The sequence below is a fragment of the Gavia stellata genome, chromosome 5 (assembly GCF_030936135.1).
Source record: "Gavia stellata isolate bGavSte3 chromosome 5, bGavSte3.hap2, whole genome shotgun sequence".
Lineage (NCBI taxonomy): Eukaryota > Metazoa > Chordata > Aves > Gaviiformes > Gaviidae > Gavia > Gavia stellata.
In genome coordinates, this window is record NC_082598.1 from 12,234,643 (window position 1) to 12,285,538 (window position 50,896).

Sequence of the window (50,896 nt, forward strand, 5' to 3'; positions counted from 1 at the left end):
TTTTGTAGTATGTATAACCTGGAGTTAATTAGGTGTGTGCGCTATGTGTTCGTCACTGGTAAGATCAGGGCTACTATGGACTTGCTACCAATGGCAGATGAAATACGTGTTGGGCTGGCAAATTGTGGTCACTCACTTGCAGAGATTTGGAGGGATGTTTTAATATTCTTATCAATCATAAGAATTCCAGCACGGACCAGATTTCAATGTTCACCAATGTATTAATCATGTGCTTAACTTCAAGCATATGTTTTCCTTTGCAGATTTTAGGATCAGGCCTTATGTTCCTATGGTGTACTTGTGCTGGACCCATGGACAGTTTATTTGTTAAGCAGATCTAGCTCTGGTGACTGGAACTCTGAGGAGTAGATGAGTATTAATTTAATGGATAACTAATCTACCTGTTTTCGCTTTTCAGGTTTTTGGTTGCATTACATTGTCAATCATTCTCCTGTTTCGAATGAGCTAACGTGGTGTTTACCAAGACTCATGAGACATAACATGGAAAATGAGCAGAGTTATTTTGATTCATTGTTGTAACAGATTGTAAACCTCTCCTCTGTTTTTGGAAACGTTTACCATAGCAGCTGAAAAATGATTTTTCAAAATACTATTGCTACAACCATGGGATTAGATCTTGGGTTTAACCCAAAACACCCTCTATGCCACTAAGACCCCCTTTTGTAACCCTCCTAATCTCTGCGCACACACACAAAAAGAAAGTTAAAAAGCACACTTTCTTTTCTGCTTTTAGGGGAGAATTTCAGTCTAAACCAAACCTATCCTCTGTAGTACATTACAATCAATATGACTTTCCATTTTTCAAATAGAGGTGGGGAATTATCAGTGAGAATGAGCTGAATTATTTTTGGTACTAACAGCAGAAAAGACTTCTGCTACACATCATTGAACAGTAAGCTTTAATTTCATGCAGCTCTTTCCTATTTTGTATAAATTTAAAAACTGGACATGAAGCAGACTCTCAAAGTGCTGCCATTTTAGCTTAAGATTCTTACTACAGAATGAAACAACATTTTTTTCTCCTTGTTATTAATATATAGCTGCCATTAAAAATCTGACAAATTGTGTAAAATGTCAAAAGATGCTTGTGATGGTTGGCTTTTACTTGCCAGGTATCGGTAAGATTTCTTTACCTACTACTCATATAGAGTGTGGGATTTGGATATATCGTCTACTTAATAACAAATTTCTGTGCTTTATACTATGTGAAATAAAAATGTCACCTCTTGGCCTACCTTCAATCCAGGTTCTCTGTGATGTAAATTCTTTTCTTTCTGCTGCTGTGTTTTGAGGGAGATAAATGAATATCAAAATGTGTCACGGTGATTGGAAGCATCAAGATGAACTTGCAGGAAATCTTTGCTCCAAGAAAGATGTTTACATTCTGACTTTTTTCTCCCTAAATCAGGACACAAACCAGTGCTGTTGTGTCCGATATTGCCACACACATATAAATTTTGTCTTACGGTCAGTCTCTAGGAAATGTAGTACCCATGAGCCACACACAGTGAATCATGTAATCTGTAAGGTATTCGTGGCGTACCACCTACATCTTCTGGAGAATCGGGACCTCAAATGCCATGGGAATGGGACTGTATAAAGACACAGACAGTTAAATAAACCTCTGCATCATCCAACGACTCCTAACCCCAGGAAGAGCTAGCTGATGCTTCAGGCCACGATTGCCTTTCCCTTCTTCTTCTTCCTCCATGCTAACAGAGAAAGCGGGATGGTGCGTAGCTCATTTTTAACTCTTTGACTTCTTCCTTTGGTTTTTTTTTCTGTAAAAAAAAAGGACCACAGAGAGTTGATTTCACATTTTCACATCTGTGACTATAAACCCAAGCTGCACATATACAAAATGAAAAGGTGTCAACAGTTCCTTTTGCTCAAAATCTAAGATTTTTTGACTGAACAACTCCTTGCTACCTCACTGACCTTCTGAAGCTTAAGCATCTCTTTGCATTTACCCCCCAGATGTCACTGACCAAACAAGTTGATAACTGTAGCAAATTTTGACATGTTAGAAGAGGAATGTAGGTGCCATTAAACAGAAATCAGAGTTTTCTGGATGAAAGGAAACTGTATTTTACGCTGATTTATCATCTGCAGAAGCACGTTCTCAAACCTGTTCAGATGGAGATGGGTAAGGAAGGTCTTTGCTATCAGCAAGCTGGGGGAGATAACTTCTCCCCAGCTGTTGTAATTAATAGCAATGGCTGCAAACTCTCGCAACCTTTACAGTTACATATAGAGGCAAATGTATGCCTGACCTGCAGCAGCCAGCAGAATTACAGAGGTCTACCCAAAGTCCATGGAAGGGCTTTGCTAGCTGACAAGCTAAATTTCAGGTCTCTTTTATAAAACCTCTATGCCTTAGTCTTTGATTTCAGAACCTGACTCCATGCCAGCAGGGTTAACAGCATTAGCAATTGACTCTGTTGGGTCAAATTTCCTCTGTACTATGCAAAATAAATGTTGTGTTACAAAAATACTGCCCATTTAAAAATAATCTTAGACAAGGTTCACATTTCTCTTAAGAAAATACTGATTTTATTTAATTACCTACCATGTTTGGGGGTAAAACAGTTCAAAAAGTAAGTTTTGCAAATATTGTTCCAACTTAAGGCAAATCTGTAATGCCTAGCAGTGCAAAATATGTAAAGATGACAATTTTTCTTTTCAACACAAATATTAAATTGCTTCAGTCATATAACTAAGCTGTAGAAAAGCTTGCTTTATTTTAAAGGGGTGGTGGTGATTTACAGAATTTAGCCAGGCTGCTTTCAGAGACTGCTCTTTTTCAATTTGCCAGGATTTACTCATGTGTCTTTGTTTTTCTGCAGCTGCCGGTACAGATGTGAAGCAAAAAAAAAAAAAATATAGCAGCTCTCTCTACTTTCATACCATGTTCAATTTCTGTTCGTGGTTGTTTAGCCTCATACCAATAACACTAATGATACCGATTAACAAGGAATCAGAGAACTCTTCCTTAAAAAATCTCAGAAGCACTCAGAAAATTTACTGCAACAAAACCAGCAAAAACATAGACCATATGTACAGACCTTTTGGGGGGAAAAATGTGAAACAATGGTGTATTTTTATCACTGCACCTCTCACCACTTCCTCAAACTCTGCCCACTGATTTCTCCTCTTCATATAACATTTGACATCCCAAACCACTGAGAAGCTGTAAAGGGCTTTTCAAAACATCACAACTCCCTTAATCTGCCACAAAATTTTCTCTGCTTTTCCCTAAATGGGGGATTTCATTGTAAGATTTATGGGCCAGAATGGCAATATTTTAGTGCACCAGAATGGCAATATTTAATCCCAGAGGAGTAACATATTTCAGATGTTGAAGTCTTTCTGCAGAGGCGCAACTGGCAACTTTACGTCCCTAATGTAAGCAATAGCTAGTTTTCCAGTGGGATATAGAGCTTGCAGGAGGTGACCTGCATAATTTGCAGTGGGAAACAGAGCACTGGTGTCTAACCACAAAGACTACTGGCATGATGGACTCTCAAGCTCAGACATTTTTATGTACATAAAAAAGGTATTTGGGAGCATTTTTGGTGGTTTAGGTGTATTTTCCTATTGTTCCTTGCATCTGGATTTATAGATGGGAAAGAAACAGCTGTAGAGGTAAAACGGCTAGAAAGGCAAGGGTAATTAATGAATTTTAAACTCTGATCAGATAACTTTTGGTAGGTGGCTCTGGTAGACGCATCATGGTGTAGTGAGATTGACACCTGAGTGAGGTAGGATCCATCATTTCTTTTCCTTCGACTGAAAAACCTTGCCCATGCTCTTGTAGATAAACCTAGACAATACCATGAAATATCATGTATTACTACACTCAGAAAGAGTTCACTTCTCCCATTGCCCCACAGCTTTATGGATTACTTCTGCTGGACGCAAGACAAAGTTGAGATTTTTTTCACTCATTCAAAATTAGGATTGAAATTTAGCTAGTAACCAAAGGCAAAACCTTCATTATTCTGAAACCGGCTTAAGATGATAGGGTTGAAAGTCATCTCACCTAACTTGGGATCTGTACAGTACAGACATGTACATCAATTCTGGTCACCCAAGTCCTCCTTTACAGGAAGGAGGCTTTATACTAAATATTTTTAGGATACAACTTTTTGGATCTGTTTTGAACCGCTACTTTGTGAGAAGAGGAATGCTACTCTTTCTTTCCCTTGATGGGAAAGAAAGATGTCCCTTAAGGGACATCTAGACAAGTAGCGGAAATGAAACGACCGGCAGCCTATGCGACATCACCCCTGAGGTGTACTTCTTCTCACAGAAGGACAGAGCAGTTGGCACTACTGCTATTGCACTGCATATCTTCTTGACCAACCGAGATGTTAGAAAGTCATCTTCAAAAGCATTAGCACTGTAATTTTCAGCTTCACTGTCTCTCTTTGACACTTAGGATCTTACTGAGAAGATAGTTGAAGGCTTCTTGTTTTCTTGTTGTGAGTTGGGTTATTTGTTAGGGTTTGGTTTTGGTTTTTTTCCCAAGCTGCTTCTGGGATTTCAAGCAGCAAATCATTGTGCCCGGCTATTTATAGTTACGGAGGTAGAAGATCATTTTATAGTGGAACACAACTTCAGATGGAGGCAATTGAGAAGTCATTGAACTTAGCAGCTGTGCAGCTGCGTCACCAAACCTCTCGTGCTGCCCAATTATTTTCCTTGGCGACTGCTTCCTCTAAGAACTTGTTTTTTCCTGACTATGCCTCAGTTGGCTGTTTGTGAGGGCCTGGCCAGTGTTTGTTGAAGAAAGAAAGAGTGAGCAGTTGCTTCTGTTATTCTCCAGAGATCTTTGTAGGGAAAATGCTGTTTAATATTGACATATTCTCACAGTCTCCAGAGGAGCCTTTTGACAGAAAGGGAGGAGAAGAGGAAGGGAGGGTGGAGGGAGACCTGCTCTGTCTGACCTTTCTCCCCAGAGGATAAAAATCAAAAGAGAAAAAATAAATATCTTTTTCCTCTTTTTTGTTTTTTGCTGTTGCAGCTTGAAGCTCCACTCCTGTATCCATACTCCATGCTCCCCAAGCATTAGTTCACTGCTAGCGAATATACAGTTGAGCATTTTTGGTAGAAAAATACAATATAACGTTGCCTCGTGTATTTGCCAGAAGATAAAGAATTGGACCAGCCAGCAAGATCTTCTAAGCAACTCTGCCTTAACTGCTGGTGGTTCTTCTTTCTGCTGAGATTTACATCCCATGGCATGGCCTGGAAAGTTCTTCTACAGCAAAACCCCACCAAGCTGTGTCTGTTGACACAAGCACTCGGAAGATCTGGATAAAACACCAAATCTACTATTTGCAGAACACCGAAGTTGCAAAAATAATCTCCTGCTGTGGGAAGAGGGATGGGAACAAACACAGACCTGGATGTTTTCCCCAGGCATGTCCAGTTAAATGAAGATTACAGAAACCCAAGTAAATAAGGGGAATAAAATAAAATAAACATGCTACACCCCTTTTCCCTTTCCTTTTTAAGTCTTCTTCCTACTTCAAAGCAATCCTCAGACTTTAGTCCTATATGTGGGTACAGAAAGCATACCCATACTACCCATACACACCCTCTCTGGGATAAGCTCTCAAGCTTGCATGCCTTTGAACACCAGTTCCTGGCTGGTGGTGCCTAAACAGAGGCAGCATCACCTTCTATATCCTGCAGTGTCTTGCGGTTAAATAAACTTTTCATCAACCCACTGCCCTAGTATTATGCTATGGACTTGAAATGCTAAGCATAGCACACCAGACTTCAGAGCTTGGGAAGAAAATAAAATTTCTCTTTCTTCCGGATTTCAGCTAAACCAACAAAGCCTCAACCGAGAAAGCAGCAGTCAAAACAAAATTAAAAGAGTGTGAGACTGCTGTCTGGGATATATGGTGGTACAGAATAGCTGCTGCAAAACCAGTGGAGAAGAGCAAACAGAGCTGCCTCTGCGGAGAGCAGAATGCAGAAGTGCGAAACGGCCACAGTGGACGAAGCCGTGCGGAAGAGCTTTGCTGGTGCATAGGCAGTCACAAGAGATGTATAGAAAGGAGGGACTGCTGGTTGGTATGTGGTCGTGCAGAGTAGCTCATGCAGAACAGCTCATGCAGAACATGCAGAACAGCAAGCAGAGAACAGGTTATGCGGAAGAGCTGCTGTGCACTGATTTTATGCATGAGGTTTCCGCAGCCTTTTCAAGCTTTTTCAGATCCCCACAGGCCAAAATTCCTGGAGCTGCAGCAGGTACAACTGCTGGACCATGAGTGCGCTCTGTGCAGCATAGCAGCCACAGCCTGCAAAATCACCAACTTGCTTTGCCGGCCTTTCACGTGTTGGCAAGCCCCAAGACTCACGCACCTCTCGTGTCATGTCCAATTCCCTGACAGAGCTACAAGATCCCCTGTAAGGGAAGGAATACCCTTGGTTTTCCTTGCTTGCAAATAGAAAGGGCCTCTCTTTCCAGTGACGTACTCTTTTTTAACTGGTATCTGAGGTACAAGTGCGATGGAGCACTTGTGTAGTGGGGGAGAAGATAGAGAGCCACAAATAATCAGCCATAGGAGCTGCTATGTGGCGCTCAGGGAAGGTGACAAGGTGTGTGCCACACTGACTGCAGTCTAAAGGCTCTCTCTCCATTATTGGTTCCTCTTGGGGAGAGTCACTGGTGTTTTGGGATGTTATGCTTCCCTTCCCTCCCAAACTGCTCTGAGGCTACAGAGATAAATATGTCGTCCCTGCAGAAAGGGGTCTTCAAGTACCTGGCAGCTGTACAGCAGTCTGGCCCAGTATCATGGACTTTTAATTATATAAAAGAAACTAACAGACATATCTTCTTTTCTTTAAAATTTATCTCCTAAGAATAGAAATTTTTTCCTGTTATTCTGTGCTGTTCCCCTTTCTTGTTTTCTGCTTCACCCATACCTTATCTTCCTAACAGCCCCCATCTCTGTTCACAAATGGTATTATATTATGCATGGTGTTACCTCATTCCTGTCTTCTACAGTACTTTGAGCCTGAAAAGTTGTCTTTAACTTTCTCAGCCCCACAGCAGGCACAGGCGGGCAGGACAGGCAAGGGGGAGCTCCCCTGCAGGGTTTAGCTTGCTGGCAGTGCTGCTCAGCTCTCGCTGCAGGCCCTGCCGGGCTGCAGCGTATAAACACCCTGAAATACTCATCTCTCTCGTACTGTCATTGCTGAGCTCTCTCTTTCCTTATTTTGCTGATTAGGCCTTGCAGAAATAATGAGGAGGCTTTAGAAATCTTCGTGGTAATAGAAGAGTGATCAGATTAATGAATATCAAAAACATTCATCTTGTTGACCCAACCTTGACTTAGAAAAGCTGCAGCTGCCAGTTTCTTTGAGAGATCAAGATCACACTTTCGTTACTTTTCTTTTGCCTGAGAGACACAGCCAATAACTTCTTGTAACAGAAAAATTGCCTGAACATTTTGTTTTAGACCCGACTGCCATTTTATTTTATCTTAGCCAAGAAACAAAGATAGCAAGATTGTGTTATAGACTTAACGTTAACTGCTGGCATCAGTAGATGCTGACTCTGTCTTAAGACCGTGCAATTAACCTTTGCAGCTCTGGCCGATGTCAGGGGGACAAGTAGCAATTAATAAAGTCTACTCCTGTATCTCAGCAGTTAAGGGTCACACCACAGCTGAAATGACACAGATATTCCTGCGGCCAAAGAAATTACAATGCTTTCTTTCTAAAAGAACCTCATCTGACCTTTATTCCCTCAGAGTGAAATCTACTACAATGCAACGGTACTTGCAGACTTCAAGATGTACAAGCTCCACAAGATTTTCAGAGAAAGCTTAGAAAAAAGGAACTATTAGTAGAACACAACAGTTTTTGAGGAGTAAGGAAACAGCCTTTCTCCCCTCCATAGAGTGCCTGGGTTTATTACATAAAGTCTCACACGCTCTAGCTGTAGAACATGATTAATAGTGCTTCCTTTCTGCTTCTTGTCACGTACAGGCAGAACTGAGGACAACAGAAGCCCAACTAGATACTCTCCAAATTACATCAAAGCACAATTCATAAATATGAAAAAAGTGTAAATAAATTACTTGTGTGCAAAGCATTTCTAAACATAGTCTAAATAAGGGCAGAATAATCATACCATAGGGCTGCAAAGGGTTTTTATAACATCAGGACCCAATTTTCTGTAAGAAAGTTTTCTCTTGGGAGAATCTATTCCAGTCTGACAGAAGAGGGAGGGAAGACATACTTGTTTAAAAACAGGTTTACACCAACGCATTATTTGTGTAAACTTTAATCTCCTTACAGTAGAAACATACACAGTACAAGCCAAAAGTAGTGTAACAATTTTACAGCAAAGCTTACCAGTAAAATGCAAAACTAATTTGTATCAAATTCTTAAAAAACTGTGCATTTTCTCAAACTTAACTTTGTTCAGCACATCGTTTTGATTTATATATAATAAGGCATTAATTCTATAAGAATCATTTACTATATTCCAAAATCGCATGACCTAGGTGTAACACTCTATAGCCTGATACCATTTTTGTTCCTTTCGATATTTACAGATTTAATCTACCTGCATTGACATGTAGCATACAAGCACTAAGAAAAATACAAGCTTTGCCAATACTAGTTTCACATTGAAAAAGTTACATAAAGAACAGCTCAACTGTGCATTGCAATAGCTTGGTTCTGCTGCAGCCATGACTGTAGTTTAAGAATAATTTCCCCTTTCAGCATGCTTCCTCACTTCCAGTACTATCTTGATCTTTCAAAACGCAGAACTGAATCTGCTCTGAACCTGCAGGAACCGGAAGTGGACCCTATTTCTACCAGCTACCCAAAATTTGTTTTCCTCTTCCTCCCCCCCAGAACACAGTTCTTAAATTTCTTTGAAAGTTAAATCTTCTATAAATGGCATAATTGAATTCATTCTAGCTACTATGTACAGAAATGGCTCAGGCAATTAAGTTAGTCCACCTTGTCATTAGTCAACAGGAAGTATAATCACTTTAGCTGTAAAGGAGGTATCTAGTGTTCCAGAATAAGTGAGTTTAATTATGGTGAGAGCTTCCTCAATTCTATTTACATGACAACTTCAGGCTCAATGTTAAATAGCAAGTCATCATTGCCTCTTCGAACTTCAAGTAGTAGAGGTGATTCATTCATCACAGCCTCTTGCAGGTCACTGGAAGTCATCAAAGGACGCCCATTGACTTTAACGATAATATCTCCATCTTGGATCCCTCCTCTGCAGAGACAAGAAGAAAAAGGTAGGAAGTATGCATTCTATGCAGAGAAAAAGTACAAAGACTATTCACCACCTCTTTGGCCGATGTGATAAATTTTTACTTGTTTTAGCTTCCATTGAAGGGAAATTCCACCCTACTGACTGCGAAAGAATAATCAGTAGTACTCGCTACATGCAAAATCAGGCTCACGTTATTTCATTGAGAATTTTCTTCTAAGATAACAAAAACCCACTGACAGTAAAAGTAGTCCAACTTTCTCTTTGTCTTCCACAAAACTACAGCAAACGAGAAATAGAAAAGACTTCTAGCCATGACTGACTCGCTCCACTCCATCCATTTGCAAGAACATGCTTTTATCGCTCTGGTATGTATTTCAAGCATTAGAAATTAAACCACTCTCAAAATTTCAAGATAAGCAAAGTGTACTAACTGAGCTACAAGTAAATTATTTCTCTCTTGCTGTTCAAACATAATGCAGAATAGCTGCTTTTATTGCCTTTGCATCTTCTTCATAATTCCTAAAATATTTTTAGAAGTGTCTTATTTATTTTCCAACTGTTCTGTAGAATAGTCTCTTCCTCTAAGATAAAGCATTGTCTCAAATAATAGCTCTGACAATGTCTGATGTGAATGCTATCCTGTTTAAACTTAATCCAAGTTTCTATACATTAATATTCAACATACTTTTCAAAACCAAAATTTGGTTCATTGTATTTGGGGTGTTCTTTATATTTGCACACTGTTAGTATTGAAATATTTCACTTTTGTAGATGTGAGTAGAATCTTAGCACAAATATTTTAACTTTTTTTTTTTTCTAACCTAAAGGCACAATTTTTAATTGTTTAAATACAAATCAAGACTTGTATGAGAAAGTACTTGAATATAAGTAGAAATATTACCTACTAGTATCTATTTGCAGAGTTATTTATGGTGAAGAAAATGTGCTGTACATACCTATGAGAAGGTGAGTTTGGAACAACTTCATGTACATAAATTCCACTTCTGACATCAGGAAAATCAGCATTATTGTGTTTCAGTTCTTCCACCAAACTAAAAAGAAGAACAAAGTTATATAGCATTTGATTCCACTACAAAAGCAGTAGCATTCAAAAATTCTTATTTATTTATTCTCAAATTTTTTGTGACCAAAAATGAATAACTTAACAGTTAATTGTTTGCCCCTTGTTCCTGTGATGAGAATATAGCGGATTTGAATTTGGATTAAAACAAATAACATAGATTTTATGAGTCAAAACTACTTAGCTGTGCAAAGCATGATGTATTTAATGGTCTTGTTCATCTCCTGCAAGAACCTGACTGTTGCTATTTGTAGCAGTAGCACAGGGGGCGCTGTAGAAGAGCACAGGGACAATAGCACTCTGTCCTCGCTGCTGTACAGGGACAAACGACATTCCTGCCCCAAAGAATTAATGCTGGTGATGGGGCAGAAATTTGCTAACGATTTTGCTTCTTTCATTTTGCAAGTCATTCTTAATTTGCCTTTATCTAGAACAATATAGCTTTTGATAACTTCATTCATCAGATAGATCAGAACTGTGAGAGTTTTCCAAGGAAACTTCAGCTTCTTCAAGTTTTCTTGAGGAATTGTTTTGTACATCCCTTTCTAAAGAAAGACGACAGGAACCAGCTGCAAAATAGAGACTTTAAAAACATCCTCTCGTTTCTGAGGAGATGACATCATTTCAGGTCTGTGTACAGTGTTGGTTAAAACCCATTTCTAGAAAGAGAGAGTTTTAAACTAATGATGGATTACTCTGCTGTCCGCCATGAAAACCTTCAGATGGAAAGCAAGCCAAAATGGCTGTACACAGCTTCACTTCATTTGATTTTGTACTGAGGAAGCTAACAATTAAATGACTAAAGCAAACACACCACGGGAAAGTAGTCTTTTCCTGAAAACAGGCCTGGAGACATCTTACGCCAATTCATTAGACACCACAAAAGCAGTAATATCTCACATCGTATTCACTTCACAGTTACGCAGAGAAACATTCTGAGTTTCTCTCCATCAGCGGTGGCCCAGTGATGTTAATTGCATTACACTGATTCGCTCCAGCTGAACATCTGACTCTTTGGGGAGGATTGCAAGAGTGTAACTCAATAAACAAAGATGGCTTTACTACAACCCCAGCTGGAAATTGTCTTATTTAATTTTGTAGTCTACTGCCACACTGGAAATATGCCTACTGCTGGGAAAGAACACAAGCGTAAGAGCCCTCATTTGTTATCCCAGAATATATCCGGGTAACAGCAAGACACAAAGCAATGTGAGAGAGAAAAGACAGTGAAGAACTGGAGGAGGGTGTCCATATCCTGGCTTTGTTAACATGGAGGCATGAAGCTTTAGTTCTGCACTTTAGCAACTACTTTCCTTCCAGTTACCACTGGCACCACATCTCACATCACATGGCCTCCGCTGGTGCTGACAAAACTACCACCAAACCCTCAGGCAGCTAATCTATCACTGGCACTCACCTGAAAGTAGCAGCTTGTTTAAATGTCACCTAAAACCTAGCATAACTCCGGACATCCTTGTCAAGAACCAAAACCAGTGTTCAGGCTCTTCCTAATTTCCCTCAGCTATCAACAGGGCATCCACCATTATCAGTATTTAGAGAATGACTGACAGTGATTTTCCAGGTCTCATATTTCACCTATATCATTAAAATGTTTGCAGACTTCATAGAAGCTAATGCACACTTCCGGATTCTCTGGAGATTTGTAATGAAAGCTGAATGATGAAGTTCTGAACCACTATTGACCACATCTTGTATGCATGATCATACAGATTACCTTTCTAAGATACTTACGCGGGTGTTATTGTCAGCATTCTGATGCCAATGAAACGTTTCTTCCCATCTGAAAATAACACAGAAGATATTTTAAGAAATTTAGGCAAACACTGACAAAAATAACTACTTTGATGATTCAAAATACCTGTCAATCAAAACAGGACATATCAGCTTTCAACAAAACTAAATAGACATCTACACTGAGGTAATTTTTTATTTTGGTTAGCTTTGGTATACAGAATGACAATCCCTCTCCCTGCAAGTGAGGGTAAGAGAGAAGCTCATTTACACTGCATAGAGTTTTCCTTCAGGAATTTCAGGAAAATTTCTGTGATTTAGTATCACATGACTTCAGTAAACAGAAAATTTCATAACCAACTACCATTTCATCTGAAACTGGCCAAGGCAATTTAATCATATGGTGTTCTCATTAAAAGGTAGAAATGGGATTGAAAGAAATGAGAATTTCCACCTTTCAGAGAAAGGACAACTGAAAAAACTCACACCGATTCTAATGCAAACAGCTTGTTATTTCTACCCCAAAGAATAAAAAGCAAGTTAAAAAAAAAAAAAAGCACATAGAATTTATCCAGGACTCTACAGAATTTTAAATGTTGAAAATTCACTCCTTCAGGAAGAGCACCACATTTCTGTAGTTGGCTTTTAGTAGTCATGATATTGTACAGCTGTCTTACGAAAAAAAAAATGCAGTCTGATGACTTCCTGAAGTGAGTGCTTCAGTAGTTAGTTATATCCGGCATGAAACAGTATTTCCCCTCACTTGTTCCAGCGTAACTACTTCACAATTTCTTTGAGCTTCTCCATGTTCTCATGTGAGGAAAAAGCTTGAAAAGGAGACGTACAGTGCCTCCTCTAACTCTTATTCTTTCCAAGAAAAATAGTCCCCCAAGTAAAGGAATTAGTCCTGAATCTTACGCATGTCCAATATTCCCATTAGTGTCAGTGAAAATGTTTAGCAGTAAACACTGGATTTACTACACTCCGAACAATCTCACATCTATAACTGTCATCCCTGATTTTCCCTGAAATGTTCTGTCTCTCCTCTATTTTAAAGTGAAACTAATGAGATAAATATCAGCTATAGCAGGAGTGTCATGAAGAAGTCCAATTACTCAAAACTGAAGTCTCAAAAGCTTTGGGCACGGCCATGAATTAGTGCACTCATAGTGCTTCTCCAGTCTACATGGCAAATGCAAATCCTTACATTTAAGTTTTCACTTTTAAAAAAACAGCCAAACATGACATCTCTCCCACCTGAAAATAACCCCTCACCCCTACAACGTGGACAGTTAAATGAAGAAGTTATCTTCATGAGTCTGCAGTCAAACTGAAGAGACATATAGATGACAGACTCTCTGGTGACAGTTTACTGTCTGCATTAAACAGATTGCTGCTGGTCATCACCCGTGTGATGCAGAAATATGCAGAAGCACAAAGCATACTCTGAGGGCAAGTTAGGAATGTTTACATGAAAGAAAATGAAAAAAGGGACAAGAAAAACTGATCTCAAAAAACAAAACAGCAAGGAGATTGGGCAAGAATGAAAAAACACAGCAGAAATGCCACTGATCTAAAAGGGAATTATTTCCCTAGTGGCTAATGATACATGTAAAAATAAGAGTTTGGGGGAAAAAAAAAAATCTGATATCTACAGACTTATTCAAAACTAAAAGTCTCATTCCACCTTCATCTTTGGGCAGGTTGGGCATTATTTCACCCCTGTTCATGTATTAAAATTCAAAATGGCCTTCAGCCCTCTCTCCACGATAAGTCTGCCACACTGCAACTATAACAGTAGCAGGCTATTGTCTAAAGTAAAACTAATAGCTATGAGCTATGGATAGCAGCAGAGTCTAGATTCCTCCCCTTCCCGCCCCCCCAGCCATTTCGTATGTCAGAATACAGGCAAAAAGACTTCAGGCCTTTTGTTTTGGAAAAATCCATTCCATTCAATTTAACCCAAGTCAAACATCTTGCACAAAACCCAAAAGTTTTTGTCAAGAGTGATTTGAGGGAATGTAATTTTCCAGTTTATTAGAAGTATCAGCAGAAACTGAACAGGCACAGACAACCACTTGTAGTGTTTTAAGATCACAAAGGATAGGCATTTTGACGTCAGGGTTAAGTCACATTGGCAAAACAGTATGTGGCACCTGGAACTACCACTGTCATATTACATCTGCTCTGTGAATAAAAAGTCTCAAAACCTGCCATTCTGGCAATTTGTGCAATCATGAGGCAAAAGAAAAAATAATTAGGAGAACTGGAATAAAGTGAGGTCGTAAATCTAAGAAGCACGTCACCAAGGTGAAGTCCCAGCAGTAGTTAAAAGAAGGTTAATATCTTGGAACAATCAGGTTGAACAAATGTGAAACCATTGCGGCTTAAAGCTGGAGCAGAGCACAGCAGAGAGAGATATTCAAGTAGCATTTCATTTTTGAAAACACCAGGCCAGATTAAACACTGATTCCAGTGGTACAGAGTCAAGCAAACCAGCCTCAAACACTATTTGAAACTTGAACTTGTTTTGTGTTAATAGAAAGTCACAAGCAGCTGATGAAGTATCTAGAAGCAGTTCACTATTTACAGAGATTTCTGTTCCACAGTAAGGAAAGCATTTGCTTCACTGTTAAACTTCTTTTATTGATGCTTGTAACAATAGAGATACAAACCGGACAGATAAACACAGGCTGAAGGCAGAAGTGTTTATGACTTATAAACTATGGCAAAAAGAACTGATAAATCCAAATTAAGGGGTCAGGTACTCAAAAGCTTATTTGCATGAGTAACTCTGGCACATGAGTAGCCCCACTGCAGTTGATTTCAATGGGGCCAGCGTCTCACCAAGATCTCTGAGTGAAGAAACGAACCCTGCGCTTTTTATTCAAGCGGCAGGCAAAACTCCCACTTCTCTGCTCACTCCTTTTACACTTAGATTGCCTTGCAGATTGCATGAGCAGTCCTGAAAGCATTTAAGAAAGATATTCCACTGCCAGACAGAAACCATGAAAACAGATCAAGTCTATAATGCTGAATTATGTGCCGTATACCTTCCATATAAATTGCATAGCTGAATTTAATCAGTAGTCTGAATGTATACTCAGAAAGCCTCCTAAGCAGCCCTCATGACTATTGGTAATAATTATCAGTAATAATCATACAAATACATGGTAAGCATATTGTTTCAACACAACTAATAAAGCGTTCTGGGGATGTAAATAAGGATACATATAAATGACTTCTTGGGTGTGGCAAGTGCAGAACTCCCCCCATCTCTCCTTGCTCATTTGAAACAAGGTTTATTCACTTTTCTGCTAACGTTATATAAGAGGTCAGGCTGACCTCTTAGGCTGGATTTTCTCTCTAGTATTTTGTCAAATTGCTAACTTATTGTCTTCCATCCTAGAGGATCCATGTTTGAACACTCTCTAGTTTTACTGTTCTGCTCAAGTCTAAGCTAGGAATAGATGTCAGAGCCAAGCCTGAAACTGAGAAATTCCTATGGGATACTAACAAAAGACACTGAAGTAAAAAAAAAAAAATAAAAAAAAAAAATCAGTCAATGCTTAAGTATATAGATGACTTCCAGAGGTAAAGACAGAACACACAGATGGTTAAAACTGAGATATAGATTTCATGCACCAGTTGACGAATTCCTAACTATAAAAGGAAGTTAACATTATTACTGATAAATCCAAAATTAGCAAAGGCTTTCAGACCATTCAACAGATAAACGTCTTTATGCAGAGTGTGGTAAATCTTTGGTCAAAAATGTATTAGGTATTATTATGTATTACCCATGCATTAGGTAATATAGAATGTTCAGATAATAATAATCAGTGCAAATAATTCATTCAAATGCCATCCTCTCCTTTTTCCCCCTCTCCACTCCTGCACTTCAGTAGGTCATGTATTTGCAGTTATATACAATGGATGTGACTTCAAAAATATATGCCTTCTGTATAAAATTGTTAGTTATCTGATAAACTGAGATTTAAAAGACTAAGGTCAAGCTTATTAAACAATATTCTGAGTATCCCATTGCCAGAGTAAATCTGGAAAGAGCGGTTTCCTAAGGGAATTTTATCATCTTCAGGCAATATGATATTTAGAGCAAAGCGGTAATACCCTTAAACTTATTTCTATGACCTAATTGTACCATAAGGGCGGATCCCACTGAAAACTACTGAAACGTAATTGGAGCAAAAGAAAACATGATATAAACATCCCAAAAATTCTGCTTACATAAATTCCTTATGTCAAGAAATAACGCCTCTACAACAAACCTGAAAACTATTACTGAAGGCCTAAAAAATGCAAACTAAATCTCAAATATGGTGAAAATATCTCCTAGAAATTCTCTTTCTCTATGTATCAAGGGCTTTAAATGACGGTTCATCTGCCTGCAGCAAAAGTACAAGAGGTACTTCAGACAAGCAAAAGCAAAAAAAAAAAAATTCTAAAATTGCCTCTGCCCACAGTATACCAAGCAGTGACGATCACACTGATACTAAGAGTGTGTGTGAATCCTTTTCCTTTGATTAGGGGATAATGCAAATGATGAAAAAAGCAAACAACATGTTACAATCACAAGATAAACTTGAATCTTTCATTATGTTTTTTCTTAGGGTTCCACAGGCAAAGTTATGTCTAGGCCCTCTAGCTGGGCTCAGTGGGTTCATCATTCTCTGGAGGCAAAGGTGCCTGAAGGAGCAAGGTGGCTGATTTCAGCGGTGGCATCTCTAGCCTTCACGGACTTTCCAGCCCCAGTTACCAGGAACCCCTGGCAGATGGTGCGCTTTCAGCACAAGGCTTGTGGTCATGCTTCTAGAGCCATGCCTGCAGGGTGAGCCATTGTTCCTCCCTGTTTTGAGACAAGCAGTTTGGTTCTGAAGAGTAACATCACCCATTATACAGACCTGCTTCTCTCAGAAGCCAAAAAACAGTTAGCAACCTGGGTGAATAAATAGTTTTTTTGACTTGTTGGCTGAAACAAAATTATGTCAGGTACTTTGAAATTTATTTTTCATAAACTTCCCCCCCCCCAAATCAACAAGTGAAAGCAATCTAATTTGGGGAACTCAGCAAAACACCAATTAGGGTATCCATCAGAATTGCAATGGTCTCAAATATATGAGCAGATGCATAGCTTTGAAACCTCTGACTAAGGGAAGTTTCTGAAATAACAGTATCTGAGAGAACACTGAAAGGACAATGGTGTAGGGAAACAACCCTGGCATCAGCAACTGGATGAACTCAGGAGAAGACAAGATTAATATCAAAAAGATTTAAGAGAAGCTGCAGCCAACAGTCATGATACAAGATTAGTAGGGTGTGGACAGATAAACTGGCAAGCAAAAGAGAAAGCAAAGTTTGGCCTTGATGAAGCATTACTAGATCAGCTTTGGCTGTGCATCATGCAGTGTGACACCTACTACAGTGTGACAGACACGAGGCAGGCACATTAAAAAAAGTCCAGAGTACTGCAGTTGTCAGTTGCTGGTATATTTAGATTTACATGCTCTTTGGTGCAGAGGCGTTTCTTTTTTTCTGCCTCTCCCCCCCTTCCCCATATATTTCTTCAGGAATTCGCACACAGCTCACTCTTCTTCCACTGGGGTCTGAGAGTCTATCACAATATCCAATTATATAGCACTGACACAGATGACCATGGCAAAATAAAATCATCCACTGATAGTGCACACACTACACTCCATCTGTGGACAAGTGTTTCAAAAAGTTTTTACCTTATTCTCCCCAGTACACCTTAATCTCCTTTTTGCTTGGACAATATGTGAAAGAGGAAGATAAGACTCCTTGAACAAGTCACCATCTTTTCTCAAGATCATTTGAAACTGTAATGACTCATCTGTGTCCTCACTAGCCTCAGAGGCCCTTTTTCCCAGGTTTATACAGATACTGTCTACTCTTTGGGGGTTTGAGTAAAAAAAGGTCTCTCCCACTTCTGTGAAATTGTTTTCTATTTCTAAGTCCATGGTGTTCCATACTGTAAAATAATGCTGCTCCTTTCAGTAACAGGATCCCAGACCCATGTCTTTTGGCACTTCACCAACAGATCAGGATAATTATTGGAAGATGTCACTGTTTGTTGCAGACTTTACCTTTACTTTGTTTGTCATGTGACTCTGTGAGAAACTGAGTGATGCGGTCTGAAGGAATAGCAAAAGAAATTCCAGCTGTGACCTTCAAGGTGTTAATCCCAATCACTTCACCATCCTGTTGAGAGACAGCACCCAATTAATTTGCTCCTAAGTGTCAGGGTCCAGCTCACTGCCTAGCATTTCATGTTAAAAGCTGGTATAAGACATTTTAGAGTGTTGTAGTCATTCAAGAAATAAACACTACTTCGAAGGGAGGATCTGGGCTCTGATTCACAATCCCTGTCACATTCAGCTGTGATGGCTGGAGAGATTACAGTACAGTTTGTTCATCCAAGGTCCATCCCACCACTCAGCAAGAGATTACCCCTGCTGAGCAAGCAGTGGAGTCACTACTACCACTATAGCCACAATTCACTGACCTGCAAAATCAGTGCTAGTTTAGAGCAATCTATTTTAAAATCAGCTGTGCGGATTAACCAGGTCCTATCTTTGCCCTGCATCCCAGGTTTTATAGTGTGAACAAGCATAACTGCTCCTACCAAATCCTATTTTCCTCACTGTTGTATAAGATTTCCTCTGCTCTATGGGGAAATGTTTTTCAATGGTGTATGAACCGAGACCTAATTTGCATAGTTTGTATTAGCTTCAGGGTATCTGCCTACCATTAGCTTGAATGACTGGAAGCTAGTATGACCTATGAATATTTTCAAAAACATATTCTCCCACTTACTTCAACATAGCTCTTAAAACAAAGCAAAACAATATGAAAACCAAGTTACCTGGACTTACCAGATTAACTAGAGGTCCTCCAGAGTTGCCGTACTGTAAAAATAACGTAAGGGAACAATAAATTGGTGCTTCACTGTTGGAAATGCAATTTTCATTTCAAAGAGTATTTTGTTTGTAAGTAAATGAAAGAGAGCAGGTCATTTCTTAGGCAGCACTTAAGGACACAATATTGATCACAGAAGATTACATGTAGGTCTTATCCTACCCATTCACATCTCTTATGATTAGATTTTTTTTCCTTTCAGAAATGAGCCTTAAGTTAGGAGCAGGAACTTACCACTGTAAATAATTAGACCCTAAGTTTAAGAAAAATCATTAAATAGTTAAAACAAGTGTTTTGATTCTTCTAAAGACTGTCAGACCAAGGTTTTGAAATAATTAATTCCTATTTAAAGTTATATTTCAGTGAGGTGCACACACAGTTCTTAAGTAGTTTTATTCACCACTTTGGTTTGTAACACTGTGTGTTACAGTCTCTCTTGTTCTCCACTGGAGAAGAACACAGTGCTTTACATGTTTAATCACAGTGTATTGCTATGAGGTAGGTACTACGTAAGGATTGATTTAGTAACCACAGACATGCAACCCTCTCTAGGGAGAGTAGCTCAGAGCAGTATGAAATTGCCTAATACCTAATGGCCTTCAAAGGGAACATCCAACAGGCCTACAGGAAATGGGAGTTGGAGAAGTTCCTTGTCCATCTTCATATTGGCTCAACAAGTTTGTTTTTGAGTGAGGCCAGAGTTTTCAAGTAGGTCTACTGAATAGCCAAGAGCAGCAACTTACCACTCAAAATAAACAAAAGCTAAGTAAGTGATGCATGACAGCAACATGAGCCATGTAAACTGTTTAGACTTAGATAGCACTGGGCAAACCTTACAGATTCTCAGAAGAATAAAACAGACATTAAAGTTTTTAAAACAGCTTCGAAGTTTAAACTTAAAGAGATCTGTTTCTTATGTTCTATCTTTGCAGTGATCAGAGGCTACACACTTGATTTTTATGACTGACTGACACAAAGGAACCAAGATAATGATTATTGAGCCTTCCTCAGCATATCATCTTCCATTCACTTGTCCTCTACTCGAAGGATGTGATAATGAGAGAACTTCAGCACATGCAGTATAGCTCCTGTATGGCCCTGTTTTCTCCTGCCCTATGTTCCTGCTGTTCTAGCATTTCTCAGAAGGCAGCTGCATGCGCATTCCTGCAGAAAAGTCTTGGCTGAGCCACAGGAATGCTCTGAATAGACCAGCTCTCAAACTCCTCCCATTCTCAGGAGAAAACTAAGGCATTAGCTAAGCACAAAGCATCCCTATGCCAGGGACTATCTTCATATTTTGTGGTCTCAAATGGCAAAGCAATTCAAATATATTGTCATTTTCCTTACCTCCTCTGCTATCACTATTCCATTTGGTCTAGCATTATCTGACATGCTCTACTATCCTTGTCTAAACTTGCTTATTAGCTTTTGAGGGCAGTGAATGCCTAACTATATACAAGGAAGCAGTGTGATCTTGAGGAATGTGTATAGGCATGAAGTCAAGAATCCCATGTCCTAATTCTGTCTCTGCCACCGATTCAGTGTGTGCTCTCAAGTAACCCATTTTGCATAAGTTTTCCTATTCTACTTTTACAACTGAAGAAAGTAATTCCAATAAAATGTCTTAAGAGGTTCAGCTCCTGGATCACACAGAAGCTTTTGAAAAAGCTCACTTTTACGTCATATCTTAGCACAAAAAGTAATTACTCTTTTTTTTTTCCATACAATTTCTCTCAACAAGTCTGTGACAATAAACATTTGTGAAGCGCTTTGCGTGTGTAAAACACTAAGCATTATGACTGGTTATGTCAAATTTGATATTGAGGTCCAGCAAATAAATGCTGAAAATATTTTCATTTCAATGTATAACATATTTAAGTCATAAAATTTCAGGCCATTTTCTACCTCAGATATGCGTGCAATGCTCTTTTTAGAGCACAAGTTACATACACACCCAAGGACTTTACTTAAGCTCTTTGGATCCCTCCAAGCTGCTCTGAAGGGATATTATTTTCATGTATTTGTATACAACATGCAGTGCTAGGACCCTTAACTCCAAACTGTACCTCAAACTTTATGTTATTTTACATCTAGATTCTTACTTGGAATATGTGATGTGCAAAGGGAAAATAAAAACAATAACAAAAAACCAACCTTCTCCTTAAGTTTTCACCTGGGTGTCCTGTCATTAAATTCAAGCAGATACGATCAACTTGACTACTCCATCTGGTTCTAATGCATGAAGATGAAAGAAACTTTGGCTCTATTCTACAGCTTGCTTGGCCAGATCAGCTGAACAAGCAGAGAGAGAAATGTATTGATTTACTGCTGGTCTATACAACCATGTGTTACTGCACGAGATCTACAGAATGAGAAGGGTCTGTCACATGTAACATCTTCATAGACAACCTCAAAGAGGGTAGTTTCATTTAACATACCTTTCACAACATTAATGCCTGAATGCAACTTACAGACACTGCGTAGTCTTTTATAAAAAAGAAGAACCTATCACTGATTTTAAACAAAGCTGCTTTTATTTAGTGAATTCATCTTTCAGAGCACACACTTTCCTGCTGAAAAGGTGGGGTTTTTAAGATCCCAGGACTGTGAAGCTCAGCTCCTCACAGACCTAGTACTTACATTGATAATAGCATCTGTCTGAATGTAATCCATATCTGAATCCCGCAGGCCAAGTTCTTTGCCATCTCGCTGAGCAGTGCTGACAATACCTGTTGTCACTGTATTCTGTAAGGCAAATGGACTTCCAATCGCCACCACAAATTCTCCTGGCCTCAGATCAGCAGAGTGTCCCAGTAACAATACTGGTAGTTTTTTCTTAAGTAAACACAGAAAGAAAGAAATAAGCATTAGTTGATACCTGAAAATAACCTGATTGGAAAGATCAGAACATAGCAAGAATTTAGGAACGTACACTTTCCATTACATTAATGAAAGAGCCACTCACTATCATATAGCCACAACTTACGCCAGATAAAATTAGTATACTGCAGGGTGTTACTGCTTTAAACTGTCTTCAGAAACAAACCACTAGCAGCAGTACCTTTCAATTTCATCCAGAAAAAAAAAGCCAGCAAGATTCTGAAACAGACTTCCTCATTTTCCAGCAGATTGTTCCCTCCTTCTCAAAATAGTGTACAAACCAGCTACTGACCAGCCTGCCCCTCTTCCTACACCATGTACCTCCTTGCAGTCCATGTACTGGCACAGAGCTAGAAGGATTACCCAAAATAGCCTGGGTCTTCAGGTAAAGATAGCAGGATCTGGCAACATATTAACTGAGCTGCATCTTTTTTTTCTTCTTTTTTAGCAGTTTCTAGCACAGAAGACAAAGTAATTTAATTCTAAGTTATGAAAAAATTTCCAGTCCTTCAGAAACAGTTTGTTCAGTACATTGTTTTCCCCAGATATATCTCCAAGGAATCCCTAAACATATATTCCAGCTAATCACTCTATGCTAAATGAAACTGAAAGAGGGTTCCCAAATTCATTCAGTCATCTGTTTATGCCACTAACCTTAGGGTGAATCTTTATTGTTGCAATGTCAGATTTCTTGTCAATGTCTTTGATGGTTGCTTCATAGGTATCTCCATTCTGTAGCTGCACTTTCAACTGTTGTCTCCCTGATATAGCATTGGTGCTTGACACCACGTGGGCATTGGTCACAATTAAACCAGAATCAGACATAATAAACCCAGATCCACTGGAAAGTGGGACATTTCGACCAAAGAGAGGGTGCCTGTACAAAAAGCAAGTAATTATAACTCATAAGGGAAGCGTAACTTAGAGAAGATTACATTAGAAATCATTTACCACCTTTCACCCTGAGAAATAAGAAAGCATTTGATGACCAATGTTACAACCCTTACAAAAATTACATTAAATTAAAAATAATTGACAAAGAAAGGATCCTTTTCTGAAAATTGTGACTAATTTTAGTCATTCAGGGAGATAGGAACGAGGTTTTCGGACAACCCACAGGGTCACACAGAATCACAGAATGATAGGGGTTGGAAGGGATCTCTGGAGATCATCTAGTCCAACCCCCCCGCCAGAGCAGGTTCACCTAGAGCAGGGTGCACAGGAATGCGTCCAGGGGAGTTTTGAATATCTCCAGAGAAGGAGACTCCACAACCTCTCTGGGCAGCCTGTTCCAGTGCTCTGCCACCCTCAAAGTAAAGAAGTTCCTCCTCATGTTTATATGGAACTTCCTATGACCAAGTTTGTGCCCTTTACCTCTTGTCCTGTCACTGGGCACCACTGAACAAAGACTGGCCCCATCCTCCTGGCACCCACCCCTTAAGTATTTATAAGCCTCTTCCTTTGGTTTCCAGTTCTATCTTTATAGGCTTCCTTGCAAAGAGGCTAGGTGACAAAAAGGGAAGGAGGATGAGCCCATCTGATCCCACTGGTTGCTGCTTCTATATGGGAAGAAAATGATGATAGGAAATAGTAGGGCTGACAAATGGACTGATCCTCTAATGGGAAAAAGGGAAGAAGAACGAACCTTGCAGCTGGACAGAGGAGTAAAGGAAAAGGTGACGTCTCAGGGAATCATGAAATCCAGTGCAGACTGGCAGGAAAAAGCATGTCGGGAAACTGAAAGGACTGGGAATGTGAAAGAAAAGAAATGAAAAGTCCTAACAATGGGCAAAACTTGGTGGGAAGCAACGTTTGTTGCAATATAGACAGTCAAAAGACTTTATAAACCGTTTAAAATATTATGACTTTTCTGTGAACAATTGCTGCAATGACCTTAGATTTATTAGGGGAACAGAAAGTGCCTTGGCAGTAGAAGATGAGAAAAGGTCCACAAATTCTTCTTTCTTCCGAGATGTGGTCCTTATTAGGAAATTGTTTGAAAGTTCTGGGCTATTCAGCAGTAAAGAATTGGAGCCAATCGCAGGCAGAAGGTAGTATCACAATTAGCGCCCAGCAGGCTGCTGGACAAACATTTACATATAGGGAAAGAACAAACAATCTTAACTACATATGCAAAGATCTTAAACATCTTCAACTGTAACATTCTCTCAAAAGACCAATCACCATGTGCATAAAGCTATGTCTCAGAAAACCTCATTATCTTGATTTTGCACATTAAGAAAGCCTACAAAAATCCGCCAAGAAATTCTTAAGCCTATGCAAAATTAAAGTACCCCAAGCAGAAAGGTATTCAGGTAATGGAGTACATATATTTGCAGTAATTTGTTCTGACAGCAGGCTGGTTTGAGCACTGAATGTTAAACCTGCCTCCCAGGTTGTTTTGAGCACTCGATGTCAAACTTGCCTCCTCAGCTTCAGCTTCAGTAGACTGAATATTGGTATGTTTTGGTCAGCAAATTTAGTACATTTTTTCCTATCAGAAATCATTTCTCTGTTTAGAAAGGTTACACCTGGTCAACAGGCTACCTCTTAATTTCTTCCTGCCAAAAGAAAATAAACTTCCATTGAAAGTGGAATAAGCAACAAGGAGCTATGTTTTTCCAGCTTACCTTCTGGATTTGTTTTTTTAAACTGAGACAATAAACATAATCCAACAAGCAATACCTGAAGGCTGAAGAGACCTCCAAAGATGAGATAGACATTTTATGGCAGACAACAGGTATTGTAAAGTACTGTAAAGACTCCTATGCCCAATAAAATAGATCTACTAAACAGGAACAAAATACACAAATGGGTGGTTCTCTGGACAAATGAGTCTGCTGTAATGTTTCAGAGTATGTTGTGAACTTCAAGAATTGAAAAACACAGAATCACAGAATGATAAGGGTTGGAAGGGACCTCTGGAGATGATCTAGTCCACCCCTCCACCAGAGCAGGTTCACCCGGAGCAGGGTGCACACGAATGTGTCCAGGCGAGTTTTGAATACCTCCAGAGAAGGAGACTCCACAACCTCTCTGGGCAGCCTGTTCCAGTGCTCTGCCACCCTCAAAGTAAAGAAGTTCCTCCTCATGTTTAGATGGAACTTCCTATGACCAAGTTTGTGCCCATTACCTCTTGTCCTGTCACTGGGCACCACTGAAAAGACTGGCCCCATCCTCCTGGCACCCACCCCTTAAGCATTTATAAGCATTAATAAGACTCCCCCCTCAGTCTTCTCTTCTCCAGACTAAAAAGACCCAAGTCCCTCACCCTTTCCTCATAAGAGAGTTGTTCAAGTCCCCTAATCAAAATGAAATTTAGTACACTGGAAAATCTTTGTAGACCTTTGTTAAACAATGCAATTACAACACAAAGAATTAAAAGTGTTACCTGAGGAAAAGTTCAATGTGCACAACTGCAGGTGCAATCTTTTCCACCACATCTGCTATGAAGTTGAATTTGTATCTTGGGCTGCTGGACTGTAGGTGACCTATACTAGCAGAAAGAATTGTATATGTTAATAAGACAATACCCCTGTTTACCAAGTAGGTGAGATAAATATGCTTTCAATTGGTCTGTTTCTCCTAGTGGGATAGTTTCCAAACAGGTATTGGAAAAGGAATCAAAGTCATTAAGATATATTCAAAACTTATCCAGCATTTTGCAGGATCCTGAGAAAATAAAACATCCACATCACTTAGCTGTAAATTATTTGACTTTCTTAGAAGCCTACAAGCCTCATCTGGACTATTTTTCTCAGGACAACTACTAATTGTTATCAGAAGTGCATAGGGTCATAGGATAAGTCAGGTTAGATGGGATCTCTGGAGGTCTTTAGTTCAACCTCCTGCTCAAAGCTGGGTCAGCTACAAAGGCAGACCAACTTGCTCAAAGGCTCTGTCCAGTTGGGGCTTGCAAATCTCCAAGGATGGAGACTCCAGAACCTCTCCAGGCAACTTGTCCCACTGCTTCACTGTCCTCTATAAGGTAAATTTTTTCCTTTTATCTAGTTTGAACCTCTCCTGTTGAGACTCATGTTTCAACTCACACCCATTGTCTCTCATCCTCCCACTATGCACCACTGTACAGAGCCTGGCTCCATCTTCCTGACAACCTCCTCATGAGTACAGGAAGGCTGCTGTTAGGTCCTCCTGAAGCTCTCTTCTCCAGGCTGAAAAAGCCGAATTCCCTCAGCTTCTTCTCACAGGAGATATGTCCAGCCCCCCCAGTCATCCTTGTGATCCTCTCCTGAACTCAATATGGTTTGTCAATGCCTTTCTTGTATTGAGGGATCCAAAACTGGATGCAGTATTCTAGATGTGATCTAACAAGGGCTGAGTAATATAGCTGCAGCATTTGGGAACTGCATTTAGAACACAAATTGGGATTTTCTGAAGTAGACATATTAGAAACCTGCTGTAAATTATAACCTTTGCACCTAAAAAGTTTTGCAAATTCACAATTAAGCTGTCACAAGCAGCTGGACATAGCAATAGATTATTAAATACTAAACGTTCTGATAAAAGCCAGCGTGGTACTACGTTAAACTGCACTATATACTGAATATAATTCTGTGGAACGAAGATCCTAGAGGGGGGGAAAAAAGCCCAAAGCATCCTGGCTTCTAATGTCACAACATCCTGGATTCTAATGTCACAACATCACAAAGTAGTAAGACTGCCTGTGCTAGAATGCCATGCTTATTTGCAATCCCTAATACGTGGGGACATACCACCACATGTGTTAAACATATGCTAGGGGACATATAACCACCTCAAATAGCAATCTTTCATTTTCACAGCCTGATGCTTTAAAATTAACTATGGGATCTAGGGGAGGAGGTAAACAAGTTGTAATCAGATACAGCAATAACATTTTTGGCTTTTTTCAAATGCAGTACAACAGCACACTATCCCAGGAGATATAGTTCTTTTACTGCCATTTAGTCAGGAGGGAGAGGCTTTAAATTCTAACTTTTAAACAATATTAACTCTTCAGAAGTGATGCTTTGTGCCATCATGATTTGCTCTAAGTTCAACTCATGCTGAAGGATGAGCTTATTCCACAATAGCTCTCGCATACTAAGTCAACACCTGATCTTAAGGGTCTTAGATTTGCCTATTGCTAGATGACATAACATAGTAATGAATCCAGATACAGATTCTGTATAAAAGTATATACTTTTCTTTCATCAGCTGCCCTTTATCCAAGTCTTTAAAAGGAAGGTAGGTAGGGAACATCACACAAAAAGGAAAGATACACATAAAAGACAGAACAGAGAAGTTTAAGAGAGAAGAGTTCTCATATGTTTTGGTATTTTGTGTAGTTCTTAATTCAGAGATAATTTTCACCATTCCATATTTACTGACCATTAAACCTTGTAACTAATAAATTAGTTGGAATGAATATAAAGACTACACAATGGAGTCTAACCTATTTACTTAAAAGATGTCTCATTGATCTGTTCTTTGAATGAATTCATAAGATAGTGGGTGATAGAGAACTAGTTGTTATAGTTCCTATAGTGTCTCAGAAGGCTTTCATAATAAAGCGTTAAAGGACCCACAAACCCAGAAAGTGAAAGGCTTTACATTACCACAGTATCCAAAAAACATGAAGCAAAGACAGGAACTTAGGGAATGGACACAACACTGGTACCAAGGAAGAAAGTATTGAAGAAACCAGATCAAGACAATTAGGCATTTCTCCATAGAAGTTTGTGAGTTCTTTTTCCTGTCACTGGACATGGGATTTACTTCTGAGGGGAAAGAAACCATGCTTACATTTAGAAAGTTAAATTTATATGACAGGGTATAAACAGAAGGAACAACTTGGAAGGACTAGATTCAGTCTATTATTTTTATGTACATTCTCATGCACTCTGAAAAATCCCTCTAACCAATTGAACATGCTTGTTTCAGTACTTAGTTTAAGAGACACTACAAACAGGAATCACGGAGGACAGTCAAATGTAAGCACAATATACTGTTATTTATTTTGCGTCCTGGACCTCTGAAGATTTATCTTACCTTCAGTTCACAAACAGCTTGCCTGATTATGCAGTATATTCTTTGAAGTCTACTAACAAGACTTTAAACACTTGCATACACAGCAGTGTTAGCTGACAGGATATAACATTATCATTACATTTATCTTCATATAAATGACTATGCATCTATGAAAAACAGTTGGCTAGACCCTCAGCTGATGAACTAGCAAAGGAGTAGCGGGGGGAAAGCATGGTGAATACAGGCTTTCAGTTGGTGTAAATCAGCATAGCTCTATGTGAGTCAAGGCAACTAAATCCCTTTGAATATGCTGACTGCTAAACTGCTCTGCCCATGCCAAACTGTCACAGCACTGCACACGGCCAAAAGCAGAGGAGGATGCCTGCCAAAGAACTCAGTTTTGCACCACTCCTGACTAGTCACCAGGAAAACATTATGGGTGGCAGTGGCCTTCCAGGTAAGATTTGGGGTAGGCGGAGGGAAAAAGTCTGAAAGAGGTAATGGATGAATGTAAACATGGAAAGAGTGGAAGAAAATAAAATGCAGCAATACAGAGAGGAGACTGTAAAACTGAAGCAAAGTTTGTCTTCTTTCCATACTACAGTGAAAGCATTTCTCAGTCTGAGCAGAAGTCCAGAACCTCTCTGTTGGAGTCTGAAGACAAGAATACTCAAACCTGAAGGTGAATCCAGAACTGCACTATATATTAAGAGGAAATTTGAAACAAAGGAAGCTCAAGAATAACAGTCATGCAAACTTTGTAAGAAAGGTGTAGCTGAAGATCTACTGGCCTGATTAGTGTTGAGCTGTTCTTACTATTGCCTGGTGGGGACTAAATACTGGTGAAAACTGACTTACAAAGTTGAGATGCCTTCATAGAAACTGAGCGCTCTTAAATCATTTTCTGCAAGCTGGGAGTGATAAAAACCTTTCAACACATTGTACGACATCCCAGGAACTCAAACCACGGACTAGGAAGATGCAACTGCAACCTAACATTCACTCTCACACATACAGCCCTATTTAAGGGAACTGAAATGTTAGTTATTATAATACCATTTTAGTGCACAATTATTAAACTGTTGGTTTTCATCAGAAGTTCTCAATACACTTTAAAAGAGAGGAATTGCAGCCTGAGAAACTGAAGAAGGAAGCAACAGCCAACATTGTGTAAGTTGTATAAGGTCATCCTGAAAACAAATGCTATAACTGCAGTAGCAGAATCGGGGCTTTATGTCAGACCTTCAATCTATCCTTTAGTTTGCATTAGTTGGTAGACGCTAGTTCCTGCTACTGTTCCTACTAAAACATAAAATTAAATATGTGTCTTTTTTTTTCCTGTTCCCCCCTCCGCCCCCAGATACTCTTGCTGTCTTGCAGAGTTTCATGCAGCTCTCAGACCTCTGCTGGGCTGTGAATGTAAAAGCTCTGAGTTTACAGCAGCTTTGTGTATTTTGACCTATTGACCTGCTGAGATTTGCCACATATTTTTTCAAAGGTCTCTCAATAACATCCATTATTCTCCATGTTATTACTGCATGTTCAAAATCATGTCACACTAACCGAAGCTAATTTACCTTGGCAAAAAGCCGTAATTTAATCCAATTAACTATCTGTTGTATAACCAAGATACCAAAGGTGCTGCAATCAGGTTGTACTTGAAGCAAAACCAAATTTATACTGTATGAGTCTTTAGCTGTCTACACATTTCTTAATCAAAAGAACTAGATTTTCCCAATCTGCTCCATAGCCACAAATCAACCAGATTTTCAGCAGATCTGAACCCCCATCCTATCATTTCAATTAAGTGATTAGATCTTCAGAAGCATTCCAGCTCCTCTCACAGAACACTCAAAATCCAGATTTGGATGTAAGCGCATAAACTGGAGTTAAAGATGTTCAGCCTGTTTTGTAAAATTTGATCTTACATTTCTGGTTCTATGGGCTCCAACTACACTGGATTTACACGGCTAAAGCTAAGTGCCTGTCAGGTAGGAGTATCCTTATTATCAGCTTAAGCCTTTTCCTGGATAGCAGTGTTATCTACAAACTATACATTCATTTAATATTGTTTTATTTACTTTCTTGCAGAGACAATAGACACACTCCAATGTCATTAACACTGCTGTAAAACAGGAACAACTCCAACAAATTTGTAGTTAACCTAGTATGAAGAAAACTAAAAAAAAATTTCAGCAGAAATAAATCATCAGAATCCCACTGAAGACAATAAAACTAGACCTATTTACATTTGAAAGTTTCTGAGTATCTGCCAACTTGCTCCCTCTAGAATTAAATCAAGTCACGGTCAATGCTTTCTTAAAGACAATACATTGTATTAAAATCCATCCTTTTATATTCATTAAGAATTTGTGAGCCTGGGAAACTCATTCTTTTAAGGCTGTTCCCCCGTCCCCCTTTTAAAACCAGCTTCAGAGAAGATCTGTGTGTTCAGCAAAATTATTATGTCTAAGGGAGGGCTGCAACCTGGCAGATCTGATCACCAGGGATAAACACTGTCCCTACTGTGCTTTCATGGAAAGAAATGAAAGACAAATAAAAGATTATAATGTCTCTGCTTAAAAAACAGAAACATCTGCTGGAAACATAGGTTCACGGGCACTTTTTCTGATGAATTCAGCATTAAGATCAAGTTGCATAGCTGTGCACTGACCATAAAGCCTTGGTGAGTTTAATGCCACATTATGGTTCAGGCAACTTGTTTATACAATGTACGTCTACCGTGCACAGATGAAAACAATTTGGTGAACCAACACCAAAGTGGCTTTCTTGTGCAGTGCTGCAATCACAACAGCCAGACTGAGACAGACTGGCACAAGCCTTCCAGCACATACACCTCACTGCCTCGCTGACTTCAGATGCTTGTTATTGCTCCTTCTCAAGAGACTCTCATAAGGAAAGGCAGTAAGAACATCTCTTTCCTGTTAGCTGTCCTATACAAAGCAGTGAAGTACTACACTCTGAATATTTACCAAACACTCTACAATATTCATCCTCACCTGCAGGAACTCAAAACAAACTCAGACATAAGGAAAACAATCAGTAAAGGAATGTGACTAGAGTTTGCATTTCCAGCCAATACCTTGCAGTGCATTTCCCTAAATACAGCTGGAGGCAGCTGTAAGGCTTTGATGACAATAACACCAGTAGGAGACTTCAGTATCTCTTACTAGGCCTATCTCTTACTAGGCCAATTTCTCAGAAATGCAAGTAATGATATGCTCAGTTGTTCCTCTGTATCTTCAAAGTTATGTACAGGCACACTCCAAACACCCCACGTAGAACTGCGTGCAACAACTCTGCTCAGGCATTAACCGTATTTCAAACATTTATTTTAGGGAACTGAACTTTTAGGCTTATATCTTGCAAAGATTTGACTGACATGGGTGCAGCTTTACATCATGACCACTTTCTGAGGGTGACTTCAGTTAAACAATGCAGAGGACAGACATTCTCAGGCAGAACCCCGCAAAGGATCAGTGTCAAAGCCAATGTACTTGTTTTCTGAAACTTCTTTCCTCAGAGGTTTTCTAAACAATCTTTTAGTTTTCCTTGTTGCACTGACAAAATAGCACCCTTATTTTTCAAAAAAATAATTTTTTGCTTCCACGCCCTAAGTGAGAAAATACAAATCTTACGACATCTGAACTGTCTTCACAGAAGCCATTAGCAAAATAACATTGCACAGAATTATTAACTGTACTAAGAAAGTTGTACTGAGAGATCATAAACAGCCCTTTGTGCAAGAAAGAGTCTGACATAAATTGGCCATAGATTGCAGGTGACCTTGTGAATCCTTTGAGTGAGGAGTTTGACACTTTAATAGATCGATATGTGGCATTGTTGAAACTTAAATGTGCTGCAGTGAGAAACAGAGCTCTGTAAGAACAGGTCTTTGTCTACAGAGGTTGTCTTCCATAAATGTCTATGCCGTTACTTACACACTAGCCTGTAATAGCTTGTCTTTCTCACAGTAGGTGACAGAAGGCAGGAAAAGCTAGCTGCTTCAGAAAATTCCCTTATATTAAGGTATCTAGTGTTGAAGAGGAAAAAAAAAATTGTAGCATACAGTTTAAGTTTGCCTAGGAGTTCTGCAGACTGTTCCTATTAGTAACTGTATGAGTAATAGTTTTCAGGGCATAGACATACTGAAGAACATCAATGACAGAGTTCCTGTATCTCCATGCAGTACACACCCCATTTAGTACACTGTAACTAAAACTTGAAATTTGGCATGGCGTTCTTCAAGCTAATCCAGGCCTTCAACAAGGAAAAAAATATTTTAAATTCTGGCAAATTTGGAATCATCACTCAGTCATCCTGGGCATGTCTTTCCTCCCTTGCTTTCTGCATCCTTTACTACTCCTTTTTCATGCATCCTTATTCACCAGACTTCTGTCACTAGGAAACCACAGCTAAGTTTTCTCAGCCTATCTTGGTTTATCACAGCCAGAATCTAACTTACCATCAACATAAGCAACTGGAAACGAACAGGAGTAGACATTTCAAAAGCTGCTCCTCAGGGTCATTGCATGTTCTGAAAATGGCCTGAGTCGTGCTATATAAGGCTACCGTTATCTGAGATTGTTTTAATATATGTATGGTTAAGTAAAACTGGATTTACTTCATAACTAGCTTAGCCCTTCAAACTCTGAGTCATCTGAGGCCAGATCTCTTTCAAGAACAGGGAAAAGAGAGAAACTTGACAGTAATTTTAAACTGTCAACTTCTAAACCTCTCATTACAGCCATTGAATGTTATTGTTTAAAAAAAAATTTAAAAATACCATAATTGAGTTCTATTCCTGGCTCAACCACCAACTCAGTCTGACCTTGGGCAAGACACTTGGTTTCTCTGAGCTTCAGTTTGTGCAGCTGTAGAATTGAATAAAAAAAATTAAGACTTAACAGAGAACCAGATGCTTCATCTAAGCTGAGGTTTTCTGGGACAAAAAAGTAAAGCCAAAATAAAGTGAGCACTAAAATTGTTGCTTGAAAAAAAAAATGTTACCTCTACCACATGGCTCCAAATTCCTAAGCCTATTAACAGGAGATTCAGGAGGATTCCTTAAAGAAAATGTCATATATACCAAACCCCAAGCACTCAGTAAGCCCTTAGATGCAGGCTAGCTCACTCATTTTGGTTAAACATTCTGATTATTTCACATAGATCAGTTCCAACCAAGTATTAGGAGTACTAAAGCTAATGGATGCTGATGTGAAAAGGAACAGACAAACAACAATTTATAACTAGAAAATACTGGAGAGACTAATCATTGCAGCTCCAGGCTGGCATCTGGAGCAATTCTTGGCTCTGACAAGATACTCCTAAAGGAACTCCAGGAACATCATTTGGCCTCCTCCCTCTCTGCACCACAGTTTACCTTCTCTCAAGAGTGGGATAGATGAAAGGTCCCCTATTCACAGAAAGGCTGCAACAGTAGCCCTTTTCCCTCTGACCCCTCCCAATAATTTTGGCAAGTTTGCTATCTAAGAATAAACAGGATGGTTAGTGGTTCACCTGACATAATGGAAACACCAATGCATGATTTAAAACTCCATTATGCATAAGACTTTTCTTTCCAGGAACACTATGAGAAAGGTAGCAGAAGGAAATTCTTAAAATAACATATTGGTAAGTATGTGAAAGGATATTAGCAGCATTAACACTTCTATAAAGTGACCTATTTTAATACTGAGAGAAAAAATACCAGCTTAAGTGACTACCAAACTTTCTCTGAAGTTAAACCATCAAGCCTGAAATTGCCACAGCATATCACAACATCTGCGCAAAGGCCTTAGTACTTTACTGTAGACAGAAGACGATTTGATACCCTGAGTGTCAATATTTTAAAATGTAAAGGAGGTTCACAGGCATTTTTTACCACTTTAGACTCTACAAGACTACAAACCTCCTTGCGAAAAGAGCAGAAAACAGGTAAAAGAATATGTTTTACGTGATTTATATACTACTTAGCACTTTTTCTGCCCTGTTTGAGGTACATGGCTTTAAGAGGCATTTTCTGCCTAGAGATGCTTGTCAGGTGAATCCAATTAACCTCCCATACACCACCAGGGAAGGCCGCAGAGCGCAGGCATTCCCGGGTCCCCGCTCTGCTTGCGTGGGCCACGGTGCAATGGATCTGCAGTGCAACAAGCAAGGGCGATGCCACCAAAACGCCTCCGCAGTGAGTGCCGACATTATGAAACGAACGGAGCGTTGGCAGGATGAGAGCAAGCTTGTACCGCTGCCCTGCCAGCGTGCCCTGCCTTGAGAAGGGGCGACAGCTGAGGAGGTAACCGCTGCCCTGACAGCCTAACGCCCGCCACCCAGCTCGCTTCCGTGCTGTCAAGTGCCTTCGCTTCCTGCTCACGGGAGTACTGTGGCAGTGACGTGCATGCCAAGGTGTCCACCGCCACACTGCCGAGTGGAAACCTTCCCACACCTCAGCCGAGGCCTGTAGCCCACGCTGAGGATCAATGAGGGGAGTGTTTGCCATTCAGAAAGGACCTGAGCACACATTCTCCATGCCACAACGATCACCGGCAGCAGGGCGAGGTGCCACGACCTTGTAGCCTCTTACAGTCCCTGGAGCCACCCAGCCTTCCCAGGTCACTGAAAATCCCGACTTTTGGTAGCCTGGAAACCACGACACCCGGCACCATCCACCCACCGCCCTCTGCCCCAGGAGGCCGTCACCCCACAGGCAGGCCCCGCCATGCTCCTACCCGATTCACAGGCTCCCTTCTGGACCTGGGCGATGGCGGGCAGGCCGTGCTGCAGCGCCTTGCGGCTCACCGCCTTCAGCTGGCAGATGTTGTCGTAGGTGCGGCCGTCGCTGCCGCACACCTGGGCGCTGATCTTGCACTGGCAGACCCCCTTGGCGAAGCGCTTGCCCATGGGGTAGCGACAGTCGAGGCTGTCCCCGCAGGGCGGGTCCTCCTTGCGGCCGCAGGAGTCCCCTTCGCCCGCGGCGCAGATGAGGCAGCAGTTGCAGCGGTCGGGGACGTAGCCGCTGGGGCAGCTGGGGCTGGGGCACTTGGAGACATCGCAGCGGGTCGGGCACTTGGCTCGGGCAGCCGAGAGCTCCGCGGCGCCTGGGCTGCAGCTGAGGGACAGCAGGAGCAACGGGCTCAGCAGCGACACCCGCATCCTCGGCGGGCTGCTGGCGGGGAGAGCGGCGGAGAAGGGGTGCGAGCCCGCCCGGCCCGAGGGGAGGAGGCGGAGGGGCGGGAGGGTGCAATCGCGGTGCAGCGAGGGAAAGGAAAGTCGGGACTGATGCACACAGGGGTGGGAAAGTCCCTTCTGCCCCGAGCAGGGCTTCTGCAGGCGGAGCGGGAAAGAGCGGCAGATGGAAGGAAGGAGGGTGGAGTATAAAGCCGCAGAGTCACGGCCAGCTCAGTCCGTCCGAGGCGCGGCAGCTCTGCTGCTGCCCGGGACTAGCTCGCACGGCTGAGGCGCCGAGCCATGGCCAAGCTGCCGCGCAAGGTGAGCGCCGTCCCCCGGTGGCCGCGGGAAGCAGTGAGGACGGCGCCGCGCGCAGCAGCAGGCTTATATGTGGGACGTGCCCGGAGCCGCCGCCTCCAGCTGCAGCCGCCGGAGCCTCGCGGCGGCAGCAGCGACGGCCAGGCCCCACCCCAGCCGGGGAGGGACGGCTCCCCGCGGGCGGGCCGCGGGGTCGGGGAGGGCCTGTCTGAAGGGGACCCCTCGGGCGGGCAGAGCGGGAAGGGCCCGTCCCCGCAGCTGCGGGGTAGGTACCGCCCGTCTGCTGGTAAATCACCGCCCCGCGAGGGGAAAGGCAGAGGGTGAGCCGGCTGCGGCGATCCACTCGACGCCAGCAGCTGTGGGTGAGCGAGGTGGGCTAAAAAAATGCAAATACACACGCGGAAGAGAAGTTACGTGACCGCTGTGACAGCTGGGGGTAGAAAGCTGGCAGCCATTTTGTCTTCCCTCATGCTCATCTTTAATGTTGTCAGTGTTAATAAGGACATTTGTCACCACTGCCAAAGGCTAATTGGGGTTGGGCCCCTGTTGTGATATTAAACACAATGACACTTGGATGTGAATCCCTTTTTGCAGCTGATGAAGCCAAGGCGCGTGGAGCTGAACATATCCGTGATAGCCACTCACTCATACGTGGCATCAGGGCAAGTTGTACGAGACACTTCTCCAACAGCCAAAGGGGATCCACTGGGCTCCCCACCGTCATTTCCTTCAACAAAAGATTTGGTAGCTTCTGGGTAATACTAATTGAAATTATTGTCAAAGCGTTAACTCTTGGAAGTTTGGGGGTTTTAAAATCTATTATTAATCCCAAAGTATTCAGTAATGCTGTCAGGTTGAACAGAGCATCTGTCGAGCTCTGTTAACTAGTCACCCACACAGTCTTCGTAACGTGCAGAGTAAGCCTTGCCTGTATGTGCCATCCTTATCAACAAAACATTCACATTTGCTCTGAAGTAGCATCTAGTCATAACTTTAGAATTTATTAATCTAGGTATGGGTTGAGCTGGCATCCAGGAAAGTTAAGCTGACTTAAGGAGAAAGACCTCTGACGTAGCTCACCCAGAGACTGTACCAAACTTGGCAAATCTCACTTGCTGCATGACACTTCCAACCTTGACTTCTGCCTGCAGTTCCCCCTTCCCTCTTTTTCATGCAAGGGCAAAAACTCATGCTATCCTGCAAGGTACTACCTTGGGCTTTCTCCTAAGTAGGCACAATTTGCTGACCAGCTGCATCTGGCTATAGGGTCATAAAAAGGGAGAAATTATGATGCTGTCTTCTAATCAAGGACCTCTTGAATGCAGTAGGCAGCATTCAGAATACCCTGCTACAGTTAGTGTTTTATTGTTTCCTCTGTTACAGGGACAGAGTTGGTCCAAGACTGGATTCTCCAAACAGCTGCAGTCTCACAGAAAAAGAAGGTATACATGATAGCTAAAGACATTACATGTCTTGTGATGAGAAAACTGTAAAATTTTGCTGTAAAACACATCTTGTCACTTTTTTGAAAGGTAAGGTTTACTAAATAACTTTATTTATAGAGCAATATCTAAAATATAGAAAATGTCTATGTTTTGATAGAAACTTGCCCTTTAAGGAAACAGGAGACTAATAAAAATGAAAAGTGTTAGGGCTGAAACATGGGTCAGAAAGAAACAAGAGCTCTGTGTGTATGTTACATGAATATTTTCATTATTTATGATGACCTTAGTTACAAGGAAGAGGTTGGGGAAAATGTTTCAAATTACAAATAGCAGTCTGGGAGTTACTGCTGTTAGACTACAGAATCTTTCATAGCTGTATTGGTATTCCTATTAGTTATCTCTTTTTGTAGTCACACTTGGAGACTTCAAACAGGTTATAAGAAAACAGAACAAATACAGACAGATAAATAAAGCAACCTTGACTAAAGAGTTTGCAGTCTAGGATGAGTGTAAGGAGTTTCACAGAACCTTTCATAATTGGCGTATCAGTCTGCATCTCATTAATTTAGGATGATTAAAAATCTGAAAGGTATTTTCTGCTGACTGTTCTCTCACAGCCAAAATAAAACAGATGACATAATTTCTTTCAGATAAGCATATATATAATATTGCCACCGCTAGGACTGGGTATTAATTATATTCTGAGGGGGAACTGATCAGGCTCCTGTTTATAATAGAAGATAAAATGAAGAAATATAAGGGATACCTCAGTCTCTGCAACCATTTTTTTTTCTTTCATAATTTATTATTCCAAATAAAGAGAATGATGCAGAGAGTAAGGCTAGGAAAAAATGGAAGTCACACCAAGTATTGGGTGTTCCTCTTGGGGATAGTGAGTAAGAGGATTCATGGCTCAGTGCTACTTGTTGAACACCTTTCACTAGAATTTGAATTAATTCAAAATTCGAATGTGGCACTAAAAGCTATTCAAATGATAACTCATTCAGTAGTAGTTCTCCATCACTTGGAAAAATGACCGTTTCATGGATTCTGAATCACCTCCGTCTGGTGGAAATGTTGCTTACTGCATAGCTGGAAGGGAGGTGCCTCGAGACAAATCCAAAGCAATGCAGGAAATGTTGCTGGTGACTCAGTGGGTCTCAGTCTTCTCTCTTGAGGGCCAAATTGCAGTTTTATGCAAGTCCCAAAGGACAGTGAAGCATGTAGTCACCATGCCCTTAAGAGAACATCGGGACTTCGCTCCACAATTCACCTACTGCATTCTGAACTCTCCTCTTTCTCAGAACAGGAAAAAAGTCCTTGCTGGCTTTTTATGAAGTTAATTGTCCTGTTGTGCCTGCTCATTTGCATCTCCTGGCGTACATGCAGGGCAGGTTTATGGTCCCTATCTGTTCGTACTTCTGCCTGGCTTCATACGTGTTGTTGGAGCCATGGATGCTGCTCTCTTCCATGCTGTGTAGTCCACATAGCCGTGACAGCAGTAGGGTGGCACGTGACACTGCACAGAATTAATAGTGAAATGATGCCTTATCTTAGTGCTGCATTAGGGTTCTATATACTGCTGGTCACGGAAGTGCCATTTGGATGATGTATAAATCTAAATTTATGACCCCATAACCATTAAAATGCATACTTATTTGCATGACTATAAGAATATTTTCCACTCTGTCTTGTCCCAATACAAACTGAATGATTATGTATCAGCTGATTTAAATCTCTGTGTGTCTTTTTCTCAATTTAAATCACAAAGTATTCTAATTCACACACTGTCCTAAATCCTATTATTCTAATTCATCTCTGTGTATTCATAAGTCTTATAAGTTTCTTTGGAGTGAATTTCCATGTAATTCAAATTTCTTGTTATTGTTTCTTTAATATGGTTAAAGTTCAGAAACATTCACTTCTGTTATAACCTCACTATACAAATTGTGTAAGTTAAAGACCACTCTGACCTTGCCATTGAGGTCTCTAAATTAAGAGCACATGCTTAATATTCATCCTTAGTTTCTCGTAGGAGTATTTTGAAAAGAAATCCAAAGCACACTTTAAACTGGAGTAATAAACACTGTTTATTTATCAGATTGTCTGCATCTCATTTCCTGAACTAAACAGCTAAAGTCTCTTTGCACTCCATGCAAGTCTCACAAGCTGATCCAAGAGAACATCTGTCAGTTTGTTTTCAAGACTGGACATTGCAGAAGAAAAGAAGGGGTGGGCGAAGAAATATGACTTTCACAAACACATCAGTTCAAAGTGAGAACTTTCTCGGCTGCCTTCATAAGCCAGGCAAGCTGTGCATTAGAAATATACTTTCTTTCTCTTTCTCCCGTCCCCTAACAGTAGTTGAAAAGCAGGGGTCATTTTTCTTCTCTGTGTTGTAGTCAAACTGATGCCAATAAATAATTTTAGGAAGTGTTAATGAAGTATTCAAGAAATACTCTCACAGTATACTGAAAGCAAATTGAAAAATCAAGAGCTTGTTCTCCACTAACGTGAGACACAGCTACTCTGAAGTCATTGCATTTGGTGCAAGAGAAAAAAGGTAGGCTTTTGGCACAGAGACAGGGTTATTTGAAGGAAATGCCACAGCCTGCTCTGTTCTTCACTCTGTTTCTAGCCAAAAGAACAGTTTGTGTTGGTATGTTTAAGGGGAGGAAATTCAGACCGTTAATAACAGAACTGGCCTAGAAATCATATGCTTTAAATTCTGTCACAGTCTTAACAGGCGTTTTTCTAGCTGTAGAGGGGGGAACTGTATCTCCAACTTTATCACTAAATGTAAGGTCTGCAGTGAAAAGATAAGTGTATATCGAGCAGGTGTTTGGGAACAAGAAAAAAAAGTCTACTTTTTTATTAGAAAATACTGATTTCTAAAAGGGAAAGGTATCCAGAGGGACAAAGCATGACAACTTGTGTTTGGAAGAGCTGTTTGATGTGTGAGGGTGTGTATAATGAGACGGGTAGATCTGGTCAATATGTGTGTGTTTCAAGAGGGAAGAATGGAGAATGAAAGAGGGAAAGACAAGACCCCTTTGTTTTTCCACTCCACGAAGTCGAAGAACCAAAATTTTGGTAAGTTTTTCTGAGCCTTAGAAGACTCAGATTCAAGTTTCTGATCTTTCCAGTCAAAAACAGGGACTTGGCTTTGGTGTTGAAGGTAAATACTCTATCTGCTCTGGAAGATTCAGTTTTCTTATATAGACTGTTAGAAGCCTTAGTTCTGTGCAGAAGCAAGACGACAAGAAATATCACACTCATTGGTGTATGCGGATTTCCTGCTTTGCAGCCCACCCTCCTGTAGGGGCTTCCATGCCATTCCGTTAATCTTCCACAAATGTTGTGTGAAGGGCCATTTGGCAAGAGCTACCTGGTCTGAAGCAGCAACATGCACGCTCAGCTAGCTGCTGAGAGGGGTTAGGTGGACTAGGCAGACCTAAGGCCAAGTCACTGCTCAGCAGGATACCTAAGTTTGTAGTTCTCTAAACATACTGCTGTACTGTTCCTTACCTCCTATTAGCTCTCCAAAGAGAGATACAGTGACAACTGCTATCAGTTCAGTATGTGTGGGGCCATCTGAAAGAGAAATTTTCTTCAATTCAAACCACACTTTTGTCGGTCCTTCAGACAAGACGTTGCCAGACCCACACTGCGTCTGCTCTAGCTCATAGATTTGTGTGTGTGATTCAAATTTGCAGAACCAACAGTCGCATGGAAATGATCGTGAGTCATAGAAACTCCTTATTCTTCTAATAAATGGCTAGAGTGAGTAGGAGAAGGAGAAAAAAATATAAACATAAATGGGATTTTGCTTCTCTCTGCTCCCTGCTCTGCTTTGCTGTTGAACAACTGCCTAGAATCTCAAATAACTTCATCTCAGCTGATGTGTCCCTGTGAATATACATATCCTGCAGGATCCTGCCACATGCAAAAAGGATACAGTGCATTAAAGAAAGAGGAATGAATCTGAACGGAATGAGTTAAAGGGAAAGAGTCACTTTTAGATGTTTTCTACTCAGCTGGGCTCAATACATTTCACCTTAGGATGATCTTAATGAACTGTCAGAAGTAGCCTAGAAGTGCAGTTCACAGTAGAGTGAAAACAAAGTCAGCTTGTAAGCCTCTAGAAGACCATCTAGTAAAATACTTAACAGACATTACGATTAAGAATGTACCATGTCTCACAACCTAATTTCATTTATAATAGATTGTAGACTGAGTAAAAGCTGTGGCTGTCACAGAAGTACATACTGACATTACTAATATTTTTGATACTGTCTGATAATATTTTTGTAAGCAAACAGTGAAATTAAAGTCTGGGTAAAACTTCAAGATGTATAAATTCCTTGGAATTCTGCTGTCCAAAAGAGTCATCAATCCTTCTTAGTCTGCCTGAAATTATGTCAGGTGTTTCCACAGGAACGTATCTTAAGTCCAGCACTGTTCTTCTTATAACTGCAGCTGACTGCAAGACAAAAGAATAGAAAAATTGAAATTTAAAGTTATTTTTTTTAAATGGAGAAATGTTTCCAGTAAAAAAGATGCAATTCAGTAAGGACAAGTGCAAAGTACTTTGTTTTGGCACAAGTAATGAGCAATCCAGTAATGAAACAGGGACTGACTGGTTCAATACAGTTCCGCATACAAGTTTTCAAACTTATGAGAGACCATCAGCCTACACATTGAGGGGGAAAAAAACACCAAAACCACCCAAGCCTCTCCCCCTTGTTAAAATACATAGAACCTTTGTAAATCTTACCAAAAAAAACCCCAACCACCCCTCATATTTCCTCTTTCCTCACTGCTGGTAAGGTCTCAGTTGGAATTCTGTGCCTAGGTTTGCATTTGCCACTTCAAAAAAGATGTGAATCAGTTGGAGAGAATCCACAAGACTGTAAAATCATTAGAGGTTTAAAAATATGCTTTATAAGCTAAGCTTAAAAGATCTGAAATTGTTTAGTCTAAAACAAAACAGGACAGAAAAGGGACATGATAAGAGTATTCAAATATGTAAAAGGTTGCTGAAAGAAGAGGGCAACAAACTGTTCTCCATGTTCACTGGCGTAGCTCAAGAAGAAAAAGACTGTAAATGCTGCTAGGGAGCTTTAGGACTGATACTACAAAGTTCTTTTTAAGTATAAAGGGGCTGATACTTTTAAACATAAAGATAGCAATGCCCTGGAAATGAGTTTTGTGGAGAGGATGTGGAATCTCTGTTTTTTAACGCCTTCTTTATAAGAAAGCGTACATAGTTATTGTTCAGAAATTACTCTATAGAGAACTGATCCTGCCTTGGGTAGGTAGGATCTTGAACTCCCTTCCTACTTTTTTTCTCATTTTGTGACCATAATGCAGGCAATCTGCCTGATTAAAGAGTATATAACCAGATAGCAGAAGTCCTAAAATGAATTTAGGAACCTCACTCAGAATTTCAAGAAAAAAGAAAGACAGACATGAATTAGAATGATTAGAAGAAGGATTCAGTTAAGACTACTGCAGACTAGTAGTTTCAGTAGTTTGACAAAACCACAAGGCAAAACCCAAATAGAAATACAGTGAGATTGAAAGTGAAAATGGTTGTACAGCTAGAGTTTGAGGTCTAAGGATGATCAGAGGATAAAGTGCTGAGGGTGGGGAGATCAAAGAGAAATATATAACAGATGGGAGGGTGGGGGAAAGAGAAACATTTCCTCCAGATGGCATGTATTATCTGCTGGAAAGATCGGCAAGATTAGAGAATCTTGCCAGGAGGAGGATGTACTGCTAATAGAGGTATACCAAGTGTATTATATTAAATTCTATTCAGCAAGTAAGAAAAGACTTCTTGTAAATGAGTTAGTTTTAAATGTGCAAATTCCATGTATTAATCCAAATTGCTGCCTTTGTACTAACATTATTGGTATCACTAGGTATTCAGTATATAACTACGGATATTCTCTAAAATGTCACAGTATCAACCTCCTGTCTTCGACCTCTTCCCTAATTTGTTGATGCCATCCCTTTTTCTGTGACTGTTTTTTTCCTTGCTGGCAGAGTAACAAGATTCAGGGGCCTGCAGATTTTATGAATCTCTTTATGGTGGCTTGGCACTGTAGAAGGGTGGTGTGGATGTCGCTGGATATCAGCCAATCTTTCTGTGAGAGGGTCTGGACAATGGGTGCCAAGAGGGATGAGGACTGGAAGGCTGAAACAGAATTTTAGAATTAATTAAAGAAACAAATACAGAATTAATTCTAGAAATCAGAGTAAAATTTTAAATTAATGAAGAAACCTTTATTCTGCTTAATCCATGAAAGGACAAATTGTTCAATTTCACTTGGAAAAGGTTAGGGGATTTACCATAAAAATGGTGCCTGCCTAGGGTGCACGATGCTCTTCTCATCAAATTTATCTATTTAAACACTCAGTCCAAAGGAAGACTGCTGAAGAAAGGTGGGTTTAGGAGTCTTGCCAACCTCAAGTTTCCAAACTCCTGAGCCTTTTTCTAATTATGAATTTAAAAATTAATAATCTATATTTTGTTTCTTTTTATAAGCCTGGGATTTGTGGTTTTGAGCTTCCCTCCATGAAATGAGAGCTAGAAAATTGTTTTATTATGGAATGGAGACTCTCAAATTACTGCAGTAGTTAACGTTTTCAGAATAACACCACATTTTCAAGATTTGCCATAAAATTACAGGAGTTGGAAACTTCAGTTTAAGTTAAGAGGCCTAGAACTTGAAGGTAAGTAGTACTACTTCTGAGGAATTGAAGAAAAAGGCAACATAAGGCCAACGAGGAAAATTATAACGCTGCCTGAATTTTCCCTGGGAAGGCTGAACGATGGCAGGAGAGAGGAGCTAGTAGGACGCAAAAGCCAGGGTAGGAGGTTGATAGGATGAGTGAAACCATGAAGTGGAGAACAATGGGTCCAGTGTGGCGAAGATAAGAATGTAAGTGTGGTCTTTCCAGGTCAGTCCAAAGGGCCAGTGTCCTCTCCTTTATGGTGACTTCCAACAGATCCTTGAAGAAAAATAGAGCAAGTCTAAACTGACACTTACACTAGGCGGTGGTGCTGATTTGGGAGCAGCAGTTTTCTCACATCCTGCCACCAGTACTACATTTTAAACTGGAACTCTCTGCCTAACGCTGTGACTCAGACTAACTTTGAGCGAAAGGGCTAGACTGCAAAGATGGTCGTTAGACCTTCTCACCCGAGCTGTGGACATTGTTATCAGCTTAGCCCTGTGAAATAATTGGTCAAAGCAAGTTAAGACGACAGGTGTTGCTGTTAGACCAAGCTGTTTGCCATAGGGTTTTATTTGCTTACCCTGGCACGTTTTGTATGATGTCAGCACACAAAGAATGTTTCTGCAGATAAAGCAAATGGCAAATGATTTCATGAGCCTGTTTGTGACAGATGTGTGCAGTGTGAAGAAACATTGTAGCACAAAGTACAGTACTCGTCAAGATCATGTTATTCCAGCTCATTAATCACATTTCTCTGGTTTGTCTCCACGGATGACTATCTGTGAAAACTCGCTAGCAGTCATGACAAGGCTTTCTGCTTGCCACCTCCTCTACATAGATGCCTGTTGAAATTCTGCCTATCGTTATCGAAGCCACACTGAAAGACAGATGGGTGTTGTACCTCTTTCACGTCTGCTTCACACTCCTCTTCCATTCAGGGCCAAGAGCTGCCTTGTATTTGAAATCTCCCTCAGTTTTTCATGATGAAAAAAAAGTTTTTAATCAGTATTCTCACCAAATTATTTTTATTAATGTGCTTTTATCAAATAGGTTAAAATCTGTCATGCTTTTCTAGGTGATGACTGGATAAAAGATGAGCAAATAATAGGTGATCTAAGTTAGAGGAATTTGCATAATGAAATTACTGAATCATATTACTACAGTGAAATCAGAGCATAAAACATATTTGGAAATGTGCAGACCTTAAGGGGGTTTTTTTATGTGAGAGAGGAAAAAGAGGAGATGCTTGCCTTCTCTCCACTCCAAAGAACCCAAGGGAATGTATATTTACTGCTGTCCCCAGGACTTCTGTGTGCTCCTGGCCCAGTCTTTGGAAAATTTTACTAGTCAAGGAGTCATGCACGCCTGTTTTCTCATCCTTTGCTTGTCATGGAGCAGCTGCATTTCAGAGTTGTTAGGAAAGAGCAGTGACTACATATGGAAGAGAACAAGATGAATATATCAGTATTTGCAGTTGAGATCAAATCTGGAAAGAAACTTAAATAATGTGATGCTCATTGTCGCAAGAGAAAACAAGGCTTCGAAAATTCCATCTGTAGCAGTGCACAAACTCATGAAGGTTTTGTCCACATACAAGCCTTTTAGTTTTGGGTGTTTTTGGCAGGATGAGCCTCACTTGGAAGAAGAGGTTCTTTTATGGATATGCCGGTGTTTTGGTATTCAGGGACAACAGCAGTGAACCAACCAGGTCCCAAATGGAATGCACTTCTCTCCCTTGCTGCCATTCAGTCAGCTCAGAGTCTCAAAGCTTTATGTTCCAGTCCCTCTCTCCCCAATCCTTCCTACTATTCTTACGCAAGGAAGAAGGCACTGCACTAATCCACAAATCCTCCGTCAGTAGGATTAGGGTGAGATTCAGCTTTCAAAGGTGGTAGAGGAGGTGCTTGGCATTAAACAGTGCCACAAAGACATGTGCCACTGAGAGAAGATGGAATTCCTCACAACCAGGTAGCTGAAAATTTTAGAAACAGGCTGAGTGTGACACTGCTGGCTGGCAGTCACTGCAGGGAAACAAATTCAGGACTGAAATTTCTTCTGCACTTAAGGCATCTGGGTGTCGTCTTTGACTGCACGTTTGCCTAATGCTTCTCTTCAGAAGATCTACTGGAGGAGAAAGAGATGTAGTCATGTTGTATATAGCAATATACTGATTGGAGAACTCATCCTGGAAGCAAGGAACAGAATTCTGGACCATTCTCACCCAGAGTGGATTTCAGCCAGCATCTCCCTTTTTTTTTTCTTTTTTGACAAGCTATAGGAAGTTGTCTTTGAGAGTTCCCATTTTCTCTGACCATAAAAATGCAAGGGTCCAGAGATGAGAGGTGGTTTCTACAATCTAGTGTTTAGGATACCCAGCTCAGTGGGATACGTCTAGTAAAGTCCTCTAAACACTTACGCTTTTGCTGGTACACAGTATTTGTGCTCAGCCGTCTAACAGTGCCAAACAACTACCTCTCCTTCAGGGAGAGGATTTTAAAAAAAATTAATATCTTCCTACCAGCCCTTTCTGTGACACCTTGTCTGGTAGGTAAGTTCTAAAATAAACCTATACTATAAAATTGCACTATATTGATAATTTTTTTTGTGTGTAAGAGGGAGCAAGACAGTGTTTTTGGTTGTGGTGTTTTGTTTTGTTTTGTTTTTTTAATTGAGTGAAGAGTTGGAATTCCATGCTTCAGGATCATAGCAAAGGGTTGAGTCCTCAGCAAGATGTTTGGGAGCCACCATGTGTCACAGAGTAACTTATAGCAATAATGGCTTAATTTCACTTACGCAGAAGAGCAAGGGTTAAGAAGGAGATGACAGGTATCCTTTAGACTGTCCCCACATGGGATTTCAGAGGTATTTGCTGTTGGTGCAGAACTCTGCCATTTTTGCCGTGTGACTCCCTCAGCTCCCTCCTCTAAATATTCCCAGGTAGGCACACTGCTTGATTCCTCCCTGCGACTGGCCCCTCATGATACGCTCATTCTCCTCACTTGAAATTCAAACTTCTCATTCCCGTCCCAGTCTCTGGAAATACTGTTATTTCTTTTCACCTCATCCACACCAGGTCCTCTTGGCTCCTCATCTAATCTGTCACTAGTGACTTCCACAAGTTGTTGAAAGGTTGTCTCATCAGACCTACTTTGATTAACCTCACCTTTGTCTTCTCATGTGGCTGCTTGATATATCTCTCCCTCCCTCCATTCTCCCCCTCCTTCCTTCACGCCCCATATTTAAAGAGGTGACTTATCCCAGATGTCTGACTTCGATGCAATGAATGTCACTCAAATAAATGACACGATTTGTTCAAGTTAAATCAGTCCCTTTTCAATCTATAGCTAACTTACCCAAGGTTTCTGTATAAGGATCTCATTTTATAGTGTTTCATGTCAGGCTGAAAAGTTTTTTGAATAGCAAAATATTCCATGAAGTAATGAAAAAACTGCTCCTAAAGGCATATGTCAGATAGCTTAGGGACAAGTTGTGCCTTTCAGTGCAAATTCACACTGGTATCTCAGACAGTGCAAGTATTCCAAAGTTTTAGTTTGCCAAACTGATCAGTCAAGTCCGCCTATTGTATCCAGTCCCCAGGGTATAACCAACCCATTGAACTGTGACCATATTTGTCCCTACATATCATACTCAAGATATTTTCAAAAGTTTTGCTTGTTCATATATAAACCAACCTGTCCTCCCTTTTTTTTCTCTTTTTAAGTATTCCACATCTTACAATATGTTTCACAAAAAAATTTTAGATGGAAGCATTTATCACGTTGAAATGTTTTTATCAACAAATGGCAACTCATCTGTTATCAAGAGTTAGTAAGTAAATATGATTTAGCAACACTAAAATGTTTTTTTCCCCATTTTTGTAATGCGCTTTTCTTGAAATGCACTCAGTGCCAACAATCTGTTTTTCTATTGTAATTGATGCTTTCTTATACAGGCTTATTAATCATAATGATCTAATGTGACCTGCAGGTCGAGGGAGGTGATTCTCCCCCTCTACTCCACTCTTGTGAGACCCCACCTGGAGTACTGCATTCAGCTCTGGGACCCCCAACATAAGAAGGACATGGACTTGTTGGAGCAAGTCCAGAAGGCCACAAAGATTATCAGAGGGCTGGAGCACCTCTCCTATGAAGACAGGCTGAGAGAGTTGGGGTTGTTCAGCCTGGAGAAGAGAAGGCTCCGGGGAGACCTTATAGCAGCCTTCCAGTACCTGAAGGGGGCCTACAAGAAAGCAGGAGAGGGACTTCTTACAAGGGCGTGTAGTGACAGGACAAAGGGTAGGGGCTTGAAGCTGAAAGAGGGTAGATTTAGATTAGAAATTAGGAAGAAATCCTTCACCGTGAGGGTGGTGAGGCACTGGAACAGGTTGCCCAGAGAAGTTGTGGGTGCCCCATCCTTGGAAGTGTTCAAGGACAGGTTGGATGGGGCTTTGAGCAACCTGGTCTAGTGGAAGGTGTCCCTGCCCATGGCAGGGGATTGGAACTAGATGATCTTTAAGGTCCTTTCCAACCCAAACCATTCTAGGATTCTACGCAAAACATCTGCTTGTGGACACAATTACTTGGGATTTAGGTTGCTTTTTGATTTCTACTTCTGTCTTTGGAGTTCAGATAACTCCCACTCACCTGATAACATCAAAACCAAACCAGAACAAAACCTCATCTGCTTCTTGTGAATTTCCCAATGCAAAGCTGACAGCAGATCTAGAAGGGAACTGATTCTAGGGCCAAATCCTATCCAGCTTTTAGTTGGTAGAACTCATTTGAATTCAGAGGGCACCCGGAGAGTTCCTGCCACTGGAACTCTGAGTGAAGAATGCAGAATGAGACCCAAAATGTTCTGGACTTGTTTTTACTAATACTGCATAATCTGGCCAGGACTCTGATACAAGGGTTCTGTGTTCTGTGATACAGGCAGGCTAAAATTTCCAGAGTATGTACAAGTTCCACAGTACAAATACAGCTTTCAAGACACAACTGGAAAGATCAAACTGAGTTAGCTAGTGAAAAGGCAAAATGTATAGGGAATTTAGATGTCTTATTAAAAAGTATGTCTCTTCAATCTGACAGTTCCCTCTTAGATATCTAAGTCTATGGTTTACAGCTTTACTCAGTTTGATGGAGATAGAGAAAATTGTATGAGCTGGAGAGCCATAACAGTTTTCTGAGGAGAGAAAATCCTTATGTATCAAACTGGAAGCACTGGCAGTGAAACGAAAACTTCAGCGCGGTGTCAGTGGTCAACAACAAAACAAAGGCTCTTTAGCTATTTTTACTGTTATGGTCTTGAGTTACAGAAGAGCAGAACGTTTAGTTCATTTGATGAATATTGTCAATGGAGTTTAAGGTGTAATTCACTTGATGAAATGTGGGTGTCTACTTTCAGATTAGACAAATAATTCTCTGTATTTTACTGATACATTAACTATATTGATGTCAAGATTAGTCTGAACGCCTGAGTTACATGTAGACATGTACATTGCAACTACTTAGGACTCAATGCAGTTGCACACATATGGATCTACTGCTGTTTGAGCTGCTCCAGTCTGCAAAAGGTCCCTGACACTCCGGAAAGGCATAGCTCTCTCATATGCCCTGTTGTTCCTGGCAGCCCTGTGCAGATGTCTTGAATACATTAAGGAGTTTAAAATCACGATCTGCACTGATACTTAGACAGTTGAATTCAGTCCCTGAGTTTAGGTGAGAGGAATCATATGCATTGTGTCTTGTTTCATTGGAGAGCTTGAAAAGGACTTAGCTCACCTTTCACAGAAAAGGCCAGCAGTCTTTCTATGGGTTTTCATGTGAATCAGCTCAGCTATGTGTAATAAAGGTAACAGCTTGGGAGACTGAATAGCCCTCCAAACTGACACTGTCCAGACTGCATTATTTCCTTTTATTTAAAAGTGAAGCTAGTCCGAATCAAAACTTACTCTGATCTAATGGCTGTTTGGTATCTCAGTCCTGTAGATAGATATCTACCTCCCCAATAAAACCAATGAAGTTGATAATACTTATGTATCCAGGACTCAGATTTTATAATACAATAAATGAAGTTTGATTCAACTTGCTAGCTCCAAAGTTCTGTAGTGGGACACTACTTGGTAATCCCAGTAGACCAAGCAAAGGCCAAACAGGCATGGCAATTACCCTGAAAGCTGAGGGTTGAGGCATGGCAATTACCCTAATGGTTACAGTTGAGGCATATTGTATAGTGGAAAGATGTTGGTATGATGAGTCCTGATGAAACTTGTCAGGAATTTCTGTCAGGGACTGAGCATCCACATCACTTACTGGATTCAAGGAAGTTTGAGAGGGGCTAGAGCGTTCTTAAAACATGCTGAGCATTCTTAAAACATGCTGAACGACCCAACAAATCCACTGTCTTACTGAGAGCAGTGGAGGCCTTCCCACTGACTCCAGTATGAACAGGACTGGGACTCACAAGCATACTTCTGCTGCCAGAACTCTCAGAGCAGAAGCTCTTTACAACCAAGAAAGTGCGTTATATGAGATGAAATGCAATATGTTTCATTTTCCTGTTAAAACTTCCTTACGCATATAAAGTTGTGCTTCTTGGCATGCATACAATTGTACTGTCCTGACCAAGCTGGGTACCTGGCTGCCTGTTTCCTGATAAAGCCCCTTACAGTTCACACTGTTGGTATCTTTATGCCAAATTCCTTTGACAAGTTTGTTTCACTGGGCATGTTCATGTACACACAGAGAACAATGAACAGCAGGCGCCATCACATTAATTCATTATTCCTAAATTCATGAAAAGACTCAAAAAGAAGAATATGCTTTTAAAAGGAGACCAATATTTCTTTTTGCTGTTGTAACTGTATTTCAAATTCAGCTTTTCTTTGACAGAAGAGAGTAGTAGAACATGTAAGATTTATGTATTCTCTCTAGCAAACTTGTGTTTCATCTTTTAGCTGTATTTTTACATTTGAAAATAACATCTGCTCCTTCCCTCTTACTCAGTAAGACTTTTTAGAAGACCTTAAATGCAACACTTTTCTAAAAGCCTGGTATAATGAAACAGCTGAAAGAGAAGCTTAAAGGAACGCAACTGAAAAAGAAATGTATTCCCCACCATGACCATAATTCATAGCTATATTTTGTGAGAACTCTAACAAGCTAATCCATCTGGTTTTGGTTTTCAGTCACAGATGAACTAATAGTCTCTCATTTGAGTTACTGCATGGAA

The 50,896-nt window shown here is 40.4% G+C and overlaps 1 protein-coding gene across 1 annotated transcript; it reads right to left on the minus strand.

Annotated features, from left to right (window-relative positions):
- Positions 1-8,327: 8,327 nt before the first annotated feature.
- On the minus strand, positions 8,328-35,141 carry HTRA3 (HtrA serine peptidase 3). The gene is made up of 9 exons (XM_059817720.1): positions 34,718-35,141; positions 25,351-25,450; positions 22,614-22,836; positions 21,720-21,914; positions 19,037-19,069; positions 18,248-18,362; positions 12,123-12,171; positions 10,246-10,341; positions 8,328-9,289 (listed from the first exon to the last, which is right to left on the minus strand). The coding sequence occupies exons 1-9, from the start codon at positions 35,139-35,141 to the stop codon at positions 9,124-9,126; spliced, it is 1,401 nt and encodes a 466-aa protein (XP_059673703.1). The 3' UTR covers positions 8,328-9,123.
- Between the last annotated feature and the right edge of the window lie 15,755 nt (positions 35,142-50,896).

Bases quoted from the DNA above. Each gene is read 5' to 3' on its own strand.
- HTRA3 (XM_059817720.1), bottom strand. From the start codon at position 35,141: ATGCGGGTGTCGCTGCTGAGCCCGTTGCTCCTGCTGTCCCTCAGCTGC. The intron at 21,915-22,613 runs GTTAGTGGCATA...TGTTTACTTAAG, and splicing joins CAATAAAGATTCACCCTAAG to AAAAAACTACCAGTATTGTT. The intron at 19,070-21,719 runs GTAAGTACTAGG...TTATTTTTACAG, and splicing joins AGACAGATGCTATTATCAAT to TACGGCAACTCTGGAGGACC.